This window comes from Cannabis sativa, unplaced genomic scaffold, assembly GCF_029168945.1.
Source record: "Cannabis sativa cultivar Pink pepper isolate KNU-18-1 unplaced genomic scaffold, ASM2916894v1 Contig2, whole genome shotgun sequence".
NCBI lineage: Eukaryota > Viridiplantae > Streptophyta > Magnoliopsida > Rosales > Cannabaceae > Cannabis > Cannabis sativa.
The window spans coordinates 571,744-641,545 of NW_026870038.1; the positions used below are offsets into that span (position 1 = coordinate 571,744).

At 31.9% G+C, this 69,802-nt stretch overlaps 9 protein-coding genes across 17 annotated transcripts in view; 5 read left to right on the forward strand and 4 right to left on the reverse strand.

Moving 5' to 3' along the window:
- Window positions 1–15,722: 15,722 nt before the first annotated feature.
- On the reverse strand, window positions 15,723–21,932 carry LOC133033061 (uncharacterized). Of its 2 annotated transcripts, none has more exons than XM_061107615.1 (15): window positions 21,216–21,932; window positions 21,033–21,117; window positions 20,834–20,936; window positions 20,665–20,749; window positions 20,491–20,577; window positions 20,301–20,387; window positions 19,739–20,196; window positions 19,279–19,360; window positions 19,015–19,188; window positions 18,888–18,941; window positions 18,158–18,250; window positions 18,006–18,077; window positions 17,747–17,793; window positions 16,586–17,287; window positions 15,723–16,486 (listed from the first exon to the last, which is right to left on the reverse strand). In XM_061107615.1, exons 1-15 carry the CDS (start codon window positions 21,330–21,332, stop codon window positions 16,129–16,131), a joined length of 2,604 nt encoding a protein of 867 aa, XP_060963598.1. In that variant the 5' UTR covers window positions 21,333–21,932; the 3' UTR covers window positions 15,723–16,128. The 2 variants fall into 2 exon arrangements, with proteins under 2 accessions (XP_060963598.1, XP_060963599.1); XM_061107616.1 differs by having other exon boundaries at window positions 18,006–18,071; window positions 21,216–21,930.
- A 626-nt stretch (window positions 21,933–22,558) lies between these two features.
- LOC133033062 (serine/arginine-rich splicing factor SR34A-like) lies at window positions 22,559–27,104 on the reverse strand. 4 transcript variants are annotated; one of them, XM_061107617.1, is made up of 14 exons: window positions 26,884–27,104; window positions 25,465–25,740; window positions 25,194–25,316; window positions 24,968–25,033; window positions 24,805–24,879; window positions 24,589–24,727; window positions 24,403–24,449; window positions 24,251–24,308; window positions 23,959–24,008; window positions 23,824–23,880; window positions 23,409–23,488; window positions 23,208–23,312; window positions 23,018–23,096; window positions 22,559–22,884 (listed from the first exon to the last, which is right to left on the reverse strand). In XM_061107617.1, the coding sequence occupies exons 3-14, from the start codon at window positions 25,278–25,280 to the stop codon at window positions 22,864–22,866; spliced, it is 864 nt and encodes a 287-aa protein (XP_060963600.1). In that variant the 5' UTR covers window positions 25,281–25,316; window positions 25,465–25,740; window positions 26,884–27,104; the 3' UTR covers window positions 22,559–22,863. The 4 variants fall into 4 exon arrangements, with proteins under 4 accessions (XP_060963600.1, XP_060963602.1, XP_060963601.1 ...); XM_061107619.1 differs by having other exon boundaries at window positions 26,918–27,066; XM_061107618.1 differs by lacking the exon at window positions 25,465–25,740 and having other exon boundaries at window positions 26,884–27,080.
- A 943-nt stretch (window positions 27,105–28,047) lies between these two features.
- Window positions 28,048–29,587, forward strand: LOC133033043 (large ribosomal subunit protein P1-like). The gene is made up of 3 exons (XM_061107578.1): window positions 28,048–28,278; window positions 28,457–28,666; window positions 29,322–29,587. The coding sequence occupies exons 1-3, from the start codon at window positions 28,213–28,215 to the stop codon at window positions 29,373–29,375; spliced, it is 330 nt and encodes a 109-aa protein (XP_060963561.1). The 5' UTR covers window positions 28,048–28,212; the 3' UTR covers window positions 29,376–29,587.
- Window positions 29,588–31,446: 1,859 nt separating this feature from the next.
- LOC115718175 (syntaxin-81) lies at window positions 31,447–35,466 on the reverse strand. Of its 2 annotated transcripts, none has more exons than XM_030647137.2 (8): window positions 35,300–35,466; window positions 33,832–33,930; window positions 33,642–33,725; window positions 33,446–33,550; window positions 32,713–32,856; window positions 32,258–32,500; window positions 31,998–32,129; window positions 31,447–31,696 (listed from the first exon to the last, which is right to left on the reverse strand). In XM_030647137.2, exons 2-8 carry the CDS (start codon window positions 33,907–33,909, stop codon window positions 31,553–31,555), a joined length of 930 nt encoding a protein of 309 aa, XP_030502997.2. In that variant the 5' UTR covers window positions 33,910–33,930; window positions 35,300–35,466; the 3' UTR covers window positions 31,447–31,552. The 2 variants fall into 2 exon arrangements, with proteins under 2 accessions (XP_030502997.2, XP_060963519.1); XM_061107536.1 differs by having other exon boundaries at window positions 33,656–33,725; window positions 35,300–35,430.
- A 1,072-nt stretch (window positions 35,467–36,538) lies between these two features.
- Window positions 36,539–39,094, forward strand: LOC115716503 (inositol transporter 4-like). Its single transcript, XM_030645314.2, has 6 exons — window positions 36,539–36,772; window positions 36,978–37,048; window positions 37,142–37,477; window positions 37,585–37,692; window positions 37,810–38,418; window positions 38,517–39,094. The coding sequence occupies exons 1-6, from the start codon at window positions 36,640–36,642 to the stop codon at window positions 39,012–39,014; spliced, it is 1,755 nt and encodes a 584-aa protein (XP_030501174.2). The 5' UTR covers window positions 36,539–36,639; the 3' UTR covers window positions 39,015–39,094.
- A 2,810-nt stretch (window positions 39,095–41,904) lies between these two features.
- Window positions 41,905–42,496, forward strand: LOC115716863 (uncharacterized). Its single transcript, XM_030645767.2, has one exon. The coding sequence runs from the start codon at window positions 41,981–41,983 to the stop codon at window positions 42,251–42,253; it is 273 nt and encodes a 90-aa protein (XP_030501627.2). The 5' UTR covers window positions 41,905–41,980; the 3' UTR covers window positions 42,254–42,496.
- A 3,467-nt stretch (window positions 42,497–45,963) lies between these two features.
- On the reverse strand, window positions 45,964–55,469 carry LOC115716876 (uncharacterized). Of its 3 annotated transcripts, none has more exons than XM_061107580.1 (6): window positions 54,818–55,469; window positions 54,218–54,380; window positions 53,937–54,113; window positions 53,762–53,845; window positions 53,111–53,192; window positions 45,964–46,518 (listed from the first exon to the last, which is right to left on the reverse strand). In XM_061107580.1, exons 1-6 carry the CDS (start codon window positions 55,063–55,065, stop codon window positions 46,058–46,060), a joined length of 1,215 nt encoding a protein of 404 aa, XP_060963563.1. In that variant the 5' UTR covers window positions 55,066–55,469; the 3' UTR covers window positions 45,964–46,057. The 3 variants fall into 3 exon arrangements, with proteins under 3 accessions (XP_060963563.1, XP_060963562.1, XP_060963564.1); XM_061107579.1 differs by having other exon boundaries at window positions 45,964–46,521; XM_061107581.1 differs by lacking the exon at window positions 45,964–46,518 and adding an exon at window positions 50,704–51,501.
- Window positions 55,470–65,412: 9,943 nt separating this feature from the next.
- Window positions 65,413–68,034, forward strand: LOC133033044 (uncharacterized). 2 transcript variants are annotated; one of them, XM_061107582.1, is made up of 3 exons: window positions 65,413–66,527; window positions 67,362–67,489; window positions 67,597–68,034. In XM_061107582.1, the coding sequence occupies exons 1-3, from the start codon at window positions 65,610–65,612 to the stop codon at window positions 67,766–67,768; spliced, it is 1,218 nt and encodes a 405-aa protein (XP_060963565.1). In that variant the 5' UTR covers window positions 65,413–65,609; the 3' UTR covers window positions 67,769–68,034. The 2 variants fall into 2 exon arrangements, with proteins under 2 accessions (XP_060963565.1, XP_060963566.1); XM_061107583.1 differs by having other exon boundaries at window positions 65,413–66,518.
- Window positions 68,035–68,827: 793 nt separating this feature from the next.
- The window catches only part of LOC133033045 (transcription termination factor MTERF8, chloroplastic-like), a 2,054-nt gene continuing 1,079 nt past the window's right edge, over window positions 68,828–69,802 (forward strand). The window contains exons 1-2 of the mRNA XM_061107584.1: window positions 68,828–69,228; window positions 69,340–69,802. The exon at window positions 69,340–69,802 is cut by the window's right edge and continues 1,079 nt beyond it. Coding sequence (XP_060963567.1) covers window positions 68,952–69,228; window positions 69,340–69,802 — 740 coding nt within the window. The 5' untranslated portion in view covers window positions 68,828–68,951. The remainder of the gene's footprint in view (window positions 69,229–69,339) is intronic.

Consider the following 69,802-nt stretch of genomic DNA (forward strand, 5'->3'; position numbering starts at 1 on the left):
ATCACAAGTTTAAGCCATGAAAGTGTGATTTCAAACTCTCCATTAGCACACGAAACAAAACTCCATTTTTTGAAGGTACATCACCTTAACCTCCTCTAAATGATCCCTTACTTAGTTCTTGGATTAGATATAACTAGACGGTCATGTTTTGGATACTCCATTCGGTCTCACTTGAGATCAAAAGCAACATCATGTACCTGGACACTGCTATCGAGATGTGGTATGAGTTGAACAATCGCTTTAATCAAGACAATGGGCCACGGATCTTTAAGCTCGATGAAACCTTGACTTATCTTCATTAAGGTGACAATTCTGTTAGTGTTTACTTCACCAAACTCATTGCAACGTGGGATGAGATCAATCAATTGCGTCCTCTCATCCTTTGCACTTGTGTTGCTGTCGCATAGGGCCAAGATCATCTTAAGTATTATCAGGTTCTTCAATTTCTCAAAGGGCTCAATGAATGTTATCATGGTTTCTGCAGTCAGATCCTTCTCATTAATCCCTATCCACCTCTCAACAAAGTCTTCTCCATGATCATCCATCAAGAACGTCAAAAAGCACTTAAAAATTGCACTATTCCCCCAATTATTGCTGCAACACCAGCCTTGTTACTTTACCTAATTCTACGCCAACAACAAATCATACCTCAAGAAATAAACGATCGCATTCCATGTGTTCTCATTGCCAAAAACCAAGACACTACAGAGAAAAGTGCTACTTTCTCCATGAGTTTCCCCTGGTTATGGCCAAAGACGACCAACTACACTCTTGCCAACAACAACTGCAAACAAGAAAACGACAATAACTCTAAAGTTAATCCTCAAATGTTACAAGTCTTAGGAAAAATTATTGATCCCTATACATCTCAACTCACTCTCGATCAGTGTCAAAAGATCATATCCATGTTGAGCCAACAATTGCAGCCTACTGCTTTAACCTCAACAGACACTCCAACAATTACCAACTTTTTTGGTAACTATTGGAAATTATTTAACTAGGATCTTAATTTATTAATCATGTATGTTGGATTATAAGTTATAATCTAACAACCTAAATATAAAATCTCTAAAATCGATAAATAAATCACATAAAGGTTGTAGAAAATCTTACATTGAGTGTAGTAGAACGTTACGACTATTTCCGTTCAGTTCTCTAACTCTTAATCATTTTTGTTGCAAAGTATGATCAATAACTGAATTTGAATTCAATTCTCCTTCGATTGTGTTCATTACAATCTTCTTCTCTATATTGGGTATTGCTTTGACATGTGTGGACAATCACTCAATACTAAGGAGCACAAAATTTTGAGGAGAAAACTAAGAGAATTTTAAAAATTATATATATAATTATAATAGTTTTTTGATTCAGTTTTTTCTAACAAAAAGTAAGTCGCTATCATATTACATGTTGACTCAGAAATTTGGACTAGACTTTTAAGCCACACCTACTCGCTAGATTGTCGAGAATGAAAAAGTAGTTAAGTAATTATAAGAGTGACACGATAAATTTATAGTAGTTCACTCTCTGTATCGTGACAGTAATGGAGCTATATCTACTTTGAGTTTTTATTTCTCATGAGATGGTATTATAGAAAAATGCTAAGTGTTAGAAGCTCCAATTTATGGAGAGAGAAACTATAGAGAGTAGCTCTCACCTTGTGTGTAGTTTTCTAAAAGTCAAAAAAATGAGCTAAGGGAACTTTTCTTTTATAGGTGAAGGAAGCCCACAAAAAATGAGAAAATACATTTTAGATGTTTTTGACTAGAGATGATGATCTAACGGTAAAAATTAACTTCTGGTGGTGATGGTCATTTTTTGGAGCCCGGTGAGACCTGGTGCGGGTAACCCGGAGCTTATTTTCGTAACTTCCTTGGAGTGAATTTTGGTGCCAATAGCTTTAGAATTACAATCAAAGTGTGAGATATGACTTCATAGAGCATTGAATTAACTTTGAAACATAAATTGAATCGCGTCAATCGAATTAATATTGAGTGAGTTCTGGATGTTTTGCTGAAGGCAATAAATGACCCAGCGCCCAGGTTGACATCCAACGCTAGGTTGACATCTCAGCGCCCAGGTTGACATATGATGTCAACTTGGACATTGGGTAAGTGTAAAAACGTCCAAGGGATGTACTTTAAGATGGCTAAGTGATATTACTGTTTTGCAGAAATGAGAGACTCAAAACTATTCATTTTCGAGTGAGTTTTCCATGTTGGAAATGAGAAATGTAAAGTTGTGATTTTGAATTCTCTGACTTCGTGGATCTTAGTTATTGTTAAAAACTAGATGAACAGTCAAAACAGAATCAGAATTGGATAAGCATAACCCAGTGTCCCAGGTCATTTGTCAACTTGGGCGCTGGGTACTCATTCTCGAGCTCCCAGGATCTCGTTTTGATACTTCTAAGGTTCATGAACTTGAGGATGATGTCTCTTACCCTATTTTTGACCATTTTAGATTCATTGGTCGAATTAACTTTGACATTTAAGTAATTGAAGGCAGCATCCCAGGTTGATTATCAACCTGGGCGTTAGGCTCGGGTTTGTGATTTTCTCCCCGAGTTTGCTTTTATTTTTGATAATAGAAAAAATGATCGGAACATTTTTTGGTGAACTTGATTAGAAACTGCCTAAGTTGACGATATGTCAACTTGGGCATTGGGTCACAGTTATGGCCCTTCGAAAGTTCCGTTTGGTCCCCAAAAATAATTGAATCTCAATATTTTATTTTTTGAAAACAGAGAAAATTCTCAGAAGAGTTCTCAGAAAAACATCATTGAAATCGGCTTTTGTCAACCTGGGCACTAGGCCAGTCCCATGTGTCAACCTGGGCGCTAGGCCTTGTTTTTAGCACCCAGGAAGTGATATTTCTTCCATGAAAGAACCTATTTCCATGTTTTTAATGAAGACGAAGAATAAGAAAAAGTTAGATCGTCGATCTGATACTTGGAAGGTGCCCAGATTGACAAATTGTCAACTTGGGCACTAGGGTGCTCTAGGCCCCAGGGCCCCGGGTGCTAGGGGTGTTCATAAAAACCGAAAAACTGAAACCGACCATCAAACCGACCAGACCGTAACCGAATTTTTGGTTCCACGTCATCACCGAATTTGGCGGTCAGTTTCGGTTTTTTTGACATGGCGGTCGGTTTCGGTTCTTGAAATAAAAAAATAGTTTAACCAAAAAACTGCCAAAAACCGCCAAAAACCGCCTAAAACCGCCAAAAATCGCCTAAAACCGCCCAAAACTGCAAAAAACTGCCTAAAACCACCAAACCGAAAACCGCCAAAAACCGTACGGTCAGTTTTATACGGTTATAATTTCTAAACGGTCGGTTACGATTTTCGTAAAATAAAAACCGTAACCGACTGGTCGGTTATAAAATTTTAAAAACCGATCATAACCGACCGATTTTCACCCCTACCGGGTGCTTAAAATGAACTTGCTCTGATTATGATTATGATACCTCAAATATATCTATGGTATGTCTAGTTGTTGTCCCAATGCAAGTTTTGATCCATTTGCACTAAGATGGTCCCGAAAACTGAAACCCTAGTTGGGAACGTCAACTTGGGCACTAGGTGAAAACCCTAGGTGCCCAAGTTGGCTTCCAAGTTGCAGGTTCGTGTCATTTCAGCTCTCAGGGCTTAGATTAGGTTGCTCCATGTCTTCATGGTATAAAATACTGAAAGATAGTGAGTTGGATTCAAGTTATTGAAGTCCAAACTTCCATCTCAGAGCTCCAAAAGTCAACATGGGCGCAGGGCTAGAGTCCCCTCCACGGTTGATTGCTATGACTCATGTCTACTCAAATTTGTGACGTCATCCTTCTTGCCACGTGTCAAACATTGATGTTCATCTCAAAAGAGAAAGTTTCCAAGTTAATATTTTCCCCCCAAATTAACTTTACACGTATTAAACATTGATGTCTACGTCATTAAAAAAAATTCATTATATTTCTACATCTAAAAAAAAAGTCAACTTTATATATTAATTTGAAAATGTAAATATTAATGTTATTTTTATTACTAGTATTTTATTCTATTGATATTTATACATTACCAAAAGCACCTAAAATATTTGTTTAAGGTTGTTCCAAAAAAGAACATTTTTGAGGGGGTTAGAGTTGGTCCAAAGCTTTAAAAAAAATATATTTGGTTAATGTCCCCATTTCATTTCTTTTCCCTTTTTTTTTCTTTTTTTTTTTATGTTCTTTCACAAATTTCAATACTAACTAATCTGAACTGATTACCAAGATAGCATATGATATAGTTATGATGTTGGTAGTAAAAAAGAAAAGTGCTATATTAGTGAAAGGGAGCCACAAATTATGTCATTGGTATAAAGTTTTGGTGATATTGAAGAGAAATGTACAACAACAATGGAGTTATTTAAGTGGGCCCCACAAGCACTAGGCATGATATCAGCCATTGATTTTGGTGGTGGACCATCAAGATTCATTCAAGAATGAATGAATGATGGGGCACTGTCAATATTTTATTGTTCTCCTAATTTATGTCAATGGCTATAATAGGGCCACATAAAACCAAAATATATAGATATAAAAATTTGGGGAAAATATGCACTTCATCTCTAGAGGTGCGTTTTAGTATATTCTCTATTTATTTTGACATTTAATAACATTTTTTATTCTATTTTTTTTAATTATTTTGTAAGTTATAATTATTTAAAATTATAAAAAATTAAATAGTTTATAAAACTAAAAATAATAAATAATTATTCATTATGCATATAACAAAAAATAGTCAAACGTGCAATAAAATATTTAAACTTTATTTTTAATATTATAAACTGATTATAATTTTCTAAAAAATTTAGAAGTGTTTTTAAATAATGTACACTAAAAAAAATTAGATCGAAAAATTCTTCTAAATTCAAAAACAGATATGGAGTGCAACGAAATATTTATTTAGTTAAGAGTCCATATTAGACCATCTGTAACGGATGGTGTATAATTTAAACTAAATTTAGCTCAAAAAAATGAGACAATATTATATTAAGTTTATATTTTATAATAGTACTCCAATACATTAGACGTAAAATTAACTTTTTTATTAATAAAAGCATTAAATTTTGATTGAAAGAATATAAATATCTTATTAAATATAAAAATAAAATATAAAAAGTGATTAACTATATTAATAAATGGAAAAAATGTAAATAAAAAAATTATATTTATTGTAGTGTAGAATTTAGTCCATGCTATATTTTGTTCTACTGTCGTCACAATTTTTAGCATGTAATAAATTAGTATTACTTTATATACCACTACTAGGCCATCTCCAAGACACACTAAAAACTTAGAAATTTTTACACTAAAAATCTAAAATGATAAATTTATTACATTAATACCTATACACGGCTAAACCAACTTTTTTACACATCTTTTATATTTTATTACTATTTTACCACATGCACACACAATTCAACCTTTTTTGACACGTGATTGATTGATTGATGCATTACATCAATCACTCTATACATCATTTCTCTCTTTTTTCTCTTCTTTTTCCTTTTATTTTCTATTTCTTTTTCAGTTTTTTTTTAAAAAAAAATAATAACCTTCATAGCTAACACTTCCCTCTTCACAATCACAACTCCATTTTCACTCTTCTTTTTGTTCTTCAAATTTTTTTTCAACTCCCATCAACCGTTTTCTCTCTTTTTATTTTTCTCTTAATATATAAATATGGTTGTAACTTATTCTTCATCAACTCCTTCCCTTGTTCAAAAAAAAATTTCTAAAATGGAGTTGAAATCTTTAGCTAATAGAAACAAGGGTAAACGACATGTTGTTGAGGATGATGACTCTAATTTTGCTCCATTGTCGTAACGTGGGCGAGCTCTTCCAAAGAAGAAATCAAAGGTGGCAGCCCATGAAAAAATTCCTCAAGATGATGCTAAAAAAAATGATCAAGATGGAGTTGGTCTTCAGTATAAGGTTTGATTTTAGTTTCTTTTTGGTTTCGCCCCTATTTAAAATTTGTTTGTATTTGCCATTTGTGTGTCTTGTGTTTTTCGATTTTACTATTCTAGGTTTTTTATTTTAGCATTTCGTTTGGTTTTTCAGGGCTACTATTTTTTTAGTTTAATTTATTTGTTCTTTTTATGGGTTTTTCATTTTCGTTTGTTTAGTCTTAAAAACTGTTTCATTTTGTTGTCTTTTTTTTTTTTTCTGTTTTATGTTTTTCCAGATGTTTTATTCTTTTTCATTTCGGTTTTTCATTTGATCTATTCTAAGTTTGTATTAGTTTTTTCACGGTTTTTAATAGTGTAAACACGTTCTGTATCTATTTTTTTGGAAATATGTTTTTGTCTAGTTGTTTCCTATCCATTTGTATATCATCAATGGGTAACAATTTAATTTATCATGGATGTTGATGTTCAAAGAGTTTTTTCTGTATTTTAGTTTGTTTACAGTTATTTTGTAGTTTTATTATAGTTTTGCTACTTGCATATTATATAAACTATCTTAAAACGATAATGCAACTATAATGCAACCAAAACAAAAAATAAACAGACTTATACGTAACGTGTTGTCCCTTAATTCAAATTTGCTCTTCTTATTCTGTTTTTTTAAAAATATATTCCACATTGGAAACCAATAATCAACCAAAATGCAACTATATATAACGTAGATCTATTATTCATGAGATTTTTTTTTAAAAAAAATTTCACATCATACCTTGTTTTGGATTCGGGGGGAGCTCTAGATCTATTTGTTACAGATCTACATTTCATGAATCCGGATTTCGATATTAGGGGGAGTTGTTTTGATCGAATAAAACCGAAAATAATTGTGTAATTTTAGTTTCTTCCCAGTTTTTTTGGTTTTTTTTCGTAAATTTCTATTTAGATCATTGCAAGTCTTCTTTTCCAGTTGATTTCGCCGGAATTAATGGTTGTATTTTCTTCGTTTTGGTTTCATTTTAGTTGTTTTGCGGTTTTGAAACGATCAAGGTATGTCAGCTTCATTGTTCGCTCCGTGCAGCTAAAGGTTTAGTGCATGTGGTATTTTTGTAAATATTTGTATGTGGACTGTATAAATGTTTAATGGGCCGGCCCATAGTATTTTTGTAATTTTTTTTCTTTTTTTGTATTTTTCTGTTTTTTTCCCTTCTTATATACAATATAGTGTAATTTTTTCTACAAGATGCTCTAACTGATCCTTAAAACCTATTCTGTTTTGATGAGAGGCTATAGTTTCTCACTAATAATAGTGGACACTGTAGATCATGACATTCTTTTTTTTTTTCTAATAATTAAGTAATTCATTTATGAAGTAAATTTTTTTATTATACTAATAAAATAATATTATAATAAAGAGTATAGATTTTAGTTTTGTAGTTAGAATTGAAAAAAAAATTGTGCTAAAATAATACTCTTTTGGTGTTAATTTAACACTAAATTTAAATTTTATCATTATATATGCACTTTTAGCTAGAAAAACTTTATTTGCATCCTAAAAACTTTTAAAAATATATCATTTTAATAATTTTTATTTTATATAAAATTTATATCTGTACTAACTTCTTTTAACTTTTTTCTTTTAATTTATATTTTAAAAAAATATAATTTTTCTTAGAAAAAATAAATATATATACATGATTTAAAAAAAAATTAAAAAAAGTATTGCAATAAATATAAAATAATCGGACTAATATTAAAATTAATTTTTAAAAATTATTTAAGCTTATTTTTTTTTAATAATAAAGTGTAGTTTTATTATTTTATGGGTTAACTATCCATTGACAATAGTGTTATAGGCTTACCCAAAATTATAATAAAGAAACCAAAATACCAAAAATAATATTGTGTTTTTTATTTATAAGGCGGTGCCAAATGCCAATGATTGTGAAAGGCCAGCCAATTAGGGTGAATGATTACTATAAAGTGAAAAGGGCAATTATACAACACAATACTATATTATGCTTTTTGGCCTTTACCATAATTTTATTATATACCATTACCATAATATAACAAGTTCTATTGTTACATCATGTGTGTCCCTTGTTAATATTATAAATTTTGTTTCATTAAAGAAAGTGATATTAATATTTGTTTAATTTATTTGTATTGGATTAAAGTAAAGTTTAACATTGTGAGTATAATTTAAAATGTGTAAAATTTATAGGTGGTTAAGAAAAGCACATTATTCTTATGGGATGGCACTGTGGGACTCGGCCTAATGGGGAAGAAATTCTTTATTTAAATAGAGAACGAGATAGGGACGAGGATGTCATTCTCTATCTTGATGGGGACTCATTTAATATATTAATTATTTTTTATTAATATTTTATATTTTATAATAGAATGATATATTAGTGTCATTTAAAAAAAAAAAATTAAGTTATATTTTGCATAATAAAATGATTATTTTTATTTTATTCTATTTTATTACCTCTAACAAATTAATAACAATAAAAATAATAAAACTAGGATCTTTAAAAAGGATCATAGGTGTAGTGAATAGTGATAATGTATACTTACTATTGTGTCTAGCTCTAAGCTCTTTTTTTTTTTCGAAAAATAATAATAAAATGAGAATAGACTAGGTGTATAGTTTGGAGGTCCCCACTTTAGTGCATTAAAACTACAACAACAACTAGTCTATAAAATTCATATATAAATTTTTGAGTTGTACTGTGATAGGATAGGAGTGCCTAATGAAATGAAATGAAAAAAAGAGAGAGAGAATACTTACTTATAATTAGTATGTTTTGTGGAAGAGTTTGAAGATTTGGAATTTACTATATTCTTTATCAATTAACATTTTAAGTACTTGTTAATTAATATAATGAGAAAGAAAAAAAGAGCATATCATGTAAGCTTTCTTTTTTTCAAAAATAAAAAATGGAAAGCACTGATTTTTTTGCAAGTGCAATTTGATCATCATGGGGTTTTTTTGGTTTAACTTCATCTACACTATAATCTACACTATAGGCTCTACATAAATTAATGTCTTTTTTTTGGGCTAAAGAAAACATTTTTGATAGAGTTGTAATAAGTTGTTCCAATTATGCAATGCAAGTAAAAAAAGTCAAAGGTTTCGTATTCAGATGTAACAAGAAAGAAAGTAAGACATCTATCATAATCAATAGTTGAAAATTAATGAATAGTGTTTCATTCATATACGTGAAACTACTATTTGTCCTTAGTAAGGGGCACAAAATTCATTCCCTTTCAAAATATACAATTTTCTATATAAATATTTTCTAATAAAAAAAAAACAAAGGTAGGTAACTATGCTTTTACAAAGTATTTTGTTATTTTGTATTTTTTTTTTTTTTTTTTTGACAAAAACCTGAAATCCTTCAAATATAAAAACCAAGTAGTACAAAGATTCAGGTTAGATTGGAAGGTAGAGAACCATTCCAAGTACATTTATTGTCTAATCCTAATCCTGTTTTGGCATGGAGATGAGCTATCTTATTACAATCCCTTGGTACATAAATTACAGACAGGTTAAGACTGAACAACAATGAATTCTTAATACAATTAACAACATCACTAAGAACAGAATTATTACAATAAGAGTTGTAAATTTTATCGATCACACTTTGACAATCCGAGGCAATAGCCGAAATAGGAAGCTTAACTGCTTGAATCCACTCAAGGGCTGTAAGGATTGCTTTGCCTTCTGCCACCTCAAGGGAAACTACACCAGAACATGGAGTCATTGTTATTTTGTATTTTTAATAATACTCATTTGATATATATATTTTATAACGAAAATAATTGTACAAAACAAACCAAAGTCTAAGCCACTAATCTATGAGCACTAACATTAGTAAGTCTAAAAATCCAAAGTACAACGAAATTAGGAAAAGATTCAAGAACGGGAAAAGATGAAGGAAAAAAATCAGGTGGCTTATGAATCCACCACACCACAAAATCAAAACTAAGTCCGTCGCTACAAATATTTCAAGGACTAGATAACCAAATTTGTCTAGCCAAAGAATAGTAACAGAATAGATGAAGCAGATAATATTCACGACACTACAAATAATGCAATTTAAACCATTGCCAAAAAGCTTGGAGACGATGTCCTATTGGCAACATATTTCTTCCCAACTTCCATAAGAAAACTTTAGTTCTTCATGAATTGGGGCCTTCTAGAGGACCTTCTAGATCTCATTGCAAGGGCTTACTCTTGAGGAAACCAAAAATCTATAGGCGTGTTTCACCGAGAAGCTTCCATCAACAATATCTTTTCAAATTAACATATCTTTACTCTCAGGAGGGAGGCTTTTAATGAGATGAGAGGGCCCACAAAATCTCGACACAAACTTCGCCCATGCACTGGCACCCACCAGTTGCCATTCACCAAAAGCATAGCAGACAAGAAAGCTATACACCATCTTGAACCCATGGATTGAAAGAAGCTACCTCCATATCAGGTAGACTTTCGATACAAAGACACCATATAGATCTTTAATTGCGAGGTCATCACAATGAGGGTTTCTTCCACACATTGCAAATGCAGCCCACTATCTCAGCGCTCTTAAACTTTTTGCTCTGATACGACTTGTTGGACCCCGCTACCTCACCTTCTCCCACATTAGTATGATATTGTCGGCTTTGGGCCTAACCCCTCACGGTTTTTTTTTGGGCACCTTCCCAAAATGCCTCATACTAATGGATAAGATGGAACACCTTACATACCCATAATTCTTTCCATTCCTAGCCAATGTGGGACTTTAGTTGCATTCCCAATAATCTTCAAACCGCAGCCTAGCCCTCTTTCTCTACTTCTCTTCTTCTAGCTTCAAACAAAGCCCTCCATACCCGAACCTGTACAGCCAAATAAACACCAGAAAAATAGTGACAGCAAAGATCTAAAATGATATTTGTTAGTTATTGAAAAGAGACCCGAAAATAGAGGCAGAAAAATAATAGCAAGATGACAAAGAGATTGATTTCGGAGTTCCCCTCAAAATCAAGGGTACATCTCCGTCAAGCTTCCTTCGAAGATGCTTGATTCTTCACTATCCATGTCAAAAACGATTACAAAGAGTTGGAGATTCCTAACCACAATTTTAGTAGGTAATCTCAAGCTTTTTCTCTCTTTTCTTCTTTTATTTTTCTGGTTTTATTACAAATAAATCTCTCTAACTCTCTCTGTTTTTCCCTCTTATTTTTTGAGGTTGTTTCTTCATGAAATGGCTGCTGCAACACTCTTTGGCTGATCTGAAAATGCCACACGAAATGGGCAGGTTGACCCCTTTATTTATAGTGTTGTTGTTGATTGTGATGTGTTGTGTTTTGAGCTAAGAAAACAGTTAGAAAACTGTTATGATTTTTCCTTGTGTTGCTGAAAGTTTGTTGGAGTCTTGAGAAGTTGTTATTAATTTCTTGTATAGTAAAGAGCTAAAAGATTTAAGCCTATGAAAACAGAACCGACTACTCCAAGAGTTATAATGGTCTGTTGAGACTAGTAAAAAATCTTACTTTATTTTTTCTTGTAACTTGTTTAAGGCATTTTCCCATGTGACAGTTAGTATGGAGATTTATCCAACACTCTATAATGGTCCCAAGACAATCACGAGACCCAAGGTGTATTCTACAGATTAATCAAATTCCCATCTCGCACAAGGAAACAACTATGGTATCTAATAAGCTCCCTAGAGGTCATAATTTCCCGGGCCACAAAAGAAGCATTGGAGGGTAAAGTGAGATTTTAAAAATTAACTCCTAATTTACAGTATTTAGCACATAAATTTTTGCACCAAAAGAAATCACTATTAGAAGCCAAACACCATCCTAATTTTGATATCAGGGCAACATTAAGATCCCATAATTGTTTAAAACCTAGGCTCACATTCTCTTTAGGACAACATATAGACTCCGAGTTAGTGAGAGCCAAGAATCTAGACCTCTTAGTAGCCCCAGTCCACCAAAATCTCCTAACTAGCTTATTAAGATCATCACAAAGTCAATTCGAGAGCAAGAAAGTGGGCATACTATAAATAGGAAAACTCTACACCATAAATTTGATCAAGGTAGATAAGAATACTCATTTGATACTTCATATTTGAAAACCATACATATTTGTTACTCTAAATTCAATTTTTTTTTTATGTATCATAAATTCAAATAATAAAATAATATTTAGTACTCTAAATTTAATTTTTAATTTTTTATGTATCATAAATTTAAATAATAAAATTTTACCAATTTCTTAATTATATGAGCTATAAATTCAAATTTAATTATTTAACAACCGTTTAGTCATGTTATTATATTAATAAAATTTTATTTATCATTTTCTTTTTGACAAATTATTTATCAAATATATAAAATTTTAAAAGAATATTAGCGACAAAATTATCTAAACTCTATGATTAGTGACACTTAACTACATAAACTAATTTTTTGGTATTAAAACCCTTCAATATTAGCTATTTACCCATTTCGTTCAAAAGACTCTATTAAGTGCCACGGTAGACATGTCACATTGTACACGTAATAAATTTTTAGTGGGAAATATTGGCGACAAAACTATCTAAACTCTATGATTAGTGTCACTTAACCACATCAATCCAATTTTTTGGTGGTAAAATCCTCTAAATCTCACTTTTGTTAGCTCTTTACCTATTCCATTCAAAAGACTCTATTAGGTATTCGACAAATTTTTAGTAGAAGATATTGGCGATAAAACTACCTGAACTCTATAATTAATGACAATTAATCACATAAACTGATTTTTTAGTGGTAAAACCCTCAAAATCTCACTTTAGTTATTTACCCCTTTTGTCCAAAAAATTCTGTTAAGTGCCATAGTAGACATGTCACAGTGTACTCGTAGCAAATTTTTGTAGTCCACATAATTTTAATTGATTAAATATTTTTAAAGATTATAAATAAATCAAAAATCAAAAATATTTTTTCTTTTTATTTTTTTCCTCTTCGTCTCTTTCTTTTATATATTTCTCCCTGCAACCCTAATTTCCACCCACACTCCCTCTCTCTTTCGTTCTCCTTCTCGCACAGCTCCGGCAAGTCACCTCTGACCGCCTTCAACCCAAACAAACCACAAAAACGACTTCCCAACCTTACAAACACAACCAACCATTCAGCCTCTCTCTAAGCCTCGAGACCCAACTCTCCTTTGAAGTTTCTCTTTCTCGCCTCGACCTCGCCAGATTTGATTCTCCCTCTCCCGCAACTCCTCATCAATACCACTGCAGTTGGAGGGATTCTCTGGGTTCGCTGGTTCATGCCTGGGTTCGTTGTGGTCTGGTGGGTTCATCACAAAAGAAGAAGAAAGAACGAGGGAAGGGAAATCTAATGGTTCCAATCATAGAGTACTCAAAATAGCATTTGAACGAAAGGGATATATAGCTAATAGAAGTTTAGTTTGTAAGATTTTGCCAATAAAAAATCAATTTATGTGGTTAAGCGTTACTAATTATAGAATTTAGGTAGTTTTGCCAGTCAATATTTCCTACTAAAAATTTACCACGTGTACACTGTGATATGTCCACCGTGGCACCTAACAGAGCCTTTTGAACGGAATGCATAAATAACTAACAGAAGTGAGATTTAAAGAATTTTACCACTAAAAAATTAGTTTATGTGGTTAAGTGTCACTAATCATAGAATTTAGATAGTTTTGCCGGCAATATCCTCCACTAAAAATTTGCTACGTGTACATTGTGGTATATCCACCGTGACACTTAACAGAGCTTTTTGAACACGAGTAATAGCTAACAAAAGTGACATTTAAAAAACTTTACTACCAAAAATATGTAATTTTGTCATCAATATCCAAATTTTAAAAGGAAAATTTGAAAAAATATGCATAAAATACTTTAATTTTTTTTCCCTAATCTAATACATTTTAAAATTTAAAAAATATGACCACTTTACAATAAACCCAAAAATACCCCTCTCATTTTCAAACCTCAACTCTCTCTCTTCCTCTATCTCTCTCGGTTTTCTCTCACCATCTCACCCTCACCAACCCTCTTTTTTTTTCTTTTTTTTTTTCCGTCGGATGTGATTTGGGCAAAATCTGGATTTGGGGTTTGATTTCGTCAGGCCCGATGTAGCTCGATGCAGGCCCGATGCCGGTCCGATGGTAACACAAAAAATTGAGGGAGACAAAGGCCCGATAGTGGGCCCGATGGTGGGCCCAATGCATGTGTAAAAAAAATAGAATTTGATATGGCTCGATGGGCCCGATGGTGGGCCCGATGGAGCCCGATTGTATGTGTAAAAAAATAGAATTTAATATGGCCCGATGGGTCCGATGGGCACGATGGGCCCGATGGTGGGCCCGATAGTGGGCCCGATGGTTGGCCCGATAGTGGGCCCGATGGGGCCCGATGGTCTACAGTGTAGTGAAAGAGAGAAGAAAAGAGAGGGGGTAATGTAAATGGGGGTATTTTAGGAATATTATAAAATGTGTCATATCCCACAAATATCAAATATTATAAGTTTAAGGAAAAAATTTCAAGAATATGTAAGCATAAAAAATCAAATTTCCCTTTTAAAATACAAGAGATACTAAATGAACGATAAAAATACCTAAATTAAAAATTACTTTTTTTTGGAACAATTGACAAATAAAAATTGAATCAATATCATATATTTAATAATTATATTACATAAACATAGCTTCAAATAAAAAAAACAAATTCTCTTTATTTTTTTTCCGTTTTAAATTTTGGATACTTAAATAACATGTCTACCCTAAATGTTATTTATACATTGCATATTATTAGTAATAACAATTCGTGTTGAGATTTTAAATTTACTAAAAAATTACTAACCCGAACATAATTTGTGACACAAAAAATTTATAAAACACAAACACGAACACAATTCAAATGAATTTTGTGTCATGTCGAAACTACAAAATCATATGTCGTGTTGGCAAATTGTAAGCTAAATTGTTATTTTTAGTGTCATCAAATTATATTTGTGTGGAGCTCTTAAATTTATTTTAGATGTCTAACACAAACACAATCCATGACACGAATAATTTATAAACACAAACACGACCTGAATAATTTTCATGTTGTCCTGAACTCATAAAATATCAACTCGTGTTCGTATCGAACCCACCGATTGCCACCCCTAAATATGTGTCCAAATTCCAATTGATTTTTATTTTTCTTTTGAAATCATTTGTACAATTGAATTCATATCAATGTACATATCAATGTAAATAAGTGAAAAAGAAAGAGAAAAATAAAGATATAAAAGCGTGGTCAAAACTGCCCAACCCTCACGGCAAGCAAGTTACTTCCTATATAAAGCTAAAAATATCACAAATCACAACGGAAATTCTTAGCTCATAATAACCAAAATTCCAAGAGTGAGAGCTTCCATCATTTTCAACGACTTAAACGAAAGAAAATGAAAAACAATCGAAATAGAAATATAGAAATAGAATATCTTCAATGTTAATTTTTTTTAATACAATTTTAAGTCAAAGTTTGAAGCAATGACTTAATAAACAAACAAAGAAGAAGAAGAAGAGTAAACTAAAACAAATCTAAATCTAAATCTAAAACCAAATCATGGAGCATTTTCAGTATTAGTAGCTATAGTATTAAAGAAAGCATTTATATTTAAATCTATAGAGTATTATTAATAGGAGACTTTATGAAAAAACAAATGTTTTCTAATATAGGTTTTCACAATTATTAAGAGTTGTTTGATATTATCTATATTATATATCTTTGTCATCAATTAAAATATGATCAATTGTTTATTATTTTTGTAATTAATACAGAGATTACAATAATGAAAGGGCATATGTTACACAGCCTGGTTATTAAGCATATACAACACGTGACATAATTAGGACCTTAAATAATTAATTTAATAAATAAATAAAATATAATAAAGACAGATAGATCATATAGATCTTACCTACTACAATTGTCCACAAGTCATATCCTTTTTTTTTTTGGTGCTGATTTGTGAACTCATTAATCATTATTTGTTGTTCTCTCATTTTTTCACCCTATTTTATTATTTAATCTTTTCTTGCATAAAGGGAATTAATTTGGTATTACTATATATTATTTCTTTTCTAACCCAAAGCATGGGTTGGAGCCCACTTGAAACAAAGTAAGGGAACATGATAACTTACACAGGAGATGCAGATAGCAGAAAATCTGGCAGTTGTCTTTGTAGTACTATTCCACAAAATGGACACAATGGCTTTGGAGATGCATTGTTCAAGGCCGTTGAAGACTTTAAATCGAATGAAGGGTATCCGGGCAATGTGAAAAGAGTTTCGGGTGGTAGTGTGGAAGTTCTTCTGTGACAACATATGCAAAACCATGTTGGGATTGTAAGACAAACCTCCATAGAAACAGAACAACGAGCTAGTTTGTGTCCCTGACCGATACTTTCGCAATGTGCGAATTCTGGAGATTTAAATGGAACTGGAGCTGAACAATAGCAACACTCCTCCTCCGTTGCATTTTTGCTTGATTGAAGCCTATAAATGTAGCAGTCATTTTTAGTGTTGAAAAAGTTGAAGGCAGTGAGAAATTTAGACATAGTAAAATCAAGCAGTTTAAGGAAAATAATAAAGTACCTCTTCTCATGCTTTTGAACCTCTGATGCTAGGACTATTAACGGATCATGTACATAATCACGATTAAGCGCAACCCATTGTTGCATTTGTGCTAACCCAACAGGAAACCGATTTCCAGGAGGAGATGAAAGTGAGGTTGATGGATTAGAGAGCAGACTAACACAAGTAGAAAAGTTCAAACCTATAAGTCTCTCACGGAGTTCTCTTTCGCTGCTCAAAAGCAGCTTAATCCAAATAATCAGTTTCTCATCTGAGCAATCTAGTTCTTTAAGGTTCTCTAATTTGCTATTAATTTGGTCAGCTTTCAGCTCTGATAGCATAACCCTTCTACAAATAATATTCAGCAGGTGTAGCTGGCGAGAAGAAAGCTTTGAAAAGATCCTCGGGATATGCAACAAAATCTTTTCAGTAGAATGGTACTTATTAGATCCGATATAAGAAATTGAGAGCCACTTGATCAGTATATGTTCTACATACTTTGCTGCAAAGCGCTTAAAAGCCAGTAACCCTGCTACTATATCCCAAACAATGATAGGTTTGCTTGGACATTCATACTGTTTCAAAGACCACAGAATATTGACCTCCCAAGAACTCAACTCCTTTACGGGAATACCAGGAAGAGCGAAGGTTGAGGAGTTATTTGATAAAACAGATACTTCTTGTGCACCAATCCAGAAGAACTCAACAGCAGCCTTTTGAGTCCTGGCATGTTTTTTCAAGAAATTAGCTAAGGCAAATAAAAGGAAACCTGCAGCTTTATTTTCCAGTATGAATGTTGTTATTTTAGTTTTAGTTTGTTATCTTTCCTGATCATTTCCATAGCAAGCTGACTCTTTGTCCTCTTGCAGTCATGATCAAGGCTTTTGCTGAATAGCAGCTTTAAGTCGAAATTGCATTCTCTCACTCCCTGCAATTTATTATTTCATTTTTTACTTAGGTAAATATTAGCTAATCAACATTCCCTATCTTCCTTGACACTTAATTTCCGAAACAAACCAGAAAGCTTGACCCTTTATATCTTTGTTTCAGTTTTTACTGAATTAAATGATTTCCATTATTTCTCAAGCTGATTCTTAAGTTTAAGTTCCTATATTTCTACACCAACAAAATTTACAGATATAGATAGCATTATTATGCCTTCAAAGTGTTTTTTTTTTTTACCTTTTCTGGTACATTGGATCCAATAAATCTTCATCGAAATTGCGAATCTACAAGGTTTAAGAATAAACATTTTAGTGTTCTTTTCAGTCTACAACTTTAACATTTGAGAAAAAAAAAATGGAACTGCTGGAAATTATTATAATAAGTAGTGGCACTGTAGATGTCATTATACTCCATTCCAATAATTAACTGAAACATAACAGCATTACCATCCTACTTAGTAATAACACATGTAAAGGGCACAAGGTTTATGTCATACCATAGCAATCACTAGATTTCCAGGAGAGACTGCAACACCAAAGCATGACGCATATGTATGTGAAAGCTGCAAGTGCATTTTCACACTTGTAAACCAAATAAAGAGTTTCACAGAAATGAAGGGAAAAGGGGAATGTAAGGATGGTAACATACTTCTGATGGGCTTCTCAAGCGAGGAGTGTTGGAAGGAAGTGGTACTTCAGATAGAACATCATTACTCCAAATCCAACACCGAACATAATTATCCTAATAGCACTTGAATTTGTTAGCCAAACATTAAGATACATTTCACTAATTTATGATTATGACATCAACATTTATGTGTATAACATATATTTCATATCAGTTTGTGTAAAGTAGTTAAAGAATGAATACATCATCAGTATACTTGTTCATTTATTACCAATGACACTTATATTATCAGAAATTCCACATCTACATAATTTTTTGACTAATCAGTCATGCACTACAAAGCTTCCCGTAGGAGTTACAATCATAAATGATATGTAGCTAGCAAAAGTAACATTTTTTTGACCCATCCAGCCCCGAACAACCCATTCTTGGTAATCTATTTTTACTAGCTTTTATAAAATCTTTTCAATCTTGCTCTCAAGCATATAGCTAAACCATGACAAATTGAGTGATCAACTACACAAATATTAAGTTAGCAAAAGAAAAAACTTTACAAATTTTAATTTATTCTTTGCCAAAGGTACTGCTATTTTTTACTGCAGAAAAAATTTCGAAGTCAAAGAATCATTCGAATTAAGTTGTGGTAATAATTTACATGTTGTAAAAAACAAAAGAAACAGAAAGGGTGATTATAATTGAAAAAAACATAACAAGGAAAAAACATAACACAAAACTTCTAAACTCAAACTACCTGACTGCAGCTGTACAGACAACGTCCTTCGAAAGCCCAAGCTAAACCTGTAACCTAGTAATGCTTAAAAACTTAATACACAGCTTTGACTAGAATTAAAATAAAAAACGTTCAAAAAGGAACTTACAATATTGTCATGTGAATCATACGAGCCAACTTTATCATATTTACTATTCGATATGTCACAAATCCATACTTCAAAAATTCCAGATCCTTTTCCAACTGCCAAGAAAATTTTGTTTGAGGACTGAGCAGGTACAGTAAGTGAAATTACTGAAACTGGGACATCATCATTTATAACCTATTAAAAAGACCATTTATCACAAAATGCTAACAATTAATAAGACAGAAGTAGACTTCTAAATATGAAAAAATTCAAGAGCTACATTACCTCTTTCAACAGGGAAAGGGAAGCATGATTAGCTTCGCTTGACTTCAACAATTGCTCATTATAAATCATCCATATCTTGACACTGGAAAACAAAATAAAATAAAATATGAATGATAATTGATAACTACAACCAGCTGATGAGAATAAGTAATTTTATTTTCATCTAGTAAGACAATCTTTCAGACTTCAGACACAAAGTGAATCAAGGAATCAGACATGCCTGTGAAATCGATTGAGTTGCTGAATACATAAACAAGGCTACTCAGGGAAAGATGAAACATTGTGTTACAAATAATGCTAGGTTAATGGAACAAATCATAACAATTATACATTAAATATTACTTTCCGAATAAAAAAGATAAAAGAGAAATTACACATATAATACGTAGATGAATTCTTGACCACACAAAATTTGCACATAAGAAAAGCCACAAAAAGATTTAAAGTGCTACCAACTCACCTCCCATCAGAACTTCCAGTAACCAATAAAAATAGAGGATTTGAAGATTCAGAATCAAGCAGTGCCCAACTAATTGCTGTAACCCATGAACCATGTGCCTGCAAGAGCCCCACAATAGTTGCAGTTGTTGGGACCCTACTGAGATCAATCGAGTAGCATTCGGGTACAGAAACTCTCCAAAGTGAGACTTTACCAGATTTCCCACCAACTGCGAGTAAAGACATGGATGAACCATTTTGAGGAATAGCACACATTTTGGGTGAAACCTGCAACACTGGTGACCAAGCAACCACAAGAGATGATAGTATTGCACTCCGGGTGGCATATTTATCAGCAGTTATGAGAGGCAGTGTGGACTTTTCGGGTATCTTCTTAAGAGAATTGGCCTTAGATTTTGATACAGAAACAATCTGCATACAATTGCTTTCTTTTAATTGGCCAGTATCAGTCTCCAGCGCCTGAAATTAGTTAAGTAAAACAAGTAGAAAAACAGCTTTGAAAGAAAACATTAAAACAGAACCATATTATTGAAACAATATAACTATTATCTAATGTCGGATACATTCTTAATCGATCTCCGTCGCTTACGTTGCTTTCTCAAAATGACATTTAAGCAGTCTTCATCAGAATCTACCTCTGTATCTAATTTCTGGTAAAATAAAATTAAAAAAAAAAAAAAGTTGCTCAATCAAATTTATCAAAACATAAAACCATCTAGAAACCATTGCCTCCCAAGATAAGATCAAACTTACATCAGATTCATTTGGAATAGATGCTTTTAACTCGCCATAGCTAGTACTTTCCAGATAATCATAAAGCTTAGCTGATATATCCATAACCTGAAGAAAAAAAAAACAAAATTTATCAAATTTCACTAATTTCACTAATTTGTTCATCTAAAATCTTTGACCTTAATCACATCATACCTCAATCCATTCAGCACAGAAATCACAAAAAGGTTGACGATATAGCTTAACACGTCCTTCAATGGTGCACACAGCAAGCAAGCATCTACATTGTAAGCACCAAATCAGTATACACAAATCCAATTCGATCACAGTAAAAGGTCAGAGAATGAGAGAATCAGTCTCTTACCCTGAATTTGGAGATAATCCAAGCGGCGACCATGAAATTGATCGAACACAAGGCCGAATGTCACGAGATATACTAGTCGGAAGCAAAGTATCTGATAACAAATCTAAAAAAAACAGAGACAAAGTTTGAAAACTGAAAAAAAAAAAAAAAAAAAAAAAGTGAGATAAGATTGATAATTAAACGCTGAAAAAAAATTTACCAGTACGATCAACAACACCGATTGGATAAGGCTCGCCGGTTTCGATCGTGATAAGACCTCGAGGTTTAGAAGGCATTGCAGGACTCTGACAATGAAAGAACACAAAATGTAAGCATATCCATACATACATTCATACATATATATAGTGAGAGAGAGAGAGAGAGGGAGTAGTAGTAGTAGTACGAGTATGGTGACGAGATGAGCAGAGGCGACGGCGATGAGGTTATCGTCGGACCAAGCGAGGGCGTTGGGGTAGAAAGGCGAGGCAGATAAGGCGGCGGCCTGAAAGCGCGAGGCCATGGTTGGTTGGTGGCCGTTGAGAATTGAATTTGGAGGGAAATTTGATGAGTTGAAGTTGAAGGGATCGACTCGAGGAGACTGCGGATTTTGTTTTAAGATTTGATTAAGAAGAAGAAGAATCGAACCCTAGTTCGAGTACCCACATCATCACTATCTTTGTTTCTTTTTTTTATTGGACAAGTACAACCATTTTTTTAACTTATTTTATTTTTTATATATAAAATTAAAAAAGAAATCACAATAGATCTTTTCTGAACCTCTTTGATTACTTTGATAATGTTAGAAATCATGTATCATTATAAAAGTTTCATACCTTAGTATGTTTTAATTAAGTTATCGGTAACTACTTCAAAGGCCGGTTCTAAGCATAAGCATAAGCGGGTTAGGCTCGCACCTAAGGCCAACTCATTTTGGATAAATATCTTAACTACATTTTGAGAAAGGAGTCGAAAAAAATAGTGTAAACCTTCTGTAAAGAATTACTACATTAAGAATAGTGACTCATAGAGTAAAGCTCATTAATGTCTTAACCACGTAAAAATCCTTCGTATTAAATTTCTTCTAATCATTAAAACATCTCTAATCAAAGTTGTCAAAAATCTCACTCAACAGTCATAATTATTCATATACTAAATTGTATCCTTAAATTTTGTTATTTACCAAATCACTTTTTGAACTTTAACTGTACCATATCATGCTTTTAAAATTTTCATTCATGTCAGACTTTCTATAGTATAATTAGATATGAGTCCTTAAATCAAACAATCTCAATAGTTTGAGAAATTTTTTTAACAATCTAAAAAGTTTAAAAGACATAATTTAGTATGTGTCAAATTAAGGAGCTAAAAATTTAAATTAGCCTAAATTATATTATAATATATAATATTTAAGTTATTTATTTTATACATAATAAATCTATGATACTTTATTATTTTTAACAATAAATATAATATATAATTTTATTAATCAAAATAGAACAAGCTATAAGATATCAACAGACCCATGATCTCTATTAAAGAATAGAAAATTTTCTCCCATCAACAAATAATCCCTTGCATCGCTACTCTAATCAATTTATCATTAGATATCATAAACATTTTTTCCTCAAAAGTATTGGGTAAAAATGATCAATGCCTGATTAAATTAGGTAAAATGATTGAATTCTAAGTTGTTATAGTTTTGTAGAATAAGGCTAAATAGCATTTTGTAAGGCTTAAACATTTCAATAATCCAATAAAGGGTTTGAAATCCTTTAAAAGAAATCCAGGAAACAAAGTTTCACAAATCTCCATAAAACTCATAGTCACAGCTAATATAATCAGTTACTATTGGCTAAACCTAAAAATAAAATACACTAAAATAGATAGTCAAGCAAAGCCCTGTGTGTAGTTGTAAATCATACAAACTCATACTCAATAATAAGGGTTCTCCTAAAGAAATTTATAACAAAAGAGACCACACTCATATATATTTTTAATAATTCTTTCTCTACTAGCGCCAACTCCACTGCATATTCTTGCTCGATAAAGGATCAACCGCTGCCAGACCGCGCCTGAAAATGGAATCGAGATTAAGCAACAATAGAAGAATTAAACAATCTCATTTGTAAAGCAAAATGGTTGCATTTATGAATTCTGACATTCTTTTCAAGTAAAGTTTGTTCTAAAGGTAAAATCATCACTTACTGGACGAGGAGATCCTGACCTCGATCTTGATCTTGACCTTGACATTGATCTCGATCTTGATTTTGTTCTTGATCTTGGCCTAGAATAGAAAACGAGTGTTTATTCAAGTCACAATTAGGATAGCAGAATGATATACGACGCAGAATTATACATAATCTTAAATGTCTCTTGAGCGACCAAAAATACCCACCTCGAAGATTTGACGGGAGAAGGCGATCTAGATCTAGACCTAGACCTAGACATCGACCTTGACCTCGATCTAGACCTTGATACTGATGACCGGTCCACAGATTTACTGCCAGCAAAGAAAAGGAGGCATGACTTCCCCATTATATTATACACAACAATTGACGAAGAGAAACAAGGGATGCAAAATGAGAAAGGTTAGTACCTGCGGTTCCTTTTTGGACTTCTGCTCCTGCTGCGGCTTCTACTTACGCTCCTGGAAGGACTGGCTTCAAATTTCCTGACCTGGAAGCAGACAACACAAGCTTTACATGAATATAAGATATACCAATGAACCATTGCTATAATTGGCAAATCAACTTGAAGCATCACAAAAGACTTAAAGCTAAGCTTCTTTTCTTTCTGTTTGGTTTCTGCTTAAGTGAATTAATGCTAAGCTAACAGTTTGTACTTTTTTTGCTCGATCTAACAGTTTCTAATTTGAAGTTTTGAACAATAAAAAATGGATGAAAGAAGGTGAGGATGCCTTCAAAAGGAGCAAAGTCAATGTCAAATATCAGATGAAGAAATTGTCTAAAGCTGATAGAAAGGTTGAATCATTTTGTAAGGAAAATACATACCCTGATATAAGCTCTTGCCCATGGATTTCTAAATTCGGTATCATCAAGTTTCCGAATCTGGAAAAGAAAATGAATGTTAAAATTTATAAAAAGGCTGCCAAAATGCATATGAACTACTATCTCCCACATACTTACAGCATATTTCATGTCATCATAATTAGTATAATCCACTAGACCGAAAGTCCCTGAAAATATACAGCAATTCCAAGAGGTAAGTATTCATTTCATTTCATATGATCATATTAACATGTCTGGCAGAAAAAAATTCAATTATTAGAAAGCAAGTTGAGTCAATTTGAACATGCCATTAAAAGCTCAATTAAACAGGAACACGAACACGAACGTTACATTTCACAAATAAAATAAACTGCTGAAGCAGACAAAATAAAATGTTTAAACTGCAAGAGAAACCAAATAAGAGTTATACCATCACCATCACGAGAAACCTCAGCAAAACATACATCACCAGCTTTGCGCATATGATCCTGAAACCAATACACCAGAAATATAACCCACGGCAACAAATATATAAAATATCAATACCAAGTTTTCTGTAGAGTTGAAGCATTAATACCATACCTTCAAATCTTGCCATGACGCAGAAGAAGGAAGTCCCCGCACAATAACTGCAACAAAATACACATGAATCAAACAATGAATAACAACCAAGCGAGACTAGAATCAATTGTCAGCTCAGGCTCAAACATACTTTCCTATCACATGAAATAGTATTTCGTCATTGATGAGAGTTGATGAGATAAGTACCTCGAAACTCAGAATGCCGAGAGACACCAAAGCGCCCAGTCCCACCGCCACCGCCACTACTACCACCACCGCCACCATAGCCACCTCGACGATCACTAGAAGATGGCCCTCTACCACTGCCACCATGGGCAAGCTCAACCTGCATTATGGAGAAATAAATTAAGAAATAACTACAAAAAAAAAATCAGAATAGCCAAAGCAAGAATACTATCTTACCCTTAAGCGGCAACCATCAAAGTTATACCCATCTCGACCCCTGATTGCATCTTCTGCATCTCGAGAACTCTCAAACTAAAACCAAAACACAAACAAGATAAGCCACATGGAAAATAAATCAGCTTTAACTCTAAATGCATCCAAACTGTGACTGGAAGCATACCTCAACAAAACAATAGCATGGAGGACGAGGTGGTATCTTCAGTTCAACATCTACTATACGACCATACTGCAAAGACAGCAGTAAAGTTTGTTAGCTTGTGGATAATTGAATCACTTCGTGAAATCATTAAACCCTTCTTAACTTCTGCTAATGAATTAATAAATTTTAGATCAAACTCAACATCACCAAAAGTTTGCACTTTGCAGTAAATAAGTTTAAAACAAACCTTATAGAACAGATCTTCAATTTCCCACTCTCTTATATCTGAGGGCAGGTTGCCGACATAAATAGTGCGAGAAAAGCGGCCACTCATATTTGAAACAAGAAGATTGATTATGCAAGTTTCTCACTGCAAACAGAAAGAAATCTCATAAATGAATATTCTTAAAATTTAAAATACATTGCAGCAACATCCACTATTCTATCCGGTTATCATCACATGTACTCTTTTGTTGATGCTACCAAAAGTAAAGCAAAAACAAAACAATGAAGCAAACCAAGAGAGCAATCCTCGAGGTGAGCCGTGCTCCACAAGCTCCATTGCTCATTTGCTCCAAGATGCTCCAAAGCAATAAATATATTGAAATAAAATTTGATCTCCTCATCCTCTCCAGAATATTAGCAGATGTATGTATAGATCTTCTGAGAGTGAGCAAGAGCAAGAATCTCCAATTATAAAAACTAACACCCATAACTCCACATTGAATCTCCCCATCCCTCTCTATACCCCTATGTATGATTGCAATGCTCATATTTGTCCAAGCGCTTGTCATCTATCATAAAGAAACATCCGTGTCATGAGATCAGGCAATATTGGACATATATTTCATGCATGTGCCTACCTTACTCAACCCTCTTTATCAGCATTGAAAAACAACACTGGAACTGGAAAAACTGTTTAAAAATCCCGTAGGATCTCTAGCATGAAGTTATGTCAAGGATCAGGACTGGAATTATCACGTTTTTAATCTCTCAGCAAATACATTTACAATATGAGTGAAAATCAACAAAGAAAATACTGAAACTAGTAGTTCATTTCCAATTTTGCATAACCATTCAAGCATTTACAAGACCAGGCAAGCACCATTGGTCTTAAAAACTTACACATGAATGTAGTTAATAAAAGGTATATTTGGTTGGTAAGAATGAAAATACAGGAATAAGAATGAAAAAAAAAAATGCACAACAATTTTTTTTTTAGTTTTTACTCAATCTTGCGATGAAATGGTATTTCCTTCCATTTCAAAATGGAATAGACATACTAGAAAAATGATGGCAAATCATTCCATTGGAATGAATGACATTGTGTCACTACAATACTTTAAAATGCAACTAAACAAAGAAATGGAATGAAAATTGTTTCCATTCCATTCCATTCCATCCCATTTTATTACCTCTAATCAAAAGTTGCCTAAGTTAATTGAGACTTTTTCTTATGCTAAACACTCCTTGCTTGGTACCTATTGTTTCCCTAATTCAAATTAATAAAGGGTGCTATGTAACAGTAATTCCTACAAGTGAAAAAATTTGGAACATTTTGGCCATGAAAAGTGGCCAATGTTTTCTTCTTGCCAAGTTCTTGTCTACTCATTAACAATATAAAATGGCAAATGTCAACAGATCATTACAAAATTCAATTTCTTTTACTAATGGTGTAAAAGAAAAAGATGAAGATCACGCCAACAAAAAATAATTTGCTATAACTGTTTTCATTCACGATTAACCACTGCCTTCAAGAATTTCTCACACGTTCAAACGCTCGTGTTTAATTCCATAAGATTTAACAATAAAATAAATAAATAAATAAATAAATCTTTTCGATGAATCAAGAACTCGAAATCCCAGCTTAAATAACTAGCAAATATAACAAGAAACTGCAATTCAAACTCGTAACCAAAACCCTAGCCAAGACATACATAAATGAGCGAGAATTGAGAAACACCGCCGCACCGAATCGGAGATTCCTGGATCCGATTGAAGAACTGGCGAGCCTTTTCTCAAGTGAGAGCACAGTCAGGATGAGAAGTAGCTGCAGAACTCGAGAGAGCTAGGGTTTTCTGGAACAGCCGAAAAAAGTGAGAGAGGAGAGAATCTGGAACCGTTTGCTCTGTAATGTTAACTGAATGACAGACAGGTGGCGTTAGAATTAATATGGGCTTGGGCCTGTTTTATACTGGGCTTGGGCTTTTGTGGACGGTAATTAAGGCCCACTATCTAATAGCTCTGTAATGTTATTTTTAATTTTTTTTTTGTTTTAATTTATGGTTTGGGTTGTTTCGGTGGTTCCTTGGTCTAGTAAGTTTTATGTGTGTTATTATATAGATTTTAGTTGTCATTTAGGTTGCTTTGTTAGTTGCTAAATGCTATGTAAATTTCTGTAATAATGTAAAAAAATTACTTTAAAGTATAAAAATAAAAAAATCTTAAATTATATTATTATATGTTATATTTTTATATAATATTATGTATACTAAAATATTATATACTAATAGCATTTCTAATGGGGGCAACCTTTATAGGTGTTAAAATACATACATTATTTAAAAAAATATATTTTTTATTTTCTTTCTCAATCACATAAAATTTGTCACATTTTTCTTACAAAAACACTCTAATGGTTGATAACTCTAAAAGTTGTCCACCATGTATTAAATTAATGATTTTTTAGGTAAAAAAAAAATCTAATAAAAAAAAAATCATATGATCATTGTCTATATTGAGCAACACTTTATATAAAATTGGTCATAAAAATTAGACCATATTACATATGTATGTGACAAGACCACTACAATGAATAACTATTAAAGATGCTCTTATGCAACAATGACCTATTATTATTAGTTACATCAACACTTTAGTCGACATAAAATAAAATATTGGTAAAGTTCGGTTAGAGATAATAAAATAGAATAGAAGAAAAGGAATTAAGGCAAGTACAGGTAATAGGTGAGGTTAGAATTGTTTGGGCTTGGGCCTTAGCTTTTATACTGGGCTTGGGTTTTCGTGTACTGATAATTAAGGCCCACTATATACCAAAGCTCTGTAACTGCTTCTTCAACTTCTTCTCTCTCCTCTTTCCCACTATTCTAATTCCTAATTAAATCAAAATCAAAAACCCTAGCCATCTCCACCTATATATACAATCCGTATATTTTGCCCTAAAAACCCTTCGCTGTGTCAATCCAGAGGTCAAAGCTGCCGCTTCAAAAGTTTAGGGTTTCAATTCCTCTCTTTTCAGTACAACAATGGCCAGTGAGCTTGCTTGCACTTACGCCACTTTGATTCTCCATGATGATTCAATCCCAATCACTGTAAGACCCATTTCTTATTCAATCTCATTACGATCAAAGTCAATGTTTTTATTCATTTTCAACTTATTCCTGCAATGCCCAGATCTTGATTTTATTGAACTTGTGATTTTGATTTGGTCTTGTTTTATTTTGTTGTTTGATCATTTCTTGATAAATTTACATTTTGTGAACTTAAAAGTCTGAGAAGATTGCAACTTTGGTGAAAGCTGGGAATGTAGAAATTGAACCCTACTGGCCAGGCCTTTTTGCTAAGTTGGCTGAGAAGAAAAGCATTGATGACCTTGTTTTGAATGCTGGATCTGGTGGAGCTGCTGGTCCTGCTACCATGGCTGCTCCTTCCGCAGGTTCTGCTGCTCCTGCTGCTGCTGCAGTTGAGGAGAAGAAGAAGGTACACATATCATTGCCCATTATCTTATTTTGCTCTTATCTTTTTCATTTCATGATTGGCCAACTATATAACTCAACCCCATGAATGTTTTTTCAAAAATAATAAGACTTTTATACACTTAAGACATAGAAATTACTTGAATTCTGTTTAGTCTTAGTTCCATTGTTATTGTTATGGTTCTTGGGTTGTTGGTTTGACTACAATAGTAGCCTTTTGACTGCCACTGCCACTTGAGGTTGAGCTCAAGTGGTTGTCTGTGTGAGTGAGTAAAGATTTTGGGCTCAAATCTAGCTGGGACTAACTAGAAATGACCAATTTGTTTTATCAATAATGGTTTCTTTTTGACTTGGCATGGATGTTTAGTCAATTTGCATGAACTCGTTGTTATTAGTTTCGTTTGGTTTCAATGCAGTCTCTACTTGAGGTTGAGCTCAAGTGGTTGTCTATGAGTGAGTGAGTAAAGTTTTGGGGTGCAATCCCAGCTGGGACTAACTAGAAATGACCACCTTTGTTTCATCAAAAACAGTTTCTTTTTGACTTGGTCAATTTGATATGAGCTTGGTATTATTAGTTTTGTTTGGTTTCAATGTAAGTAGCTCTACTTATTTGGCTTGCTCTCTTATGGGTTTTGTTTTTTTTTATTTTGTATGTGCAGGAAGAGCCAAAGGAAGAGAGTGATGATGATATGGGATTCAGTTTGTTTGATTAATCTTCTCATCAACAATTTGATTCCTTTTTGGTTTTTAGACAAAGTTAGGATTTTGTAAGACTCATGAGACAGTTGGAAATTTTTTACATCAAAGTTTTGGGAAATTTCTTTTTTGAGTTGGGTCATTTTTGACAGCTTGACATAAACTCTAATTGAATGTCTAAACACTAAAAAATTTATCTTCTCATTCAAAAATTATCAGTTTTGCTTTATCTTGTTTTGTTTTATTCTTCTTTAATTCAATTACATCAAACCTCTCTAATTTGATGCATACCCAACCTCCCCTACTTTCTTTGGTTGTATTAAATGAAAATGTAATAACAAAGCAAATTTATTATTGAAAAGCAGTGTTCATTAATCAAAATATTAGACCTCCCGGTCATTACAAAAAATGTTCATAGGGATAGATGCTACATCAAGGCACCCAAAGCGGTTTTGGGAAAACACTCATATGGCCACATTGTGTGCTATAAAATTACAAGTTCAACTAATAAAAGAAGAAATTATTAAAAAGAAATAGTTTTCAACTTCCCATTTAGGGTTGAAGCCGTTGAGTGAGTTGATCACTACCTTAGAATCGCTTTCTATCAAGATAAAATTATATCCTTTGCCACTTCAAGAGCCAAGCAAACCGCAGGATATTAGACTTCATTTCCTTATGATCACCACCCTCTTTAGGAAATTTGGCCAGTTGCTGTTTAGCCCAAGGCTGGAATATGATTCATATCCCATGGTTCCATTTCACCGTTCACGCATGCCCATCTTTCAATATCAAACTTTCTGCACCCATAAATTGGAAGTTGAACATATTCATACCACAAATGTTAATATACTAAAATGAACATGTAGAAAGTTTGAACGATCTTATTTCATGTAGAAGGTCTTTAAAATGAACATGTTGCTAGAGACTAAGTAAGGTGCTTTGGGTGCATAGGGCAAAGTTGGATTTTTCAGATGCTTTATGTGGTGAGGTTGTTGTTGTTTGTCTGTCTCTTGAAGTGGCTAAGGACAAGGCCACAACTTTATCCTGGTGGAAAGCGATTCTAAAGTGGTAATCAACTCCTTCAACGGCTTAGATCCTAGATAGGAAATTGAGAACTATTCCTTATTTTGTAAAAAAATCTTTTCTTCCTTTGTTGGTTGTTTAGTTTGTATTACTGCTAGAACTTGTAATTTTATGGTTCATAATGTGGCCAAGTGAGCTTTTGGCCATAATCAGTTTGGTCATCTTGCCATCTTGTCTATTCCTATGAACTTATTTTGTAACGATCAGGAGGTCTGAAATCTATTTAAATGAACGTTTCTTTCAAAAAAAAAACGATCTTATTTTCCTGCACCTATCACTTCATTAAACATGTTACTTTTTGTTTTTATTTTTTTATAAATAAAGAATATTCATGTATATTTTGAAAGTACTGAAAGTCTTTAGAAAATAATCATAAATAATATATGCATGGGGAATATTGATTTTTTGGAGAAATATTTCTAATTTTAGAGTTTAATTAATACAACTTTATACCTTGTATTTTATAAAAGATACCGATCGAACTCTTTATTTTGTTAAATAACAAAATGAATACTGTATTTTTCAAAATGATATAAAATAGTACATCGAGACCTGAGCTTAATCTTTAATATTTTTTTTATAATATAACTAACTAGAAAACAATTTTCAGTACGAACAGTTGTAAAAAATATAAATAATTTTATCATAACACTTTTAGATTATATCATTTTGAAAAATACAATATTTAATTTATTATTTAATAAAACAAATAATCTAATCAGTAATTTTTACAAAATGCAAGTTGGAATTCAAAACGGTATCTACCCAAAAATATATTGCTTCAAAAAGATAACATCATGGAAATATAGGTGGAAAATATCGATTTTTAATTCCTTAGTTTGGATAACATCTTTTGGGTGGATTCTACTGTCATTGGCATACATAAACTCAAGTGTTGGTTTTCTGTTGACAACACTAATTACAAAATGTGAGCATTATTTATAGCATTGGCATGGCATATAGAGTTCAATTTGTTCACTTGATCAGCATATAAAATTCAGTATATTTCAACTCAAAAACTTCAGGACTAAATTCCCATTTCATTTTCCTTTTTTCCTTTTCAATATAATAAGTACAAAGAAAACTATAATTTTTAGTTGATTGAAGAAGACTAACTATACCAATCAAGAAACAAAATTGAAAAAGTAAGTACAAATAGGAAAAGTATAAGGAAGGTCCTACTGCTGCTATTCCTCTGGATAGCTTGAGACAGTTCTTTGTTACCAAGCTCCACATTGTGCGTAGCTTCAACCGCCTGTCCACGCAAGAGAAAGTAGTATGAAATTTCGAAAGCATTATGATATAAATTAACACTGCCCACCTAAAAGTTTTATCATGAGTTGTATAATTAAGCATTATGGTATCTATGTAGCAATTGTTATAGCTTTTTGTTCCTCGAATATTGTAAAATCAACCAACATTCACAACGGTGCAACACATGGGCAGCCTATGGACTAAGTTTATGGTATCGTGAACCTCGGGGCAAAAATTTGAAGTAGAAGCTGTTGTATTTTTCAAAAAACTAAAAGGATATATATTGAATAAACATCTCTTACCTGATCGTATAGTTGTTCTATTTGTTTGGCTTGTTGCAAAACATGAGTAGCCATGAGATGATTCAATGCTGACATTTCGACCATCTTAGTTTCTGTTTCTTGAACCGCATCTAGGAGGCTACTCAGCTCTACCTGCAAATCAGTAACAAAAGCTTCAATTTTTAAGGGAACGTTAAAAACTGAGATTTGAACAACACAAGGCAGACATGATGAAGCACTGAAATAAACACCACTGGTTGGTTGGTCATCACAATGATTACCTGAAGAGCACGTGTTTCGTCGTCCAAGAGCTGTTGCTTAAGTCTTAGAGGCTCAGGTTGAAATTGTTCAGCTTCTCCAGGCTCAAAATTGTTTGATTGAGATAAATTTTCAGAACTTGGTTTGGCAATTGGTTTAAATTTTCTTCTTGGGGTTGCTCTACTAATGGCTTCTTGGAAGCGTATGGCTCTTAGCTGATCAAACTGTGAGGTAACAGAGTGAAGCTTCTCACTCAAACTCAAAATCTGAAATTATGAAATTAGGTTTAGAAAATAATGATTGACCAAATTACAATATTCATATATGTGGTTTCTAAATACGGTCGAGTAAGATACCATATAAAATGTGAGAAAATCCTATTATAATCGCGACATCACTACTAAAGTGAAGTGAATGATTTCTGCAATTAAGAACACTATAGACATGAACGATCTATAGAATGCAAACTGAATCTTACCACCCCATGTTTGTGTGCTACAGTATCAGCATTAGATTTATTGGTCTGAATGCCAAGCCAGCCCTTTGAAGTTGTTTCTTCATCATTAATGCTGTTTTTTAAAACGTCAATTTGTTCTTGGCATGCTTTTATGAAGGCACCGACCTGCATAAAATTAATTGAATAATCAATTTCATGTTGAACTTTTTCATAATCGTTCATTTGAGTACAAACCTACACTACGCTCTACACCTACATATTGCCATCACAGCTATATTCAAAAGAAAACTAGCCAATCTTACAAAAAAAAAAACAAAATAATCATAATAATAATAAAAAAAAAAAAAACTAGCCAAACTCCAATCATCAAAGGCATAGATACAAACATAATGAAACAAATCACCACACTTAAGAGATTTCAAAGCATCTAAAACTTGCACAGGCTGACAGGCATTAATGAAGTTATAAATTATGAACACCATAAAATATACTGCATACTGTAGTGGATGTGTCTGAGAGACAAATACATCATCCGATAGAGATTTTTTAGGAAATAAAAATACAGGCAGAGAATAGAACCCCCAACCTATCTCAGAGAATAAATCATCTTCAAATAAATCTTGTAATTATATGTTGAAATCTTAAAACTAGTTGTAATATTGACTATATTTAATCCACTTGAAGATTTAACAATGTAAGTGGCAAACTTTGAAACTGACAAAATACCCTTGAACAAAACCGTAATATGACTTACTTCATGCTCAATGCTATCTCTCTCCTGCTCAGTAGTGCGATGTAGATCCACATAATCTTTACGATGTTTTAACATAAATTGTTCCAGTGTTCCAATGCTCTCAAGCTAATTGAGGGGAGAAAAACAAACAAGTCAACACTGAAGCGAAATTTCTAACAATGTCATCAAAGAATAAGCAAGACAATGATTCACATACTGTTTTCAGTGCACCTCTAGTGAAAGCTGATCTTTGGCGAGGCTTGTGGATGATAAAATTTGCCAAAATGGCCGCCAATTTAGACTGTCAAAGAGCAAAAAGCATTAATCATAAGGATTTAACTATAACATAACCATATTATGAGAAATGAATGAATTCGAACAAATCCAAATGCTTTGAAAAACCAAACCTCGTCATATCCCAAAGAAAGAGCAGTGTGCCTTACAGCATCTTTAAAATCCTCAGTCCTATCTCTGACTTTTGACATTCTTGATCATGAAGAAGGTATCTGAGGAAACCAAGTTAGCTGTCAGTATAAATCTAAAAATACTACAATTATCTAAAGTAATAGAAAATTTATGTTGCACTTAAAGATAATTAAGAATCGATTAAAGAAAAACTAGTACAATATTTAAACAAATTGGGATTGGCACAAATGATCTCCATAGCCCAATTAGGTCAAATAAATGTAATCTCAACACAGTGGGGCGCTTAAGCCTAGAAATGACAAGCACTAAATGAGATAATAAGACATGTTGACATAAGGAGAAACTATTAGATTACCATTCAACTCCAATGGATGAGAATCCAAGAGCAAAGTATAAGCAAGTACAAAGCGAACAAGGCTCAGGCAAAACACAGATTCTAAACAAAAAATTAACTTTCAAAACACAGATTAGAAATTTCAATTATATTAAAGTTTCACTCTCATCAACCTGATTCAAAACAATCAAATCCAATGACAAAGCAAGAACTTTCCCATCTCCAAAACTCATTCCATATACAAAGAAATGACCAAAAAAAGTTAATTGCTCAAATTTAGATAGAGCAAAGAACAAAAAGCCTTCTCGCTATACTATATTCTCAATAAACAATATTAGACTACAGAAAAAACAAATATTCACATAACACAGTCTTTGTTTAGAGATTGATACGCATTGTATAAAAAAACAAAAACATGCAACTGATACAAAAATCAAATACATATATATTTAAGAAAAATTCAGATGTGTGAATTATTTAGGATAACTTCAATCAGACATTTCATCAAGCAATATACATACACAATCTACAAACTTTTTCCTAAAAAAACTATTTCTTCCAATGACAATAAATGCATATCCAATTATGTGCCCCCAATCAAACCAGAGCTAATTACTATACTAATAGCAATAAAACCACCAAACAACCCAAACTTGACTACGATTGAGCATGATTACACAAATCAACCGAATAATCAAAAAAGGTAGATTAACATCATTAGACAATTAAAGAGCGAGCAATGTCGAAAAGACTAGCCTTGATCCAGGAAGAAGAAGAAGATGATTTAGGATTGGAAACCAATCAAGGATATGATATCCATGCCCAGACTGTGAACTAAAAAGTGCAACAATAATCTACAAAGAAATTCCACAAGACAACCAATTTCTCTTCGAATTATCATCACCATTACAGCTACAACAGTACTATTTCTTACATTTCACTAAAATTTTAGGGAATCGAATCAAGCTAACTACTACGAATATGGTACACAACTCACAAGGTTCTCCCCTTATCTTTCCTGGTACAGAACAATACAAAAGAAATTGAAATTGAAATTTTAAGAGCATACAACAGATTTTTCCAAAATTTCAGTTGTATAACAGAGAGATCATTACCGTGAACGAAGCGGAGGAGGTAAATGCAGATGAGAATTTCGCCGTCGGTGTAGATCGGGTGGAAGAGAGAGAGAGAAGGAAGAGAGAGCATTTGAGTTTGAGGAGAGAGAGAGAGAGAGGATCTGTTGTGTAGTTTATGAGAGTTGAAAAATTACAAAAATGCCTACAAAGAAATTGACTTACAAAAATGTCATTTACAAAACCAATTGCAAACATTTTTGTGTTTTTTTGTAAAATAAAATAAAATGTTATTTTTACCAATTTTAAAAGATAATATAATAATATAATAACAAAAATCTAATTATTTGAAATTTGTTGTTGTATTTGTATATTAAAATTATGATTATATCTATTCTCATAGCAAGACGAATTTTCAGAGAAGGTTCCAAATTATTATAAAAAAAAAAATCAATTTTTAAACCAAAAAAAATAATAATAGTAAAAATAATTTGTTATTTAAATATATTTTTTAAAATATATATCTTTTCTTTTTTTTTTCGGAGATATCTTTCCTTTTTTAAATGCAATCGTGAGACTTTTCCTAATCTAATCATATTACAATTTTTTTTTTTTTGACAAACCTAATCAATGTAATTATATTACAATTAGGACATTTTCGGCTATAAATAATTCGTATAACAACTCCTACCATAATCAAAAATAGAGAGAGAGAGAGAGAGAAAAACATTTAAGCAAAGCTATCTACATTATTACTATTATAAGTCTATATTTAACTATATAGTATTCTACTAGTGAGGCAAAAAGTGATTGAGGTACTCCTCTTCTTACTTTCAATCTCTAATATGATTTTCATTCATTACATTTTATTATTGAATTCAAACTTTTCTTCTTTTTTGCAATAATGTTGTTTAGAAAAAGCTTATACAAAAAAATACATACATTACTCTCAGATTAGTTTACACATTTTATATATGTTATGATATGTATTTAATCTCTTATAATAAAAAAGGTATGTGACACACTTAATTTAATCTCAAATGTAACTATTTTAAGGAACTTTATATTTACTAATATTTTTTTAGAAAATTTATCACAGTAACATAAAATTGTTAAATTCGAGAAACCACTTAAGTAAATCCAAAGTAAGAATATTAATCACATCTGATATTGGTTAGATTTTATAAACACATATTTCTCTCTTTTTTTCTATTTGTGTTCTTGCATGCTTTATCAGTTTTGTGCTAAGAAAAGGTAACATAGTAACAAAAACAACTTTACACTAATTTACCATTCCAATTATCTTTAACTTAATAATGTTAATCTCAAATAGGAAACTGATCAGTGGTGGAAAGTAGCTTGGTTTTAAAGATTTGCATATAATGGAGGGAGGCTATCACAAAGCAGATAAGACAGAATTTTCAGAATGCTGGAAAATCTCCTGGAGAACTCCTTATATTATGCGTCTTTCACTCACTGCCGGAATTGGAGGACTTCTTTTTGGATATGACACTGGTAAGTGGATTGGATCCCTCCTAATTAATAACAATGCATGTCTTGCTCAATAATTTTGTATAGAATAATTATTACATAATTTAGTAACAATGTATACATATGAGTGTTGCTAACCTTTGCATTGTGAAAATGAAGACTCTTATTCAAGTAAATATATTCTAAAATGAAGTTTTAATTGATTCTTTGTATTGTGCGGATGTTGCAGGAGTGATTTCTGGGGCTCTCCTTTATATTAGAGAGGAATTTGTAGAAGTAGATAAAAAAGCATGGTTACAGGTGAGCTTAATTTCTCAGTAGAGTAGAGCATTATCTTCTCTCCTAATTATGCTTAGCTCAATTTGTGATTATATTTTCATTTGGTATTTGCAGGAGACTATAGTGAGTATGGCTGTTGCGGGAGCTATACTTGGTGCTGCAGTTGGTGGTTGGATCAGTGATTATTTTGGTCGTAAAAAGGCACTTCTGCTTGCTGATATAGTGTTCTTTGGTGGAGCAATTGTTATGGCAGTAGCTCCTGCACCGTGGGTGCTTATTGTAGGTAGAATTCTAGTTGGCATTGGAGTTGGAATGGCTTCCATGGCTGCACCACTATACATCTCAGAAAGTTCACCTACTAGAATCAGAGGAGCACTCGTGAGTTCAAACGCATTGTTGATTACAGGTGGACAATTCCTGTCCTACTTGATCAATCTAGCTTTTACAAAGGTATGTCCATATATTTAAGCTTTTAACCGTCTTCAGTGATTGAATACTTGCAAAGAGAATATTCAACTAGGCTTATTAAACGTTTACCTTATCATTTTCTATTTTAGGTTCCTGGAACTTGGCGTTGGATGCTTGGTATTGCAGGACTTCCAGCCTTGATTCAGTTCATTCTCATGTTGTCTCTTCCAGAGTCCCCAAGATGGCTCTTCAGACAGGTAACAAAGTCACCTATAACTGTTTTATTAATGCTATGGTTTAAGTCACAATCAATTCAATTCATATTATTTTTATACAAACATAATTCTAACTTGTGCAAGTTTTCTTTTAATCAGAACAAGATAGATGAGGCCAAGTCTATATTAGAGAAGATCTTTCCTGCTGATGAAGTTGAAAATGAGATGAAGGCCTTGAAGGATTCTGTTGAGGCAGAAAAAGCTATTGAAGGAGAACTCGGTGATGGATTTCTTCCAAAATTGAAGAGTGCTCTTCGAAGTAAAGTAGTCCGTAGAGCACTTCTTGCAGGCATTACTGTACAACTCGTCCAGCAATTCGTAGGCATTAACACTGTCTTATATTACAGTCCTACTATTGTTCAATTTGCTGGATTTGCATCCAGACAAACTGCTTTAGCACTTTCCTTGGTAACTTCTGGTCTTAATTTTGTTGGCTCCATCATAAGTATGGGCTTTGTGGACAAGTATGGAAGGAGAAAGTTCATGCTTGTGTCTCTTGTCGGTATCATTGCATGCCTTGTGGCCTTAGGAGCAGTGTTTTTCCAGGCTGCTGCAACCGCTCCTGCGGTTAGCAACTTAGAAACCATGCACTTCGGTAGAAACACCACATGCCCAGCTTACCTCTCAGCCCCTAAATCTCAGTCATGGAACTGCATGTCATGTTTGAAAGCACCAGATTGCGCCTTCTGTGCCAGCAGTGGAAATGGGGTAAGCTTTAATCTTGAACGTCTCTTAATTTATTTTGTAGCTAATTTATGTTCAAAGTTAACTCACTTCTGTTTTGTTTTTTGGTTTGTCATGAACAGCTTCATCCTGGAGCTTGTTTGGCTGTGAGTAATGATATTAGAAGCACATGTCGCATGGAAAAGAGAACATGGTACACAGAAGGTTGTCCAAGCAAGTTTGGATTCTTGGCAGTAGCATTTCTAGGCCTCTATATTATATGCTATTCACCTGGGATGGGCAGTGTTCCATGGCTAGTAAACTCAGAGATATATCCTCTAAAATACAGAGGGATTGGTGGAGGTATTGCTGCAGTATGTAATTGGTCGGCTAATCTGTTAGTTAGCGAAACTTTTTTAACTCTTACTAATGCTTTGGGCTCCGCTTGGACTTTTATTCTATTTGCGGGATTATCTTTCATTGGCTTTATTGCCATTTACTTTGTTGTTCCTGAGACTAAGGGACTTTCATTTGAGGAGGTTGAGAAAATGCTTGAGAAGGGATTCAAACCAAAGGGAATTTGTTTCAAAGGGATCAAAGACGAGATAGATGAGGAGAATGTGTCGTCTTCATCTGTCTAGAATGTCTTCATAACACAATCTTTCATAGTATATTTAGTCTTTTTAGTGTGTATTCTAAATTTTAGGGTTTAATATTGTTTCATATTTTTAGAGCTCTCTTTAGAGCATCTTTAATAGAAGAGTAGTGTTATAAAAGTGGTGTATATGTATTTTTTAGTCTATGTTTATAAAATTGAACACCAATAATAATGTATAATGTGATCCAAATTATTAAATTTGACACATGCTAGAAATTGTATCAAATTTGACACAATATAGCACATATCAAATTTTACAACACAATAAATATCATTTTTTTTATTTATTCATTTGTCACTCATTATAATTAAAAAAAAAATTGTACTTTTATTTATAAATTTAATATATATTTTTTTATTTACTTTTAATAAAAATTTAATATTTTTATTCATTTTTTTTATTAAAATAAGATTAAATGTCATTTTAGACCTTGTGTTTTGTAAAAATTATTAATTAGACACTCTATTATATTAAATAACAAATTGGACCATGTATTTTCAAAATAGTACCAAATAGTATTATGAACTGATCTTTTGTCAAAATAAAACTAATAATAGGTGGTCTAGAGGTGTTATTGCAAAATTAATTACATTTTATGCATATGTTCATGTTAAAAATTATCTTCAAGTTGATTATATTTAAAACTGTTTAAAATTGAGCTCATCATCCTATTTGTATCATTTTAGAAAATGCAATGTCCAAATTATCATTTAACAAAAAAGATGTTCCAATTGATAACTTTTGGAATAATATTTGAAAGGTTTGTATTATAAAAATAAAAATTCTTGTTCTATCATGTTCCTACTTCGCTTATGGCTTTGGTATTAAAAGGTTTGTATCATAAAAACAAATTTTTCGGTTCTATTAAGTCTTCGAAAAAAAAGACTCCTTTCTGTGAAAGAATATTTTGTGGGGTAAAGAATTATTTCACGAGGGGGCATTTAGAGAGTGGGAGATGAGAACGATATTGCTATTTATAAAGAAGCTTGGGTTCCGTTGTCTGCTTAATCTTTGGTGTTGTCACCTAACATCTTCTGGATAGGTAGTGTGGTGGCGCAATTAAAGTTCACCTTAGTGATGAGATCTTTTTTTAAGGTATTTTTCTTTTTGTATAAAATGTATAATTTACACCCACTTCTACCTAAAAAATTCATCTTTCTAGCATTATGAAAAAACTCATATATAAATGCTTTCAATAAAAAAAAATACATATATAAACAAAATTTATGAAAACAAATTTAAAATTAAATTAAGAAATGATAAAGAAAAATTGAGAAAAAGTATTATCTCCAAAATTTTGAAAAATCTATCTATCTTTAGATTCTTTACATATAAATATTAAATGTTGGGTGCCAATATACATGGTTTATGACTCCCAAATAAAATTGGGGGATTTTCCATTTCAAAAAAAAAAAAAAAAAAAGAAATTGGAGATTAATGACTTTTCATAATACAGACGATAAATTGTATTTTTTTTTTTGAGAGAGTGATTTGAATCACACTACGATAATTGTTGACGTGGAGGAACGTCCAGTCAACAAGCTAATTGTCTAGTCAAAGATATACAAAGTCAAAATATGAATCACTATAAGCAAAGCAACTTATATAAGACCAAGTTATCTGAGAAATTAAGACAAAATAACTTGAGATCACCTTCAAGAGGCATCCGATATAACCAACTAATTGGACCAAAACTATCTACAAAATAAATAAATATAAGAAGGTGGATTAGCATACTATACAATGATGATATTACAAATTTATAAATTAAAGATAAAACACAATTATGATTTTGACGAGAGAATTTATCTTTTCTTTTTTTTCACTCAACATGTCATAATTATACAAAATCTAATTTGTTATGTCCAACTATTAGAGCAAAATCTTCCAAGGTAGAAATGTACTAGTCAATTAAACGTGCACCATACATAAGATTTGAGAGATTAATTAAATGTAATAAATGGATGAGAAAAAAATATTTCAACGCCTTTTAGAGAAATTACGATAATTTACCAAAAAAATTGGAAGAAATCCAAACCAACTCGAAAAAAAATAAGGAGAGGGAAGCTTTGTGATTTAAATTTTGGAGCGGAAAGCTTCGTTTTATTTGGAAAATGAATATAATGTTAATAATACCCTTATATAACTAAGGGTATTTTAAATACTAAAAAATAATAAAGGCCATTTGCTATATTATTTTTAAAAATAGACATTTAGCTTCAGTAAAAAGGGATAAAGGTCATTTACCACTATTTCTCTATATAAAAATTTAAATAAAAGAGTTACGCGTGTTGTTTGAACCCTATTTTCAACATGTTAAATTTTTTTAAAAAATTTAAAATTTTACAAAATATTTTAAATAACTACAACATACACACTTATAAAAAAAAATTAAATTAAAAAATTTTCTCAAATACCATACATCGAGAATACTTTTTTAGAATTTTTCTAATTTATCTATTTTTGCTATAAACATTTTCATTATTACAACCCACCGACCTTTATCTCTATCTTTTTTCTTTACCCATTTTGTTAAATAAAATAAACCAACCTTTATCGTCAACATTTTTTCCTTCCAAGAAAAAAGTTGCAAATCATAGTATTAGTACTATCTAGTATCTAGTAACTTACTAACTTTTCATAAGAACATTCATAACGCAACACGTGTCACCAATTCCAAGCTTTTACTAGTTTACGCGGCGACTACTCCACTGGGACCCACTTACAGCTAATCAAACAACCCTGCCACGTCATCACAGTTATACATTCGTCTGGTACACTCTACTACTGCCACCTCATCACTTTCCAGAACTTTCTCTCTCTTTCCTCTTCTCCCTTTAAATGCTTTCCTTTCTTCATTTTCAAAATCACAAATTCAAAAATTCAAAATTACAAAACTACCCTTCATTTTCCCACTTCCCAAACAGAAAATTTTCCCTTCAATCACGATGATGTCGATGTTCAGCTACTTCGATGTTCTATTGGGCGATGCATCCACCGCTAAAGGATTCTCTTCTTCGTCTTCATCTTCGTCTGCTGTGAAGAAAGAGAGAGAAAACAGTATCAAAAACGGTGATCGTCGTTCTGAGAATTCGGCCACATCGCCGACGGAGAATGTTTCGACGACGGCGACAACTCGCCGGGATCATCAGAAGAGATCGCCGAGGTTTGCGCCGGAGATCGATGGTGTTCATTGTTTCGAAACCATTCTCCCTTATTGATCTCTCTATGTCTATATATATATTTGTATTTTTTTTTGTATAACTGTATATTGGAGTGTATATGAATAACTATTTTATTTTTGGTAAATAATTTAAAGTATTTGTTCATTACAAATTGTTTTTTTTCTAATTGATCTCTGTAATTTTCATTCAAAGAAAAAAATTCTCTGTAATTCTGATATTTCAGAATGAAAACGACATTCATAGAAAAAGAATAAAAACGACACTATAATTTGTGAACGACATTCTTAAATTAACTTTGCAATTTGAATGGTCTTTCCATCTATTCTAAAATAGAATAGTCAATTCTACTAAAATAGTGAAATGATATTTTAATACTTTTGAAGGAAAATTAAGAGACCAAATATTTTTCTACCAACTAAATACGCTTCAAAAAAAAATATATGTTATTAGTTTTCCTTATCATGTTTTAATTATGTGATACAAATTACAAATATATTCCCACATTAGATAAAAATGAAAAATTTCTCAATTTTTTCTCCTATATTTTGAGAAATATCGTTATTTATTAAAATAAAATAAAATAATAATAATTTAGGTCAATTATATAATCTCTTGTGTGTATAAGGTAGAATTATAATAAGTAAATTTTATATAAATTCTTACTCAGGAATGAAAAAAAAATCATCCATTCACTACAACAAATATGATTTTACATAAGATATCAATATAATTCTATTGAAAAAGTATTATAATAACTAAGATATCAATATAGTTCTATTGAAAAAGTATTATAATAACTTAAATGAAAATGGGAATTTAAATTAAAAGCTACCAATCCCAAAGTGTTGTATTGTGCTCAATAAGTACTAATTGATCAAACTGTATAATGGATAATCTCAAATTTCTCATTCTCCAAAGCTAAATTACTAAATAGTTTAACTCTGTTTTATATGGAATCAACTAATTGGTTGGTTAACATGTAAATAAATTTGAGCACTAATTGGTTGGTTATATGTACTATACTAATTCTAATCTTTATATTTCAATGTAATTAAATTGCTAATTACTCGTAAATTATCACACATTATGAAAAGAAGCTTGTGTGTGCTCTTTAAGTATAATCAATGAACAATGCACTATGAAATTGGACACTATAAGATGCCTTGTAACAATGTTATATACTCACTTGACTCCTCAATTTCTTTAACCCCCAAAATGGGTTGTTATGTTCACTTCTATTCATTTTCAATAAAAAAAATTGTTTCATTCTTGATGGATATTTCATATTGTTTCATTTCTATGTTTCTGGTACCATTGTGTTATTTTCATGTTTTCAATAATTTTATCTTTGAAGGTCCTATCTCTTACCAATTTTCTGATGACAGGATCTAATTTAGTAGACAATAGTTTTTAAAGGTTTAATTTGCTTCTAGATATAAGATTTACATGTGTTGAATTATTTCAATGTCTCTTCACGTTTTTACTTATTTTTTAAATCAGTCATTGCAACAGTTTTAATGGATAAGCTAGGAAGTAAAATTCTCTTTCAGTAGAGCTTCATTGGCATGGTAATTAATTTCTTACTGTAATTGTAACCCTTTATCTTTCTCCATGAAGCTGCAATTTATGTGATTCACAATTGGTAGAACAAGCTACCTACCACCTAAAGGAGAGCACACCATAACACTCAATGGTTGTAAGTTTTGAAAATTCTTAATTTCATGTTGCAACTTGTGCAGTAAGTTTTTGTACATTTACTATATGAATTAATAGTGACTAATTAAATGAATTAATAGTGACTAATCATTCAAATTAATAATTTTGTGCAGTGATTTCTACCAAAGAGCATGAAACAAGATTATTGCAAAAAGGGTCAAGATTGTTGCTAGGAGCTTAGGTCTCTTGGAGATTGAGGATTTAAGTTTAGATACATGTATCAATATTTATTAGTTTCTTTCACAAATATTTTGTTTTTTATACTACTATGGTTGTAAACTTGTAATGGCACTCTTTATTACTTTGAATAAAAATATATTTTATTGTAATAATAATTTTTTATAAATAGAAAGAAAAAGTATTATTGTAAATCATGTGAAAAATAGTATTGTGAAAATTAAAAGAATAATGATGCTTTAATCTTATGAACAAGATAAAATAATACACAAAATTAGAGTATAGTATATTCAATAATACTTACATTGTAAGTGACATAACATATTTTGAATGCTAAAATAATAATAATATTTTAATTTTATAAAAATAATATCATAATACACAAGAAGTATTATTAATTATTCAATAATACTTTCATTATAAGTGAAAAAAATGTATGGATTTTTACACTTGGTATCTTTTTTTGCCATTTTTTTACATTTTTATTTTTATTCGGTTATTTAAACATTTTTCAAAAAGTTATTTTTCAATATTATATTTTAAAAAGTTTGATAATTACACAAATACTTATGCATGCTTATGTCATAGGTTTTCTCCAATAGGTGGAAGAGATGGAGTGTAATATTGGAGAAAACCTATGACATAAGCATGCATAGGTATTTGTGTAATTATCAAACTTTTTAAAATATAATATTGAAAAATAATTTTTTAAAAAATGTTTAAATAACTCAATAAAGATAAAAATGTAAAAAAATAGCAAAAAAAGATACCAAGTGTAAAAATCCCAAAAATAAATGTGACTATATAAGTAGATTTAATAGTTTGTCCTTTAGTCAAAATATCTTTTTTTAAAAAAATTAAAATAATTAAATAACAATATTTTACATATTTAATTTAAAATTAAAAATATAGTATCTATATCTCATATATAAAGTTGTGTTTGTCTCATGTTTTCTCTTAGCTTCAATCTTTCATTTCCACTACTTTTCTTGATTCACAAGTTATGTTCATATTCCTTTGCTTTACTCTAATAATTTCTTCATAAAGTCATTAATTATATATTGAAAGAAGATTATTAATTAACTCTCTCTATCTCCTTCTAATAATTTTCATCTTAATTAATTTCTAATGGCTTCAATGGCTGCTAGTACAATATCTATAACTCTCCCTATTGTGGCTGCTGCTCTTGGTCTTTACTTATGTGATAAAGGCCACCCCAAGACTAATAAAAAGGTAATAAATAACCAAAGAATCATTTATTTATTTATTTTTTTTTTGAATAATCTAAGGAATTAATCAAGTACTTGTGATGTTCAGGAATCTGGAGATGAGATTCGAAATACTGTGTCTAGATCAAGAACAATGGAGGTTAAGAGTACTAATAGGATTCCAAAGTTTGCTCCTCAATTTGATGGGTTGGATTGTTTTGAGACTTTTGTTGCTTGATATATTGATATCATGTATGTATGGTGTTTAATATTAGGAACATCTATATGTGTATAACTATATGTAATTTTTTTAAGATTTATCATTAGAGATAGAAATTAAACTTTAATATATGTGATTATGCTGTTATTTATTCACAGGTTCAACTCTCTATACTTAATTTGAATTGATTATATCATGATTGACTCTCTTGTTCATCATAACCCTCTTATTATGTTTATTAATGAATTGGCAAGAAATTCATATGAAAGAAAACATATGATTCAAGTTGAGAAGAGATAGAGAAAGAACAATGGAAATTCTGTAAGAGAAAGCACTGTGAAAATGAAAATAGTATAAAATAATATTGGGTAATTAGTATGTACCCTTATGAATTAAATTGGCAAGAAATTCAGTAAGAAAATGCATTGTGAAATTCTGAAATATTTTTATCTAATTTTTAAGTATTTACAACAGTACACAAGTGTCTTATATTATTCTAAGGACAAAGAATCTGTGTGTTCACAATCTCTTTCTCACATTTGAAAATCTTCTTGCCACCCCAAATATAACTGCCTTTGTTAACAGTCCTTTGTCAAAAGTGCAAGCAAAGATTATAGCCCCCCCAAGAATTAGTAGCTTCGGTATATTTCTACCCTGCGGTTTTTCAGATAAAGTATCTACTCGAGTCTCTGATGAATCGCCGTTACCATCATCATTGTCGCCATCTACCAACATTGCTCTCATGTAATCGGGATTGATTTTGCTGTTGATATTAGCCATAAAAGCCTGTCGAGAGAGTGAGATTCCTGATGCTCTTTCTTTCTGATATGCCCTGAAACCGGTGTCCATGTTTTTGACAGTACCCCACATTCCTTTCTTCACTCCAATCTTAGCGATTTCCCATGGAATTCCCATGTCTTCGTGATGGAAGAGCAGCACTTCACAGGCGGTAAGCTGACCGTCACCACTCATTGATTCCACTGCTTCAAAAAACATAGAGACAAGAGGTTATAACAGTGATTGATCAAAGTGTTAGAATACTGTAAACTCTGAATATAGCCCTAATTAATTCAAGAGAATCAAACAATAAGATTAAGGAATAGCGGAAGCGTACCGGAGTCCATAGAATCGACCTTTAAATGATCTTTATTAGTATGATCTTCCAATTTGCATCAAAACCTTTCTCTGAAAGTTTTTCTCTTGGTGATGGGGATACAAGAGTTCTGTAAAATTATTGATACGATGCAAAATGGGGACCCATACCTGTTATATTACCAACTGTTACAACGAGCTTGGTAATATTTATTAATAATTTCTAATTTGGCCCCTCATCAAATCAGAAACTATCTAATTGGTATCCACATATTAAAATCATGACAATCATGCCCTTAAGTCATAAACTTTATTTCAAAATAGACCACATAAATTTGACTTATTTATTTGATGACCTAACACACATTTTATATATACAATTGTGACCCCAATTATTTCTAACAATCTCCCACTGGGTCACATATGTATACATATAAATGTGTTAACCTTATTGAGCTCATAACTTTGTCATCATAACCATAGGCATGTGCAATCTCGTTCATTAACTATATCAACATAGGATCAAAGCGATTTTCGTTGTATCAATCACAACTAAACCCATCAATGGTCACATATATCAACATAGCCAAATGACATAGATCAATCATGATAATGTGGTATGAAAATTACATGCATGGTGATCTATTCATGTCAATTTTCAATTGGTCCTACTTTACTTTATGGAGATCAAAACTTTAGCTTAAATGTACAAAGTGAAATAAACTGAATAACATAATTTCTGATCAGAAAAATATCCAAATACACATGTTTTATAAAACAAATAAAACACATTAAAGACAAACTCCCACTGAATCTAGATATCCTCATAATCTAAAACACCCATACGAGCAGTGTGCTCATGAAAGACCTTGGGTGGCAAACCCTTAGTAAGGGGGTCTGCAATCATGGAGTTTGTACCTAAGTGTTCTATACAAATCATCCACTTTGTACCCTTTCTTTTACAACAAGGAACTTGATGTCAATGTGTTTTGACTTCGTCGAGCTCCTATTGTTGTTGGAATACAATACAGCTGATTTATTGTCACAATACAACTTAAGTGGTCTTTCAATTCCATCCACAATGCGCAGCCCGGTTGACAAAGTTCCTCGACCATATACCATGGTTGGATGCCTCATAACATGCAACAAATTCTGCTGCCATGGTGGATGAAGCTATGAGTGTTTGTTTTGCACTCCTCCATGATATAGCTCCACCACCTAACAGATATATGTAGCCCGAAGTAGATCTCCTACTATCTTGGCATCCCGCAAAGTCAGAGTCAGAGTATCCAATGATCTCAAATTGATCTGACCTCCTATATGTGAGCATGTACTCTCTTGTTCTCTTCAAATATCTCATAACCTTTTTGGCTGCTTTCCAGTGATCAATTCCTGGATTGCTTAAGTATCTGCCTAACACTCCAACAATGTACGCTATATCCGGACGCGTACAAACTTGAGCATACATAAGACTCCCAACAGCTGAAGCATAAGGAATCTTTTGCATTTCTTGAATTTCAAGGCTTCCTTTAGGGCATTGTTTAAGACAAAATTTGTCTCCTTTAACGACAGGGGTATCACCTGGTCTACAATCTTGCATGCCAAACCGTTTGAGTACTTTATCGATATAGCTCTTTTGTGATAATCCAAGAATACCCCGAGAACGGTCTCGAAGTATTTGAATTCCTAAAACAAAAGAGGCGTCACCAAGATCTTTCATCTCAAAATGCTTCGATAGAAATCTCTTGGTTTCGTGCAATAAGCCTATATCATTAGTGGCAAGCAATATGTCATCGACATATAGAACCAGAAATATACACTTACTCCCACTAAACTTATGATACACACAATCATCAACAGCATTCATCTCAAAACCAAATAAGAGAACCACTTGATGAAATTTGCGGTACCATTGACGGGAAGCTTGCTTGAGTCATAGATGGATTTCTTTAATTTGCAAACCATATTCTTTGGGTCCACCAACCACAAAGTTTCTGGTTGCTCCATATAAATTGTCTCATCAATGTCGCCATTGGGAAACGCTGTTTTAACATCCATCCGATGTAACTCGAAGATCAAACTCGAGCAACAAGTGCCATTATTATCCTAAAAGAAGTCTTTCGATGAAACCGGAGAGAAAGTCTCTTTATAATCAATGCCTTCTTTCTGAGTATAGCCTTTTGCTACAAGACGTGCCTTAAACCTCACCACATTACCATTTTCATCCCTCTTGGTTTTAAATATCCATTTACAACCAATTGGTTTTACACCTTCTGGTAATGGGACAACTTCCCAAACTTTATTGTCTTGCATAGACTTATTCTCTTCATTCATGGCATCATTCCACTTTTGAGAGTTAGAACTTTTCATGGCCTGATGAAAATTGATTGGATCATCTTCCATCATTCCAATGCCATCCTCATGTTCTTGAAGATACACTATGTATTCATCTGGATTAATAGCATTTCTTCTTTCTCTAGTGGATCGTCGCAAAGGCACTTGTTCTTGAGGTTGTTGAGTTTGTACCTCTGGGGTTTGATTGACTATGTTTGGTTGCTCTTGATCTAAAACTTGATCAATATTAGGATTAGAATCCTGAACATTGTCAAAAGCAACTATTGGAATAGGAATCAACTCATCTTGAGAAGTGGGTGATTCTAAATCCTCCTCAAAAACAAAGTCTTTAACCGTATTTCTCCCCCCAAACTCAATATCCTCAAAAAACTTTGCAGTTCCGTTTCAAATATATTCTTTACTTTGGGATCATAAAACTTGAAACCCACTAGATCGTTCGTAATATCCAATAAAGTACTGCTCACGGTTTTAGGTTCCAGCTTCTTTTCATTTGGCCTATAAGGCCTAGCCTCATTGGACATCCCCAAACATGAAAGTGCTTAAGACTAGGCTTTTGCCCCGTCCAAAGCTCATAAGGTGTTTTTGCGGTGCTTTAGTTGGTACCCTATTCAAAATGTAGGTCTGCCGTCTTAAGTGCCTCTCCCCAGTGATTCCGGTAAGGTTGAATGACTGATCATACTCCTTACCATATCTTTAAGAGTACGGTTTCGTCTTTCTGAAGAACACCATTCATGCTAGGAGATCCTGGCATGGTGTACCGTGGGACAATTCCACACTCCTCTAGATATCCGGCAAAAGGTCCCGGACGTTGTTCACACCGATCCGTCATATCCGCCATAGTACTCACCACCACGGTCGGACGACTTGCTTTATTCTTTTGCTAAGTTGATTCTCAACTTCGGCCTTAAAAGATTTGAACACGTCCAACACTTGAGACTTTTCATGAAGTAGAAATAGGTACGCATATCTTGAGTAATCATCTATGAATGATACGAAATATCGTTGACCATTCCAAGAAGGTGTAGGAAATGGCCCACAAATATCTGTATGTATCAACTCTAAGACATCTATAGCTCTTTTCGCACCCAATTTCTTTGTTTTGGTCTGTTTTCCTTTGATGCATTCAATGCAAACATCAAAGTCTGAAAAATCAATTGAATCTAAAATTCCATCAGACACAAGTCGCTCAACTCTATTTCTAGAGATGTGACCTAACCGTTTGTGCCATAAGGAACTTGATTTTTCATTATCTATTTTACGCTTAGTACCACGTGATTCCACATTCAAGGTTTCATTATAAGAAGCAACAGTGTCAAGCAAATATAAGTTGTCATAAACCATAAGTGAACCAGTTCCAACAATATTTGAATTAATAGATAAACTAAAGCAATTGTTTCCAAATGAACAACAATAACCCAATTTGTCCAAACAAGAAACAGAAACCAAATTCCGTCTAAAAGACGGTACAACAAAAGTATCTATTAAGTCCAAATAGTAACCAGTACTTAACAACAACCTAAAATGCCCTATTGCTTCCACATTTACCGACTTGCCATCTCCCACATAAATGCTTCTTTCAAAGATCATTTGGCTTTCGGCAACTCAGTAACCCTGCATAGAAACACTGATGTTAGTAGTAGCACCAGAATCTAACCACCAAGTGTTTCTTGGTACTGAAGCTAAATTTACCTCAGAACAGACCAAAGTAAGAAATGTACCTTTCTTTGCTCGCCATGCAATATACTTAGCACATTCCTTCTTCATGTGTCCTTTCATGTTGCAAAAGAAACAACCATCATCACTGTTGGTTTGAGTTTGTTTCTTATGTGCAGGACCTTTATCCTTAGCAGCCTCATTCTTTCTTTTCTTGCCCTTATCTTTAGAGGTGCTTGCCAAATGAGCACTTTCAGTCTTCTCTTGCTTCAATCTTTCTTCCTCTTGAACACAAAATGAAATGAGCTCATTAAGAGTCCATTTCTCCCTTTGACAGTTGTAACTGACCTTGAATTGACTGAATTGTGGAGGAAGAGAGATAAGCACTAAATGCACAAGCAAGTCATCCGAAAGCTCAAGCTTTAGTGCCTTCAACTTTGAAGCAAGGTGAGACATTTCCATAATGTACTCCACTTATGTTTTCCTTGCCCTTAAACTTCATGGAAATAAGTTTCTTTAAAAGAGTACTTGTTTCCGCCTTATCGCTTTTTGCAAGCGTTTCTCAATTTCAGCAAGGAAAGTTGTGGCATCGGTGACCTCCTCGGACACCGCACCCCTAAAAGCCTCAGGTATGCCGCGCTTAATGATCATAAGACTCATGCGGTTTGAACGGTCCCACTTCTCATAAATCCTCCTTTGCTCGGAGGTACTGTTATCCGTAAGAGAAGCAGGACGATCCATCCTTAATGCAAGGTCAAGATCCATGCAGCCAAGAACAATAAAAATGTTCTCCTTCCAGTCCTTAAAGTTATTACCATTAAGGACCGGTACCGAATTAAGGTTAGCAGATACACTAGCAACAGCTGAAAAGAACAATACAATTACATAAATAACATGCTCATATAAGAATCCAAATAAAACAATAAATTCAAATATTGGTTAATCCCATCTCAAGATACCAAACACAACATTAATATTAAGTCTTTGGACAGTAATATTAATTGTAAGCGGTACTCTTGTTGTAGTGATCAAACATTGACAATAAATTATGTCAAACAATATGCAATCTTTGGACTAACACATTGTTCACACAAAATACCTTATAATTGTCACACATTTATCACCACAAACATGCATGAAATTCATCCAAATATTAACTCACCTTTGGGTTAATTAATAAATTTATGAATTACATACACACAATTATCATAATATTTTTATTAAATTAATCTACACAAAAGAGATCACTTTGGTGATATTTTGTTTCAATTAATTTAACTAAAATATTATATATCCTTAATAAATTTTTTAAACCAAAATTTGAATTAATTGTTACTAAATTATTATTATTATTAAATCTATTATATATTTTAATAATAATAATAACAAAATAGTATACATGATAGCATAAAAAAATAACAGAATAATTAATATACATATAATATATACAGAAATTGTATATAAAACAAAAGACTTAATAAACTTGTCTTTTCCGTAGTATATTTACAGAAACTTCTAATCGGAAACTTGATTAAACTCTTTTCCATATATGTATATAAAAGTTAAAGATTATACTTTTTTTTTTTTAAAAAAAAAAAAAAGAAACTTTATACATATATATACTTTACAGTACTGAACAAAATTCCAGCGGCATGTATATACACAGTAATTGAGCGATTACAACCAAACTATAAAGAGATATATATAATCTTATACATATAACCCAAAACAAGATTTCAATCGTACAATTAGCATCTTTTCATTAGTAATCACTTTTGACATTTTGATATTTTCAATCGTAATATCAAAGTTTGTATAAATATATATACAAAGCAAACTTAATCGCACACAGAAATTTCAATAGCATAAATATATACAGCACTTCACCAAATGCAGGAAAAATAATTTAATGGAAAATCAACACTACTATACATTCTCAAGAACTAATTTAGGAATGCTCTTGATACCACATGTTAGAATACTGTAAACTCTGAATATAGCCCTAATTAATTCAAGAGAATCAAACAATAAGATTAAGGAATAGCGGAAGCGTACCGGAGTCCATAGAATCGACCTTTAAATGATCTTTATTAGTATGATCTTCCAATTTGCATCAAAACCTTTCTCTGAAAGTTTTTCTCTTGGTGATGGGGATACAAGAGTTAAAATTATTGATACGATGCAAAATGGGGACCCATACCTGTTATATTACCAACTGTTACAACAGTTGGTAATATTTATTAATAATTTCTAATTTGGCCCCTCATCAAATCAGAAACTATCTAATTGGTATCCACATATTAAAATCATGACAATCATGCCCTTAAGTCATAAACTTTATTTCAAAATAGACCACATAAATTTGACTTATTTATTTGATGACCTAACACACATTTTATATATACAATTGTGACCCCAATTATTTCTAACACAAAGTTAATGAATTTGAAGCAGAATGACATAATAGCTTACCTGCTCGGATACACCAACTCGAGTAATACAGATCAACTCGTCTTGGTTTGTCACGCCTTGGGATGGAAGAACAGGTAACACCCTAAAAAACCACATCAGATTGGTAAATACTTTCAGTGTGTGTTAGAATGGGGAAGTGTAGGGTTAAGGTGCATGAAATTCTATCTCAAAACCAATTGGCAATGAGAGGAGTAGCTCATGTATCTTATGTATGGTATTTAGTTTCCATATATTATCAATGTGAGACTTTCTAACATCCTCCCTCAAGATTGTGGCTATTTTTTTTTTTGCTCACCAATCTTGCACAACTCAATCACAAGTGGCTCTTTTGGCTCACAATGACTCTTTTTGGTTCACTATCCCCGAATCACAAGTGACTCTTTTGGCTCGTCTTTTTGGATTGGTTTTTGGATTTAGATCGGTTACTCGTTAAAGTTTTAGTTTGGCTCTAATACCATGTTAGAATGCGTAAGTGTATGGTTAGGGTAGTAAAATATGTGAGTGTATGGTAAGGTGCATGAGGTTCTATCTCAAAATCAATTGGCAATGAGAGGAGTAGTCATGCATCTTATCTATGGTGTTTAATTTCTATATATTATCAATATGAAAAAAATAAACCGATCGTAGAGTTCGAAACTAGTTCATTTTTACCTTTGTTATGCAGTAGTATGACCTTCCTATTTCCCATATACGACGACCAATTATGTATTCTCTGTCTTTACAGAAGAAAGGAAACTGCATTTTCCCATAACACGAAGTCTAAATAAGTTAAACATAGTTTACAAGAATGAAAGGAATAAGAGTTAACTAACTCTAACAATACTACCTTTCTTATCCAATGAACAAGCATGGTTCCTGTGGTTGGACACTCTTTTAAAGTTTTGTAATATGCAAGCATATCATCCCATTTCGATCGAAATTCATCATCCCAGAAAAAGTCCCTTACTATTTCAGGTGTGGCATTCTCAAACACAGTGCTACTACGATATTGGGGAGGACCAGTCTAACCGAAAAACCAAAGACAATGCAATGCACAAATCATAGAGTTAAACAACCATTTTGTCTTTAAAAGACTAATCTCAAAAGTGAAGGAAATAGTCTTCTTACTTTGGGATCTCTTCTCCATGCTTTGTAGCTCATCGTTGGGTTAGAACGATCCATCATCGGTATCCAAGTAGGGCCTCCATCTTTCATCTCCACAAGTTGGAAAAGATGTTCCAAATCCTCAACATTTACAAGATTAGAATCCCCTTCATCTAACTCCAATACACTATTACCACATTGCAATAAAAGCTAATGAGAAATTTCTAATAATTGAAATTATGCAATAATATTCATCATTAGAGTGAACTAAATTCATATGGGAATGTCACCCAAATAAGGATAGCTCAAACAATCAAACATGTTTGCACCTACAAAACTTGAGGACAAGTCTTTTCCTGAGTAACTAAATAGAAAACATTATAATTTTCTGGTTTAAAATTACAATTTAGGGAAAAGGGTATCTCTAGAAATGAACTAAAACAGTTTAGAAATATTTGACATAAGTAACAAAGGTCAAAACTTTACAAAATAAAATTAGGTGGGAAGCCTAGTTTTTGAAAAAGAGTTCATTTGTGAATGTCAAGAGTATCACAAATTCAGGGAAAAGATTATTCCAAATAAAAATATATGATATGAGGAATAAAGATTAAAGATTTCAAGTACCTGAATTCATCATCTTCAGAAGGGGACATAGAGACCTCTTTTAATGGAGAATTGTTTGAGGTTAAGACTAAGTGATTTTCTTTTCCAAAGCTTACCCATTTGGGTTTCCATGCCCAACCAACCATTAAACCTAAAATAAAAGCAACCCAAATAGGAGAAAGAAGTAAAAACAAATTTGTACACACTCCCAAAATTGTGATGGGTCTTTCTAATTCTAATATTCTCTCAAAAGACTCAATAAGAGCCATAACAACAGAAGAAACTGAAAACCCAGAAAAGGAAAACCAAAAATACTAATGGGAATTCATCATCATCATCATAATAATCATAACCACTTTGATAGTGGCCAAAACATAGGTAGATACAAATAAAAATTGGAACTTTACATTTTGAGAGGTAGAGAAAAAATCAGAGGAAAGTGACAAAGAAAAAACAGTATGATGATTGAGACATGAGAAGAAGTAGAAGTAAGGTAGGGATGATTATCATGGTTTGAGAAAGATTTTGTCTTTTGAGTCATGATGAGAGAGACGGTGTCGTTTTGGGGTTTAAAAGCCTTTAAAGCTTAAAGCTTTGATTTTGATTCAAAGAATGTGAAAAGGAATATGTTGGAGATAAAGGTTTGGCGGAGAAACAAAGAGATTTGATTGGCGGTTCATATTGGACATAGATATAATCTAGGGAACTTTTCAATAATATACATTATTTATAAATTATTTACAATAATAACGTTACCTAAAATAATTGAAACAATTAACGGTGACACCTCAGCATAAATAACCAAAACCATAAATTAAACATGCCTCATGTCTAAACCATTTTTATCAACTAAATAAGAAAAGAAATTAAACCTGACAACTCACATTCTCCCATATCAATCCTTATTGGTATCATTAGTAATTATGTTATTTTTTCTTTACATATTTCAAAACTATTTAAGAAACTAATAAATTACAAGTAAAAAAATTCACATAACATTTTAATTAAATTTATAGACATTTAAGTTATCAATTAATTATTTTAAAGTTACAGTATGATACCATAATGTTACTTAAAATATATTTTTAACAACTATAATTTTGTTCTTTTCAAAAAAAAAAAAATAAATAAATAAATAACTATAATTTTGTTATAAACATTAAACACATCATTACTCAGTTTCGCTTAAAAATATATATTATTGTAATCTACTCTTCAATATGAACATTTCAAAATGTGAAAAATATATGTTTTTTTTGCTATTTCTAGAATCAAAAAAACTATTAGATTACTCATGATATCAATTATAGATTTATTAATTAATTTGTTATTTTATAGACACACATTGTGTTTGAAATAAAAAATAAATTATTGTTACAATATATGAAAAATAGACTAATAAATTTATTGGCGTTTGTTTGATTATAGTTTATTATGTATTGAAAAAAATAAAATGTAGTTCTAACAAATAGAATCTACTAAGTTTATTGACATATATAATGGTAGACTACATGAAATGAACTGAATTATTATTCCAATAATATACGAAAAGAAAAATAAAATTTATTTCAATATGCTAAAATAAACTAATAGATTTCTTAGCATATACGATAATAGACTATACGAAAAGGTTACTGTGTAAACAAAGAATGAAAATATATTTTAATATGTCAAAATAAACTAAAAAGTTTATTTAGCATATATGAGTATAGGCATATATGCCAAATAAACTTATGAGCAAAGAATTTCATCATATTTAAATCTTTGACAAGTGCATATATTATTATCCAAGTTTACTATATAAGACATGTTACAGTCATAGTCATGTACTTTGTATACAATTAAATTTGATGTCTCAATTTGAAAAAAAATAGACTAATTAGTTTGTTATTTTATAGGCACACATTGTGCTTGAAACAAAAAATAAATTGTTGTTCCAATATACACGAAAAATAGACTAATGGGTTTCTTGGCGAATATCATTATGTTTGATTATAGTTTATTCTGTATTGGAAAAAAAAATATATATTGTTCCCCCAACAAACGATAACTAGTAGGTTTATTAACATATATAATTGTAGGCTATATGAAATGAAATAAATTGTGTTGTTCCAATATACAAAAGAAAAATAAAATTTGTTTTAATATGCAAAAATAAACTGATAGATTTATTAGCATAACTATAATAGTATGTTTTCTGTATGAATTACTTTGTATGATCTATGTTTCTTTTATATATCAGTTTTGTAAACCAATATCATGAATATATTCAATATTTAATTTGAAAATAAAAAGAAAATTATAAACACCATTAATAATTAAGCATATCAACTTTTAAAAATGTTGATTGTGAACATCTAACTTGATATAAAGGCAACAAAAAATAATGAAATTTTAAGGCATGCTATTATCAACTAATCAATTACTTTAACGTATGCTTAGTATCTTGAAAAGTAAAATCGGGTAACAATAGAAAATTATGTTTGTAAATTATTAAAGTTATATTAACAAAATTATATTATTTTAAAAAGTTTATTAATTATTATTTTTGTTTCGTAAACTAATCAGTTTGTATATTAATGTATTTTAAAATACATCTAGTTTACAATATTATATTAATATCATATATATCAGATATATGAAAGGTAACTAATTAGTAACTTATTTATGAAATGTCACCTTTTTTTTTCATTTAATGTGTATAAAATTGTTTTATATGTATATTTGAATTATGTGTGAACTAATTATTTTGTATAATGGTGTATAGCCAAAATTATTTTTTTGAAAACTACAGAAGAAAAAGAAAAAAAAAATAATGGATACACTTTATACAAAAAGAACTCAAGACCAACAAAAAGCCTTTAAGCTGAGATCAATTAAGAGAGAGAAGGAATATACTCTCGTGTGTGTGTGTTATAACTTGAAACTCAATACTTTAATCTACTACGTAATATATAGTTATATATTTTTGAAATTACGTTATATTTTTTTGACTAACGACATTTCTGTAAATTAGATCATAATTTAGTGTGTAGATGTAATTTTCCCTATAATCTATCTATATATTTAAAAATAACAACCATTATGAAATGCTTTTAAAAAAAACAACTAGAAGTGTCATTAACTTATGAATTTATGAGTATTGTATTATAATTATTAGAGTAATTTTTAATATAAATATTTGAGTTTAATTTTTAATTGTAAATAAATATTTAAGTTTAATTTTTTACAAGTAATATTTTTGAAACTTTTATAAATATTTGACCGTTATATTATTTAGTGTTATTTTTTTATTGATATATTTAAATTAATTTTTAAATTAAAAATAAAAATTTAATAATATGGACTAATTAAAAATTGTCATGTGATTATTAACTTACACTTAATGGTTAGATACCTACATTTTTAAAAATATAACTTAAGTATTATTACCATCGAAAATAAAATTTAAATATTTATTTGCAATAAAAAATATACAGTGAAATCCAATTCTAATTGCATCAATAATTGTATGTAATGGTGTTAAATTTATGTTGTAGTTTAACATTTCGCATCATTTGTTTTTTGCTTAACTCGTTTTTGAATTATTACTACTTAACGATCTTGTCTTTTGATTCTTTTTACACTTTCAAAAATTTTACTCAAGTTGGTAACACTATCAAAGTGTCTCCTCTTATTTTAAGGTAATATAATTATATCCTTTCGTTCTAACTGTCGTTTTACTTGCATTTAACTCTCTAAGTTTAAATTTGTTATCAGATCAGTAGTTTATAAGATTTTACCGTCAAAATTTAAACTTAAATGGTTAAATGCAAGTCGAGTAATAATTGAGAAGATTTAGCCGTAAAAAACTCTAATTATATCTTGCCCTAAAATATTAAAAAACTGTCAAAAGGTACCACTAATATTCAATAACAATGTTCAAAACATTACAAATATTACACAATATTACGAGTTTTAAATAAATAAACATAATTTGATAATGACAATAATTTAGGTAATTTTTAACAATAAGAAAATTTCAAAAAGACAATTTAAAATTAATAATAATTCTTTGGATAAACTATATTTATTAATTGATTTGTTTTTTTTTCTTTCTAAAATCACAATAAAAGTCCACAAAAACATGTTGCTTGTACGTTGAAAAAAAGGTCATAATAACACTTAATAATTAATGTGTTTATTACTTGGAAGCATAGAATTTTATTTTGAAGATTTTTGTGGTTGTTATTGTATTGATTTAGGTTTCTTGATACATACGTCTGTTCTTTCTTTTTTGGATTAAATTCTTGAATTTAACGTTCATGATCTGAAAATTGTTGTTGTGTTGACTATGCATTTGGATTATTATACATGTATATTTAGAAATAAATTAGATGTGTTGTTGTAATAAAATAATATAAGATTAAGATTAATGAATGTTGTGTTATTGTAGTTGTAATAGAAGTATGTATAATATATAATCACTCTAATTTGTTATTATATATTATCCAATCTTTTCTTTTAGAATTTAAAATTGGTTTAAACAATAGTCACATTATACCTACCACTAATTTAAAATATATATATAAAAGCATATTTTGTTTGATAAGTAATAATGATCAAATTTTTGGGGATAGGTAGGTATAGGAAGTGGGGTGTATTTGTATTGCAAAACCCATTTTAATACTATTCAATTTCCTTGTGTATTTCTTTTTTATTTATTTTCTTATTGGTATGTTGTTATTTTGAATGAATTGTGAATGTTAAGATTGTTAAATTAATTTTTTTTTTCAATAAAAGGATAACTTTCATTAATTCAGTTAATAAATTAATAGCCTAAAAAATACACAAGACTTAATTAATGGACAACTTTGTTTGTAAATCATTCAACAAGACTTTATAAAATATTACAAAAATTATTCAATAGACTTTTACAGTCATGAACTAACAAATCAAATTCTGAAAGCATGTGCAATTACTTCAAATAGTTCAGATACATATTAAACTGTTCGTTTCCAGCAGAACTTGATCTCTTTTGTCTTTATCAATCCAATTTAAAACCTCTTTGATGCCAATAATTTTTGCAATTTTTGGTTTGACGTGGCCCCTTTTTTTCACATTAAAGGCTTCTAGAACTAGGCCACCATTAACACAAGCTATACGTCCCATACCAAATTCGCTAACTGATTCAAATAAATTTCTGTCAACATTTACTTTGATCATAGTAATATAAGTAATAATAATAATAATTTATGTGTATATATATCATATCATTATTAGTATTAATATTTTGAATTGTAATTTATTTTACGAAACTTGACAATTTTACTAATTAATTAAATCAAATATATCTTTCTTTCTATTTTGGTGTTTTTAATTTGTTCAATCCACTATGACTAAAATAAATAAATAAATAAAATTAGAGTGAAAAGATACACAAATAAATGCACAAAAAGTAACTTTTTATTGGGGGAGGTTTGGTACATATTTTCCACTCCCAAATTCTGCCAAACCAAAAATGGAAGCACCCAAAATTTGAAAATCTGATTTGTGCCCACCCCTACTTAGCACAAAATCAATAACCAAAACAAAAGGGTAAAAAAAAAAACGACCTTCAACACATATAAGAGAAACAATTAGACTTGAAAAAATCAAAGTTTTTACAAGATAAATACCACTATTAAAGGTCAAACCTAAAACATTAAATAAACAAACAGAAAAACATACAAAAAAAAATTGTGTTTTTGTAAATGTCAATATATTTCTTTAATAATAGTAACAAAATATGTAAAGACTTATATTAACAGATTAAAAACTTGTTACTATAGAATACAAACTTACTATAACAAAACAGAAATAGAATTTTTTTTTTTACATAATTTAAAATTTGTATTAGAGAATTATATGTGGTATCAGTGTTGATCACGCCCAGAGAATAAAATTAATTAGTAAAGTCTCAAACAATTACAAAATACATTTGACTTAAACATATTTAGACTCCCTTTAAAGTTCTATCTAGGGTTGTTCATCAAACTGCTCGTACTGCAAAAAAAAATATAGTTTAAAATTCTTTACAGTGCGGTCGTGGTTTGAATTTTTCCTAAACCGCACAGTGCGGTGCAGTTTGTAGTTTTGAATTGTTAATATGTAATCTTAACTCACCACACCGCATATTATAAAAATACCAATTTTTATATTTATTTAGGTCCAATATGTGAAGGCCCATCCCAAAACCCACTAATTATTGTATTGTTGAAACTTGAAACTTTTTTTCATATTTATTTTCAAACCTTATGGTATTTTTGACAAGTGTTGCTCAAGCTTTGCTGTATTTGTGATAGTTTAATTATTTGGTGATAGTCCAAACCGCAAAAATTGCAGAATTCGCATTACACCATTTTTTTGCGGTGCAGTTTTTGTAGCATTTTAGTTTTGCGGTGCGAGTGCGGTTTGAGAAATTGGAAAAACCGCATGTGTGGATTGGTTTGAAAAAATAGTCAAAAATCCCACCACCTGCACCGTAAACAACCCTAGTTCTATCGCAATCCTTTATAATTTACTTTGCCGATTTGATTTCTGAATACCACGAAACAGCGAACTCTCTTTGTCTTTAATGTGTGAGTGCTTACTTCCTCAATGAAATTTCTTCAACCTATTCTAATAACAGTATAAGAACAATAAACAAAGACAGAAACCTAACTCAACACTCTAGGTTTTCACAAAAGAAATTCTCTCCTCACAAAGATGAAAACATGAAAAATGAAACTAGAAGACGTAAGAAAAGTTCTGTTGCTCCTTAGGTCCTATTTATAGAACATATAAACCCTAATAAGAGCCATAAACACGTTTTTATAGTTGTACAAAACTTTTCAAAAAAGAAAAATGCACTGATTTCTAACATCAAAATCGCACTCAACAGTAGCAGATTAGTGTTATATTGGGAAATTTTTTAAATATGTCCAAAATTACGATTTGAACTTTATTTTCTGCCATATAAAGAATATATGACCTGCTATATACATAACAAAACTGAAATCAATCATTAGCAAAAGAGAAAGTCAATTTTTTCAAAAATAGCTAACTTTCCATAAAAAAAAATTCACTCTCTTATATGACAAGTTTCTTATAAGAAAAAATACAACTATTAACCAAAGTTTCTTATAAAAAAAATACAACCATTAACCAAAGTTTCTTAAAAAGAAAAGGACAATCATAGCTACCAAATTAACACAAAAAGACACCATTTAATTCATAGATAAATTAAATAATATTTTAAAAACTAAATTGCAAAAAAAGATCTAACAACATAAAGCAAAGCTAAAAAAAATCACAACTAAGGTAACCAATAACATTGACGATGAATAAGCTTACTCAACACTGTCGGTCGCCATCCATACTGGATAATTGCGACCCACATCCTTTAGCCACAAAAAAAAAAGACATCAATCAACAAAGGCTCTTAGAATATGGCGCTCTTGGGGTTTTCGATACAATCAAATAGAAAACCTCAACAATTTGAGATTTCCCTATCGAGCCAAGTCATTTCGGGGCAAGCGCTCAAAATCTAGGGTAGTCTAGAACTCGAAGCACACAAACCCATGCTAGAACTTGTCGTCACACAAAACCATGACATCTCTAAGAACAATTAATTGCCATGACACATTTGTATCCAACAAAATATTACAAGGGAAATTTGAATTTATATGCATGTTTTATACCTAAATTAATTTTTTAAACTAATACTTATATCTATTGAAAAAGTAGGATCACTTTTCCCTATACCCTAAAATACCCCTCTTATTATTTTCAACCTTCTCTTTCTTCCTCTTTTCTCTGTCAAAGAAAGCCTCCCAACCGTATGCACACCGAAAACCAACCCGTGAGGCTAGATCGCACCACCCAAAACTCGACACCACCCACGGTGAGCCACCGCACCCACCCCGACCTAGCCCCACCCTCTCGGACCGCCCAAAAATCGCACCCCGAAAGTCTTCCTCTCTCTGAAATCGCAGAAAAAAAAAAAAAAAAAATTGCTCCGTCCGATGGTCGGACCATGGGGTCCGATGGGGTCCACCAATCGGACCCATCGGACCCATGGTCCGACCATCGGACCTGGGTCTCTCTTCCTCTTTCTAAAAACGCAAAAAAAAAAAAAAAAAAAAAAAAAGAAAAGAAAATTGCTCCGTCCGATGGTCGGACCATGGGGTCCGACCATCGGACCTGGGTCTCTCTTCCTCTCTCTGAAAACGCAAAAAAAAAAAAAAAAAAAAAAAAAAAATTGCTCCGTCCGATTGACATATATATACTGACAATTCATAAATTTATATTATTTCTATTATACTGACGATTCATCTATAACCTCCAAAGCAAAACCTATATATATAATATTAATATATAATCTGTCAAACAGACAGATCCATGCATACAAATGGCCACTAAATTAATTAAGCACAGTGGTAGAGTTTTCCCATATACATATAATATAATTAAATTGATTAATTTTCTTTCAGGTCATTTAATGAGAAAACAAGTTGGGAAATTGGTCCAAATGAAGAACTTGCATTAATTTGTAGTTATTAATCTCTCGGACGGAGCAATTTTTTTTTTTTTTTTTTTTTTGCGTTTTCGTAGGAGGAAGAGAGACCCAGTCCGATGGTCGGACCATGGGTCCGATGGGTCCGATTGGTCGGACCCCATCGGACCCCATGGTCCGACCATCGGACGGAGCAATTTTTTTTTTTTCTGCGATTTCAGAGAGAGGAAGGCTTTCGGGGTGCGATTTTTGGGCGGTCCGAGAGGGTGGGGCTGGGTCGGGGTGGGTGCGGTGGCTGGGTGCGGTGGTTCACCGTGGGTGGTGTCGAGTTTTGGGTGGTGCGATCTAGCCTCACGGGTTGGGTTTTTGGTGTGCATACAGTTGGGAGGCTTTCTTTGACAGAGAAAAGAGGAAGAAAGAGAAGGTTGAAAATAATAAGAGAGGTATTTTAGGGTATAGGGAAAAGTGATCCTACTTTTTCAATAGATATAAGTATTAGTTTAAAAAATTAATTTAAGTACAAAATATGGATATAAATTTAAATTTCCCTATTACAATTGGAGATTAGGCACCAACATAGAAGCAAAAGTACACACTTCACTAACGTGCAAACTTGACATCATTTTTTAAGATTTGTTTAGGATTGTTAGCTATACCTTTGTATGTACAATTTTTAATTTCTCATTCTATATTTTTATTTTTCCTTTCTTACAAATTATTGGTTAAGCAAAAAAAAAAGAGAATATATCACTAGTTCTAGACAACACTTCCAAAAAAAAAAAAAAACCAATTATTAATCCATTGAAACTAGTTAGAATTATTTTCACAAACAAGGGGCTCAAATAATCATTGTTGGAATCTTTTATTGTCTCACCTAATGATGAATATTTATACACTCAATAATTCATCTAAAAAATAATATATACAATTAAGTTTAAAAAATAATTTTTTTTTATTTTTACATTTTAATACAAATTTTTTTTCGCATTTTTACAAAAATTTACATGAAAACTCACGTAACAACCAAGATACGACTTAAATCATAACCAAAATTTATATAGCAATCCATATAGAAACTACCAAAGCAACCACCAAAACAACTCAAAATAATAAATAAGATAATTTTCCTAAAAAAAAAAACAATATTAATAGAATTTAGGCAACAAAATTATCAAAATTGAGGCAAGCCAATCATAGTGAAAGGGACCATAAAAACTCCAAACTTTTTTTTGTATTTTATTAAAGGGAAATTTGATTTCTAAACCAATAATTTAAACCCTAAAAAAACTATACCTTTTTTTTCAAAACCCCAAAAATACCCCCAAACTAAAACTATCTCTCTTTCTCTCTCTATCTAGCCGGTCCCAATAATCCCACACCCCAGGTCCGATGGTCGGACCATGGGGTCCGATGGGGTCCGACCAATCGGACCCATCGGACCCCAAGGTCCGACCATCGGACCTCTCTCTTCCTCTCTCTCAAATCGCAGGAAAAAAAAAAAATTAAAAGCGGTCGGACCCATCGGACCCGAAGGTCCGACCATCGGACCTCTTTCTTCCTCTCTCTCCAAAATCGCAGAAAAAAAAAAAAAATTAAAAACAACCGGTCGGACCTTGGGGGTCCGATGGGTCCGACCGGACTTTGGGGGTCCGATGGGTCCGATGGTCGGACCCATCGGACCCCCAAGGTCCGACCATCGGACCTCTGTCTTCTTCCCTCTCTCAAATCGCAGGAAAAAAAAAAAAAAGTTTCAGAGACTGGGGTTGCTCTTTCGGGTTGGGGTTGGGGTCGGAGGGGTTGGGGTCGTGGTCGACGGGGGTGAGGGTGGTGATCGGCGTTGGGGTTGACGTGGGTGGGTGAGGGTGGTTCGGGTGAGGGTGGGCGGTTGGGGTGAGATAGAGGGAGAGAGAGATGATGCAGAGAGAGAATATTGTGAGGGGGGTATTTTTGGGGTTTTGAAAAAAAAAGAATAGTTTTTTTAGGTTTTAAATTTTTGGTTTAGAGAAAATTTTTTTTGATTTTCTAAGTATAGAAAATCAAATTTCCCTTATTAAATAAGATACTATATTGCGCACGTGATTTATTCAAGTTCACTGTGGTTTCGACACGTGGCATATACAAATACGAAGCCTGAAAATCACTCACAGGCTTTCGGACCCCAAATTCAGTTTTCACTCCGACTAACTAACAATGATGAAACCCGATCCCCATTTTTTCTCTCTTCCATTTCTAATCCTCTGCGGTCGACTCTAACTACAATCTTTACAAACCCTCCAATCACATTCCGCCACGTCATCAATGCTCTGTTCGGTGCCGGCCGCCGGTAAATCCGGCTCGAACTGGCTCGACCGGCTCCGGTCCATCAAGGGTTTACCTACCGCCGAAGATTTCGACCTCGATCACTTCCTCACACAAAACCCTAACTCGTCTTCTTCTTTTTCTTCTTCTTCTTCTTCTTCCGAGTTAGCTCAGCTCAACTCAGCGACGACAACGACGAAGACTCAGAGAGCTGCTAATCGGAATCGGAAATGGGTTGGCGCAATGAACAATGTTTTATCGGAACTCTTCTTTATGGATGGGTCTGACGAAAGTTCTAAACTTTCCGGGAAAAAATTTCCCAGGAAACAAACAAACCCCAGAATCTTCTCTACATCAATGGGTAATACAACCACGACCGTCGTTAACAGTAACTCCAGTGGCGTTGTGGCGATAACGGCGTCGTTTAATTCGGATAGTAATAGTCTGATTCGGAGGAGAAAAGGGAATGTTCGTGTTAAGAGATTTAAAGCTGTTGATGATAAAGAAGAAGAAGAAGAATTGGGTTTAGAAAAAGAAGAAGAAGAAGAAGAAGAGGAATTAGAGAATGAGGAGAAGAAATTTAAGGGTTATTCAAGGAGTGAAGTGACTGTAATTGATACTAGTTTTGGGTGTTGGAAATCAGAGAAGATGGTTTTCAGAAGAAAGAATGTGTGGAAAGTTATGGAGAAGAAATGTAAGTTGAGTAGTTTTGTTAGGAAGAAAAGGAAAGTAGAAAATGATGATGTTGATGATGGTGATGATGATGATGATGATGGTGATGGTGATGGTGATGGTGATGATGATTTGTCTTGGGGAGCTGTTGTTTTGGAGAAGAAGAAAGTTAAAGCTTTGAATTCTCATCATGCTATTAATGGTGGTAATCAATCTATAAAGCCTTCATCAGATGAAGTAAGTAAAGTAAGCCTATTATATGTTTTTTTTTTTCATGGTTTAATTTAATCTTCTTGGAATGGTATTGATAAACATATGTTAGTAATGGTATGGATTTTTGGATACATTTCAGAATGGCTTATGTAGGATTTGGTTTGTTTTATTACTTCAATAGATATGATTTGGTGTAAGATTTATCATCCATGTGCTTCCATATGAAGTGTGAGAGTTTAAAATTTGGGTGTTTAGTTAGAGTTCTTTATTGTCTTTTACAATGGTCATTTGCCTAATGTAGTAGCTGGATGGTTTTTACACACACACACAACATAAATATAGAATCTACTTAAGATTTATCATCTATGCTGTAACTTGTTTTATAATGATAACTAAATACAATTCTATATTGAACTCAGTGATGGTCTAACTGTAAATTTGAAAAATTCTGTTGCTATAAATGGCAATGAAGAGATTGCAAAATGTAAAAGTTGCTGAGGAGAGATACTGCAATTGCATGACCTTACATCTTATTAGTTGTTTTTTAACTTTTATAATGTGCCTAGCACTCTCACATTGATTTTACTTTAATGATAGTTATAGAAAATCGGTTACCATTTATAGGGCGTCACCTCATAAGGGTGCTAAGCACCATGTTGCCTAACAACAAGGCTCAGCAGATTTTGATTTAAGCTTTTCAAATTGTTTCAACTACTTTGACAAAATGCTCTAACCATCATAGATTTTTCTTATACAAATCTTGGAATGATATGTAGATTTACAGAGGTAGCTCTGTCATCATCTGGCTTTGAAAATAAGCTTGTAAGAACATAAAATAATTTTTTTTTTCTGGTTTGCCTTGTGAAGGGTCAGAACTTTAGAAAAAAATCCCGCGAAGAAATTTACAAAGCAACGACGAAGAACCCAAATACTACGAGGAAAGAAATCAGTAGTACCGAATCACCAGATAATCTTAGCCAAGATTTCAGAAAAAGGCAAGTGTAATACTATCACAACCATTTCAAAGTTCAAATCTTTGTCTTCCAACATTGTCTAAACTAAACTAAATTGGTACCGGGTGGTGTGTCTTGCACCGCAACAGGTCTCGGCTATCCAGTTCACCTAGAAAAATGAAGAAGGGAGGCTCATCATCTGTTGTCCTTATAAAAGGCATTTCAACAGGCAAGAAGAAAAATGGAGTAATGGTTTCTCCAAATTGGCATAAGAGCACTCAAAAACTACATATGGCCAACAACAACTCCCCTAGGAAGTGAGTTTGATTGGGATTGGGATTGGTATTTTTTATTCATAAAAAAGAAAAGAACAGAAGTTGAGATTGGTCTTTGTGCTGCTGATGATTTGCACTGGCCCATTGAACATGTTGTTGTGATTATTAGTAAAATATATATATATATATATCTATATATGTATAATTTTTTGTTCTGTCTCATTGGCAAAAACATTGTTTTCTGTTATTCTTTTGACATATTTCTTGTAAATGTGTTGATTGATACAATTACTGTACAAATTTTTGCTTGGAGGCCTGATCTTGCTGACCCCACAATGGCAAATTTGACTGTTTATTATTGGCACTCTTGGACAATGAACAGTTCATTTCCAGTTTGAAATAGTTTTTTAAACTTTCTACCATTAATATTTTCAGGACTCGTCTTCAATTTTAAGAATCAAAGAGATATTAATGCATAGGTAATTGTATTAAGTTTTTATGGACAAAAAAAATAAAGTACCACCAAAATATGAACTATTTAGTTTTTATTTTACACTTCTGTGGATTTTTATTTTACTGTATTATTGTAAAAATTAGTGTAGTAGTAGTAATCAGTTATCACTTAATTTCTAATTTTATTTTTTATATACGTAAAATTGTTTTTTAGAAAAAAAAGAATTATAAAAACTGCACAAAGTAAAATCCAATATTTATAGTTAAAAAAAAGGTTAATTTCCAAAAAAAATAAATAATAAAACAATAAAAAAAAATTACAAAAATACAATTGTAAGAAATTTTAATATTTTTATAATTTTTGATATTTTATTTACATAAAATATAATTTTTTGATGTATTTTTTATGTTGTACTATTATTATGTTATTATATGGTTGATTTTTTGTCATTTGTTATTGTTTTATATGTTGTTTTGTCGTTTTGATGTTATTTTTTTATTATTTTTACTAAGTTCTTTTTTGTATTTTTATATAATAAAAAAATATATAAAAAACCGTTGGGCCAAACCCAATATCTGAAAGAGGCCCATTTTACTAGCTGGACTGAAGAGTTGTGTTAAAAAGCCCATTATTATCAATTCTCGCCTACTTCACTAGACTAGACTTAGACTCTATCATCTAAATTCTGAACCAAAATCGTTACTTCAAGAGGTTTCGAAGTTGAAAACACCCGCGCCTTGAATGTGGTTTACAGTTTAACTAAGCAGACACAAAAATGGTGGCTTTACTTGCTTTGTCCAAACACCCATTTCCTTCTCTCTATCCATTTGGTTCTCTTTTTCTAGACCCATTAAAACCTTCATCATTACCTTGTCGTTTCTCATTATCTTCATACACTATTTCCCATAATGAAGAGTGTTGTTTTTCCATCAGTAAAGCCCCAAAATTTCAACTGAAACCGCCATTAACACAAGTGTGTTTTCCACCCACTAAATGGGAACTTTTCCAATGCAGTTGTGTTGTATCAACTCCGAGCATTCACACTGATATGAGTGAGTAGCTCTAACAATCATTTTCACAAACACTTGGCAGTCTTTTAATGAAAAATAAAAACTCAATCTTTAAACTCATATTGGTTTTTCATTGGTTTTGTTTTACTTCAGGAATGTTGTTTTCATTCTTTCGGGAAGTGGGTCTTAACGAGGATGAAACTGAAGTACTTTTGCTCAAGAATTCAGCTCTAGCATTGACATCTATGGATTCCATCCAAGCAAGGGTATTTAGTTTAAAATCAGTTGGAATTGATGGGTTTTCACTCTGCTCCTTAATCACTAAAAGACCAACTTTATTAACATCTGAAGAAGTTGGTAAGTTCTTAAGTTTTGTTCTCAATGATTTGGAAGGAAAGATTGATACTTCACAGTTAGAGATTCTTTTTGCAAATACATCCCCATTGTACTTGATGGGTTTTGATCAAAAGGTTAATCTTCTACTTCAAAGAGGAGTTCCAAGAGAAAACCTTTATAATGTTCTCAACAATTTGAGTTTATCTAAGGCATTATGTGTTAGGCCAATTGAAGATATTGATAAAACTATTGCTTACTTAAGCCACTATGGTGGCATAGA

Bases quoted from the DNA above. Each gene is read 5' to 3' on its own strand.
- LOC133033061 (XM_061107615.1), bottom strand. From the start codon at position 21,332: ATGGCCTCGCGCTTTCAGGCCGCCGCCTTATCTGCCTCGCCTTTCTAC. The intron at 20,578-20,664 runs GTATGATGTGAT...TTTTTTCTTCAG, and splicing joins TCTGTGCTGAATGGATTGAG to GTTATGGATATATCAGCTAA. The intron at 19,361-19,738 runs GTGAGTTGGTAG...TTTGTTTTCCAG, and splicing joins ACTGGAAGTTCTGATGGGAG to TGTCAAGATATGGATGATTT.
- LOC133033044 (XM_061107582.1), top strand. From the start codon at position 65,610: ATGCTCTGTTCGGTGCCGGCCGCCGGTAAATCCGGCTCGAACTGGCTC. The intron at 66,528-67,361 runs GTAAGCCTATTA...TGCCTTGTGAAG, and splicing joins CATCAGATGAAGTAAGTAAA to GGTCAGAACTTTAGAAAAAA. The intron at 67,490-67,596 runs GCAAGTGTAATA...GCACCGCAACAG, and splicing joins AGCCAAGATTTCAGAAAAAG to GTCTCGGCTATCCAGTTCAC.
- LOC115718175 (XM_030647137.2), bottom strand. From the start codon at position 33,909: ATGTCAAAAGTCAGAGATAGGACTGAGGATTTTAAAGATGCTGTAAGG. The intron at 32,501-32,712 runs GTAAGATTCAGT...TCATAATTTCAG, and splicing joins TAGCACACAAACATGGGGTG to ATTTTGAGTTTGAGTGAGAA. The intron at 31,697-31,997 runs GTAAGAGATGTT...TTGCGTGGACAG, and splicing joins TAGAACAACTATACGATCAG to GCGGTTGAAGCTACGCACAA.
- LOC133033062 (XM_061107617.1), bottom strand. From the start codon at position 25,280: ATGAGTGGCCGCTTTTCTCGCACTATTTATGTCGGCAACCTGCCCTCA. The intron at 24,309-24,402 runs GTATGGTATTAA...TATTGGTTTCAG, and splicing joins CGTCATGGCAAGATTTGAAG to GATCATATGCGCAAAGCTGG. The intron at 23,881-23,958 runs GTAAGTATGTGG...TTTCTTTTCCAG, and splicing joins ATGATGACATGAAATATGCT to ATTCGGAAACTTGATGATAC.
- LOC133033043 (XM_061107578.1), top strand. From the start codon at position 28,213: ATGGCCAGTGAGCTTGCTTGCACTTACGCCACTTTGATTCTCCATGAT. The intron at 28,279-28,456 runs GTAAGACCCATT...TGAACTTAAAAG, and splicing joins ATGATTCAATCCCAATCACT to TCTGAGAAGATTGCAACTTT. The intron at 28,667-29,321 runs GTACACATATCA...TTGTATGTGCAG, and splicing joins CAGTTGAGGAGAAGAAGAAG to GAAGAGCCAAAGGAAGAGAG.
- LOC115716863 (XM_030645767.2), top strand. From the start codon at position 41,981: ATGATGTCGATGTTCAGCTACTTCGATGTTCTATTGGGCGATGCATCC.
- LOC115716876 (XM_061107579.1), bottom strand. From the start codon at position 55,065: ATGGCTCTTATTGAGTCTTTTGAGAGAATATTAGAATTAGAAAGACCC. The intron at 53,846-53,936 runs GTAGTATTGTTA...GGGAAAATGCAG, and splicing joins TTGTTCATTGGATAAGAAAG to TTTCCTTTCTTCTGTAAAGA. The intron at 53,193-53,761 runs GTAAAAATGAAC...GTGGTTTTTTAG, and splicing joins CATACTACTGCATAACAAAG to GGTGTTACCTGTTCTTCCAT.
- LOC115716503 (XM_030645314.2), top strand. From the start codon at position 36,640: ATGGAGGGAGGCTATCACAAAGCAGATAAGACAGAATTTTCAGAATGC. The intron at 36,773-36,977 runs GTAAGTGGATTG...CGGATGTTGCAG, and splicing joins TCTTTTTGGATATGACACTG to GAGTGATTTCTGGGGCTCTC. The intron at 38,419-38,516 runs GTAAGCTTTAAT...TGTCATGAACAG, and splicing joins GTGCCAGCAGTGGAAATGGG to CTTCATCCTGGAGCTTGTTT.